At 38.0% G+C, this 66,927-nt stretch overlaps 1 long non-coding RNA gene across 3 annotated transcripts; it reads left to right on the top strand.

The window, feature by feature from the left end:
- Window positions 1-8,705: 8,705 nt before the first annotated feature.
- Window positions 8,706-51,576, top strand: LOC147915812 (uncharacterized). 3 transcript variants are annotated; one of them, XR_015553802.1, is made up of 6 exons: window positions 8,706-8,811; window positions 12,269-12,332; window positions 15,689-15,789; window positions 22,255-22,343; window positions 23,605-23,717; window positions 25,089-25,379. It is a non-coding gene; the product is annotated as an uncharacterized LOC147915812 (long non-coding RNA). The 3 variants fall into 3 exon arrangements; XR_015553803.1 differs by lacking the exons at window positions 8,706-8,811; window positions 12,269-12,332; window positions 15,689-15,789; ... (1 more) ...; window positions 23,605-23,717; window positions 25,089-25,379 and adding exons at window positions 35,000-35,150; window positions 37,838-37,881; window positions 43,625-43,821; ... (1 more) ...; window positions 48,512-48,588; window positions 51,123-51,576; XR_015553801.1 differs by having other exon boundaries at window positions 23,605-25,379.
- Window positions 51,577-66,927: the final 15,351 nt, after the last annotated feature.

Raw genomic sequence — 66,927 nt, 5'->3', positions numbered from 1 at the left:
CAACTACAATTGGCAACTGAGCCTCAGACTGCCACACCTCTGCAGTAAGAAAACATAACCAGCACCTCCCAGCCTGGGCCCAGCACCCTACCCTACTTGGGTGTGTTGTGGTACCTTGCTTCTCCTTTCAGGAATCCCTACCTACTTCCTGCTCTCTCAAGAACAGGATCTGATAAACTCATACGTAGTAAGGCATGAATGACTGATCTGGCCTACGGTGTCACTTCTACCAAGACTGAGATTTAAATTTGAGACAAAACTAGAAACCAAAGATACGACCTTCTAGAGATGGAATTTTAGGAAACAGCTATTGGGAGAGAATTATGGGATCAAATAACACAAATTAGATGACTAATTTAAGAGTAGCTGTACAAAGCAATTTAATGATGTAAGGACAATATTTTATTTCTGTATTGAGTACTTAGAATTTTTTCTACATGACTCTTCTTAAAAATGCTTCTTATATTTTTGTTTTATTTTGTTTCAAATGCAGATTCCTCAGCCCCTTTCCAAAGCTACTGAATCACAGTATCTGGGTGTGGACCCCAGGAATCTGCATCCTATTAACAAGCTTCCCCAGATGATTACTACACACAGGAAGGCAGGAGACCAACTGCCTTACACAGTGTGAGAGTCATCACACCTGCTTGATATAAGGAGGCCTGAGTTCTCCCCAGCGATTTCAAAGCTCACACAATTCCTCTGTTATATTTAACTGAAGGCACACTGAAATCATTTCTTGTTGCAAAAAGAATAAAAGGCAAACTGTATCAGTTCCTTCTATTTACGTTAAAAATTAGATTTTTGGTAATTCAGTTTCTAGATATGTATTGCTTCATTTATGAATATTGCTTCAGTGCTGCCAAAAGAATGAAAAATAGAATGACACCAAGCCCAATGCGTTAACACATTGCAGAAGCCCTTGCAATAGTAGGTGTTTAAGAAATAGTTTGGAGAGATTCAAGCACTTTACAGAAATAGACTAGAAAGGACTTAGGGGAGGGAATGAGTTGGGAGGAAGGGGAGAGGAGAAACAGGTCAGAGATAATAATTCTGAGGAACAGGAGAGATGGGGGACCATTAACATAAATAGGAAAATGAGAAGGAGGAATTGGTTTAGGAGAGAGAGAAGATGAGTCCAATTTCCAAAATGTTAAGTCCAAGCAGTAGTGAGACCTCTAATAGGTGATGGCATTGGAATGCTGGAGACAGAGCTTTGGGAATGAGAACTGATGTTGAGTCAATGGGAGACAACACGAGTTTCCAAGAAGAAAATGTGGAGTGAAAATAAAGGAGCCTGAGGACGGACCTTGGACCTGAATTTCAGGCTAACAGAACAGACAGAGAATGAAAGAATGGTTCTATCCCTGCCTCATGCTCCAATCCTGCAGACATTCAGACAAAGACTTTCAGATCTCCAAAATGAAATCCCTTGGACTTGAGGACATCTATTTGCGTGGACCTTTGGAATGCTTTCAAATTAAAGAATAATGAACAATATTTTATAGAGAGAACTTTGCTGTTGAATAATATGTTAGATAATACAGAATGAGTAGTGGAGTAACCATTTTACTTATTTCATCTTCTGTGGAGCCACAAGCAGGTAGACTGTCTAATAAATAGATATAGTTAATTAGTATATCCTGTGAAATTAATCTCCTAGTTGTGCTGAATTTCCTGAGGGGCTTGGAGGAATCTGCTGGAGGGAATAGTGAATGGGATATATCATTGTACATGTCTATGATTACATAGGGCTTACCAGAGCTAGTGACCAGAACATAAGGAACTTAGAAGTACACTTTATGTGAAGGCCCTATGTCGGAAGACGCAGACCTTCTCTGATATGTAATGTAACAGAGCCACCTGCTGGTGAAGTTATCTCACTACTAGACATCAATAGGCACACCTGTGGATACGTACCTCTCCACTCAAAGTGCCTCATAGATTTCTGTAGGTAAAATATCCTCCTCCCATATATATGCTGCATACAAGAGACACACTTCAGACCTAAAGACACTCACAAACTGAAAGTGAAGGGATGGAAAAAGATACTCCATGCAAATGGCAATGAAAAGAAAGCTGGGGTAGCAGTACTCATATCAGACAAAATAGACTTTAAAACAAAAACTGTAAAAAGAGACAAAGAAGGGCATTACATAACGATCAAGGGAACAATCCAACAAGAGGATATAACACTTGTAAATATCTATGCACCCAACGTAGGTGCACCTAAATATATAAAGCAATTATTAACAGACATAAAAACAGAAATAGACAGTAACACAATAATAGTAGGGGACTTGAACACTCCACTTACACCAACGGATAGATCATCCAAACAGAAGATCAATAAGGAAACATTGGCCTTAAACGACACACTAGAACAGATGGATCTAGTAGATATATACAGAGCATTCCATCCAAAAACCGAAGAATACACGTTCTTTTCAAATGCACATGGAACATTCTCCAGGATTGATCACATATTAGGCCACAAAACAAGTCTCCATAAATTTAAGAAGATTGAAATAATACCAAGCATCTTTTCTGACCACAACGGTATGAAACTAGAAATCAACTATAGGAAGAAAATCAGAAAAGCCACAAATACATGGAGATTAAACAAAATGCTACTGAACAACGACTGGGTTAACGAAGAAATCAAAGAAGAAATCAAAAAATACCTGGAGACAAATGAAAATGAAAATACGACATGCCAGAATTTATGGGATACAGCAAAAGCTGTTCTAAGAGGGAAGTTTATAGCGATACAGGCCTATCTCAACAAACAAGAAAAATCTCAAAGAAACAATCTAACAATGCACCTAAAGGAACTGGAAAAAGAAGAACAAACAAAGCCCAAAATCAGTAGAAGAAGGGAAATAATAAAAGTCAGAGCAGAAATAAAGGAAATAGAGACCAAAAAAACAATAGAAAAAATTAATAAAACCAAGAGCTGGTTCTTTGAAAAGATCAACAAAATAGACAAACCTTTAGCTAGACTCATCAAGAAAAAAAGAGAGAAGGCACAAATAAGTAAAATCAGAAATGAAAGAGGAGAGGTTACAACAGACACCTCAGAAATACAAAAGATTATAAGAGAATACTATGAAAAGCTATATGCCAACCAATTCGACAATCTGGAAGAAATGGATAAATTCTTAGAATCATACAACCTTCCAAAACTGGATCAAGAAGAAGTAGAGAATTTGAATAAAACAATCACCAGTAAGGAGATCGAAACAGTAATCACAAACCTCCCCAAAAATAAAAGTCCAGGACCAGACGGCTTCCCTGGTGAATTCTACCAAACATTCCAAGAAGACTTAATACCTATCCTTCTCAAACTCTTCCAAAAAATTGAGGAGGGGGGGAAGCTCCCTAACTCATTCTACGAAGCTGACATTATCCTGATACCAAAACCAGACAGCACAACACAAAAAAAAGAAAATTACAGACCAATATCACTGATGAACATCGATGCGAAAATCCTCAACAAAATACTAGCAAATCGCATACAACGATACGTTAAAAAGATTATACACCATGATCAAGTGGGATTTATTACAGGTATGCAGGGATGGTTTAACATTCGCAAATCAATCAACGTAATACACCACATTAATAAGATGAAGAATAAAAATCACATGATCATCTCAATAGATGCAGAGAAAGCATTTGACAAGATCCAGCATCCATTTATGATAAAAACTCTGAATAAAATGGGGATAGAAGGAAAGAACCTCAACATAATAAAGACCATATATGAGAAACCCACAGCTAATATCATCCTCAATGGTGAAAAACTGAAAGCTATCCCTCTAAGAACAGGAACCAGACAAGGATGCCCACTGTCACCACTCCTATTTAACATAGTATTGGAAGTCCTAGCCAGAGCAATCAGGCAAGAGAAAGAAATAAAAGGGATCCAAATTGGAAAGGAAGAAGTGAAACTGTCACTATTTGAAGATGACATGAGTTTATATATAGAAAACCCTAAAGAATCCACCAGAAAACTTTTAGAAGTAATAAACGAATATGGTCAAGTTGCAGGATACAAAATCAACATACAAAAATCAGTTGCATTTCTGTACACTAACAACGAAGTAGCAGAAAGAGAAATTAAGAATACCATCCCATTTACAATTGCAACAAAAAGAATAAAATACCTAGGAATAAACTTAACCAAAGAGGTGAAAGATCTGTACACGAAAACTATAAAACATTTCTGAAAGAAATTGAAGAAGACACAAAGAAATGGAAAGATATTCCGTGCTCTTGGATTGGAAGAATTAACGTAGTTAAGATGTCCATACTTCCTAAAGCCATCTATAGATTCAATGCAATCCCTATCAAAGTTCCAACAACATTTTTCACAGAAATAGAACAAAGAATCCTAAAATTTATATGGAACAACAAAAGACCCGAATAGCTAAAGGAATCCTGAGAAAAAGAACAAAGCTGGAGGTATCACACTCCTGATTTCAAAATATACTACAAAGCTATAGTAACCAAAACAGCATGGTACTGGCATAAAAACAGACACACAGATCAATGGAATAGAATCGAAAGCCCAGAAATAAACCCACACATCTATGGACAGCTAATCTTTGACAAAGGAGCCAAGAACGTACAATGGGGAAAAGAAAGTCTCTTCAACAAATGGTGTTGGGAAAACTTGATAGCCACATGCAAAAAAATGAAAGTAGACCCTTACCTTACACCATGCACAAAAATTAACTCCAAATGGATTAAAGACTTGAATGTAAGACCTGAAACTATGAAACTTCTAGAAGAAAACATAGGCAGTACGCTCTTGCACATCGGTCTTAGCAACATCTTTTCAAACACCACATCTGACCGGGCAAGAGAAACAATAGAAAAAATAAACAAATGGGACTACATCAAACTAAAAATCTTCTGCACAGCAAAGGAAACCATCAACAAAACGAAAAGACAACCTAACAATTGGGAGAAGATATTTGCAAACCATACATCTGATAAGGGCTTAATCTCCAAAATATATAAAGAACTCATGCATCTCAACAACAAAAAAACTACCAACCCAATTAAAGAATGGGCAAAAGACCTGAACAGACATTTCTCCAAAGAAGATATACAGATGGCCAACAGACACATGAAAAGATGTTCAAAATCACTAACTATCAGGGAAATGCAAATCAAAACTACAATGAGATATCACCTCACGCCTGTCAGAATGGCTATAATTAACAAGACAGGAAACAATATGTGTTGGAGAGGATGTGGAGAAAAGGGAACTCTCATACACTGCTGGTGGGAGTGCAAACTGGTGCAGCCACTATGGAAAACAGTATGGAGATTCCTCAAAAAATCAAGGATAGAACTACCATATGATCCAGCTATTCCACTGTTGGGTATTTATCCAAAGAACTTGAAAACACCAATTTGCAAAGGTACACGCACCCCTGTGTTCATTGCAGCGTTATTCACGATAGCCAAGACTTGGAAGCAACCTAAGTGCCCATCAAGGGACAAATGGATAAAGAAGCTGTGGTATATATACACAATGGAATACTACTCAGCCATAAGAAATGATGAAATCCAGTCATTTGTGACAACATGGATGGACATTGAGGGTATAATGCAAAGTGAAATAAGTCAGAAGGAGAAGGTCAAATACCGTATGATTTCCTTCATTAAGTAGTAGATAATAACAACAATAAACAAACACATAGGGACAGAGAGTGGATTGGTGGTTACCAGAGGGGAAGGGGGGAGGGAGGAGGGTGAAAGGGATAATTGGGTACATGTGTGTGGTGATGGGTTGTAATTAGTATTTTGGTGGTGAACATGATGTAGTCCATGCAGAAATAGAAGTACAATGATGTACACCTGAAATTTTTACAATGTTATAAACCAATGTTACTGCAATAAACAAAAAATTAAAAAATAAAATAAAATAAAATAAAATATCCTCCTATCCATTCCTTTTCTATGTATATAATTTGTTGCCTGAATGTTAGATTTCTCTGCTTTTGTGCTGATGAAGGGATGGTAGGTAGGAATCAATCAGCAGCCAGTGTCAATCACCAGCTTTCAAGGTGGGTTCTTAGGTCAGAACCCTGAACTCAGAATGTGGGTGTGCAACTTGCCTGGGAGAGACTTGGGCATCAGCCTGGGCCTGGTGGAGCTGTGGATTCTGGGTGCGTTTGGTTGTACTTCCTACTGGGTCTTAGGATTAGATAAATAAGCCAAAGATGGCCCCCGTATTTTGGTCCCTCGGTTGCTGATTTCTTCACAACAGGCTAGGACCCATGAACTCAAAAGCCTCTGGGCACCAAAGCCAAATTCTCATAATTAGAACATATTTGATTGTTTTAAATACAGCCCCAAATGAGCATATTTTTAGCTATTTAGAACCAGCCTGTTTTGCATATCCTGAGAAACTGCATCCAACATCTTCTAGCCATAGATAAGACAAACTTTGTAGCTATTAAAGACCCCACTCTGCTGCTGCCCTGTGGAGCTCACTGATCCAGAGACTTCCAGAGGGGCCACTGGGCCACCTCCCCTCGACACGTAAGTCTCCTTTCCCATCTCCCTCTCCCCCCGGAAGTTCCCTTGACCTCTTATCCTTCTGAGTAGTGGCCCCCTGCCGCCATAGCCTCTGGATGGACTCATGCTGTGTGGGACTCCCCTCTCCACCTCCTGCTTGCAAACCTGTCAAAATGTTGCCCAAATAAAGCTTGTTGTTCTGTGCTCTACTCCCACCACCCACCTCATGGTCGTGTCGTTTTCCTTGATCAGCCCCAGAATTCCTCTAACTCGTTACATCAGGCAAGACCAGCCTTGCCTCCGCAGGGAGAAAGAAATGAACTTCGTAAACTGAGATAACTTGAGTTGTTCACATGGCCATGTCTTACATATCTCTGTGCCTCCTCTTTGACTGCTCTTGCTCCTCTTCAGAAAGCAAGACTGTTTCCCAAACAGGGGCAAAGAGGCCTTGGTGGTACTGGTGCCCCTGCTGCTCCTTCCCAAAGTGTCCTGGAGGCCTGGCCACAAAAGGGATGAAAGCTCCCAGTGTGTAGGTGCTTTGAGCATGCTATGCCCTCCTCACGGAAGCATTGTCCTAGCTGTAGGCAAAATGGCTGGACCCTGGTCTGGCTCTGAATTCGGTCAGGGGCCCTTACCTTCTTGGCATCGCTAGTGGAGTGCGGGAATGGTGGAGCTACCTGGAGAGACAGTCCAGCCAGCACTGGGCCTGAGAAAGGACGCTGAGGGACTGAGCCTAAAGCCCAGGGGCTCAGTATTTGAAGCTTATGAAAGCCTCAGACACTTTCCAGGCAATTAGCATGTCCCCTCCCATGGTTGGTTACGGATCAGACTGACAGTTCCAGTCTTGCCTGTACCACTTACTAGTTCTGTGATCCGGACAAGGACGTAACCTCTCTGTGCCTAAGTTTCCTTGTGTGTAAGATGGAGACAATAACAGTACCCACCTTGTAGGTTTGTTGTGAGGAATAAATGAGATCTTTGTTAATTTTTTTCTAACCCAGGCAGTATAACATGAGAGCTGAGAGTGTGGACTTTGGAGCCAGATTGCGTGGGTTCAAACTCCAGCTTTATAACTTAATTCTAGCTGGGCGACCTTGGGAAAGTTACCTACTTGGGAAAGGTCTCAGTTTCCTCAACTGTAAAATGGGGATAATTATATTATCCATCTCATAACATTGTTTTATTTAATGTATTAATAACTGTAAAACATTTAAAGCATCTTATAAGAGCTTATTTTTATTATTATTATAAATAAAGCTCTTAAGAACGGTTGCTAGTCAATAGTAAGAATTCAATAAATTTTAACTATTTTATTATTAGACACATAACTGTCCAGATCATCTATAATCTTTATTAACCATCCTATAAAGATGGAAGGCCTGGTTTCTGTCTTCTTCCTTTTGTTCTAAAATTTTACTTCTTCTAACCCATGCTTTGCTAAATTCCATCTAGGAAAAGAGCCAGGGCCCCATGGGACTTGAAAGAAAGATAAGTGCATAAATGGAAACAAAAATGACTCAAAGACTAAGTGTAAAAAAGGAGACTAGCTCCCCTTTCTTTGCAAACTAAAAATAAACTAGACTGTAAACTCCCTGTGACTACTTCTTTTGCATCCCTCTCAGTACCCAGGAAAGAATATTTGCAATGATCCTCAGTTTCCCCAGAACGCCTTACTCACAGGGTATTTAAAACTATAGGCAAACCAGGTTCTTCACGGACCTGGCTGGAGAAACAGAGCTGGCTTAAATAAAACTCTCAAGCTCCTTGGAAGAGAATTTGCGGGCTCCTATATCTTTATCTTGTTGGCTTTTTCATTCTTAAACTCAGAATTTGGAAGGGAACGGGAAGTGCGGGGAGGATCTTTAAATCTTTGGCCCTAACTCCAAAAACAGAGGAAAGAAGCTGAGCCAGTAGCCCTAAACTATGTTTTGTGGTCGTGGTTGTTGAAATTACTGAAGCGCAGGGTGGCAGGAACTGGTGACCTCAGACCCGGGGTTCGGCGCACAGGTAAGGTCTGGCCAGCAGGGGGCGCGCGGGGGGGCGGTGACCCCGCCCAGCCGCCGAGCGAGCCAGCGCGGGCGGCCGGGCTCTCTGCTTCCCGCGGCGCAGCCTGGAGCAGTGCCGGGGCGCTGCACCTGCTGCGAGCGACTCTCCGGCTTCCGCGGGCGGCCGCCTCAGGCGCAGAGCCCTGGACGAGCGGCAGCCGGGCCGGGACGGCCGGCCCGTGTGGGAGCGCTGCGCCCTCCGCCTTCTGGGGAGACACGGCGGTATCAGGTAGTTCAGCGGCCGCCTGCGCCCCGCGCTCACCCCCACTGCGCCCCGGACCTTGTCCACCCCGCGCTCCTTTCTGCCCGGCATCCCGGGAAGGACAGGCAGGAAGGGAGGCGCGAGGAGTTCGCTGCAGCCCTGGAGGGAGACATGAGGTGTGAGGACCAGAGTCGGAGCAATCGCACTTCGACTCTGGAAAGTTGAGAGCACACAACTAAGCTCTTCTCCGCCACGCGTCCCAGCTTTGCACCGACCTTTCCCCTCTCCAGAGGGAGAGTTTGCCGTGTGCCTGCCCTCGCTCAACCTCTGCCTGGAAAAGTGCCTGCCTCCCTCCCTTTCCCTGTCCCGTGACAGTCACTCCAGCCTTCCCCGCCCCGTGCTGAGTAACTTGACTGTTCTGAGCCTTGTCCATCTCCTTTTCATCCATCCCTGGCTCTTCCTCCTTTTGGAAATCTTCACTTCCTGGTCTGCAAAGTCGTTCAGCAGAGTGGACTTCTTAAAGGATCAAGCCTCTTCGGTTGTTAGTGGTTGTGTGTTTGAAGGGAGGAGTAAGGTCTGTTAAAACTGGAGCTTTTATATCTGAATGGTTTAGGGCTTTCTTGTGCCTTTGGCCTCCTAAAATTTGTTTGATTTAGTAAAATCTAAAGTAAAATTATATCCTCCCTCTCCCCCTTTTTGGGCACCTTGATAAAGAAATCAGCGAGGGGAAGGGGATGGGGAATCAGATCACCATTATTCAAGCCCTGACTCTTAGCAGTCGCAACATGTAATGTTGGGGGTATTTATTTATATATTTATATGGAAATCATCTAGCAACATACAATGAACGGAGAATTCATTTTGAGGAGATGTAATCATTTCTTTGTATTGAAGTGTGTTTTGACACCTGGGCATGCCCTGGTTGCAGTGTCTGCCTATTTCATTGATTTGAGGGCCGTCGTCTGTGTCATGAAATACCAAACCATTTTCTGATTGTCATTGTGCCCTGAAATTCTCCTACTGATGTTTATTCCTTTTTGTTTACAGTCTTAATATTCTTTTAGAGTCCCCCTAATGAATCGCAGTTACCATGGGAAGGATGACATAATATGTTATTGAAGAAGAGCCTGGTGGTGGGATCCAAGAAACATGGCTAACTTCTGAAGACCTGTGTTCAGTGTTTGGTTCTGGGCCCTGTTCTGCTGCTAATTGGCAATGTAACCTTGGTTCAATTTATTTAATCCCTCAGAACCTTGGTTGTCTCCTTTCAGTGAAGCTGGGCTAATAATCTCCATCCGTTGGCCAATGACTTCTAAAGTCAGCGATCAATCTTGGCCCTCATCTTCCATGACTTATCATGGTATTGGACCAAATCGATTACTCTCTCCTTAAAATGCTTTCTTCTTGAAGTCTCCTAAACTTTTCCTCCTTCCTCCCTGCCCACTCCTTCTCAGTATCCTTGACTGGCTCTCCCTCATCTCTAAACACTAAAATCTGGAGTGTCCCAGGCCTCTTCTCTGGCTCACTGTGTATGCTTTCACCTATGATGTTCAGCATCAATACCTTGATAGACTCCTGCATTTATGCCTCCAACATGGAGTTGTCCTCCTCTAAAATCCATATTCAGGTATCCAGCTGCCTCCTTGACATCTTCTGTAAAGGCATCTCAGAAATAACAAGTTTAAAGCTGAACTCCTGCTCTTCACTCCTAAATCTGCTTCTCCTCCAGTCTTGTCCATCTCAGTAAATGGCACCCCTATCTTTCCATGCTTGGGTCAAAACCCTTGCAGTTAAACTTGTCTTCCACCACCACCCTCGTCTAAACCATGGTCTCTCTAATTGGACTAAGCAATAGCCTTCTACCTAGTCTCCCTGATTCTTCTCTTGCCCTGCTGCAGTTCTCCTCATAGCTGCAAGGGTAATTGTGCAAGTCAGTCATGTCCTGTATTGGATGAAAACTGTCCTGTGGTTTATCTCATCCAGAGTAAAATCTGAAGACCTTACAGTGACCTAAAAACTATGTGCTTTGGTCTCAGCTTCTTTTCCGGCCTCATCTCTTTCTCGCCACCCACCCCCCCCCCCACTCACCATCACTGCTGGCACGTTGACCATTGGAGCTATCACTCCAATACGCCAAGCACATCCTTGTCTTGAGGACTCTGCACTTACTGGTCCCTCCGTCTGGAACACTCTTTCCCCAGAAAAACCATGGCTGGCTCCTTCATTTCCTTCAGGTTTCTGTTCCTTCAAATATTATCCAAGATACCTACCCTTGACCACGCCACATCTAATAGCTACAATTCTACCTGATCCCTCTTGGTATATCCTAACCCCTTACCTTGCTTTATCTTTATCCACAGCACTTGCCAGCTGACAATATTTGTTGGTTTTTTTTTTTTCCCCCTGCCCACCCCCTCCCCGGAATGTAAACTCCAAAGAGGGCAGAGATTTTCACAGTTTTGATTGATGCTGGGTCTTCAGTGCCTGGAACAGTGCTTGCTGTGTGTCTTAGTCCCTTTGGGCTGCTATCACAAAATCCGAGAGACTGGGTAGCTTATAAACAACAGAAATTTATTTCTCACAGTTGTATAGGCTGGAAGTCTGAGACCAGGCTACCAGTGTGGTCGGATGAGGCCCTCTTCCAGGGCTCAGTCTTCCTCACGTGTTGGCAGGGGACTAGGGAGCTCTGGGGGGGTCTCTTTATAAAGGCACTAATCCCATCCATGACCTAAGCACCTCCCAAAGGCCCCACCTCCTAATACCGTAACATCAGGCATTAGGATTTCAACATATGAATTTTGCTGGAGACACAAACATTCAGACCATCAGCATGTAAGGTTATCAGCACATCTTTATTGAATGAATGAGTTTGAAAAATGATATTTGTAACTTTTATATCACAGGGCTAAAGTGAGGATCACATTGTGAGGCCACTTTGTATACTACAAAGAACCTTCGCTTTACTATTAGACAAACCTGGTTTTGAATCCTGGTTACATGCTCACTAGTACTGTGAACTGCTCAGAACGTCCATTTTCTGCATTTGTGGGATGGGCATAATATAGGTTTATTGTGAGTGTAAGGTGAAACATAAACATACATAAAGCATTTAACTATGAGGAGGCTGAAAAATGGGCAGCTTTGAGAATTTATGTGTGAATGTGCTTTGTAAGCCAGAAAGCTACATTATACATGGACCACTAATATTACTGAGGACTATTGATGCAATGTACCGTATTAAACATTTCAGGGTGAATGGTTTCTGAGTTCATAGCATAGTGCAAATAAAAAAGTGAATAATTAGTGGCATCTGTACCTCATATCTGTAGATTCTAATGGAACCAATCGTCTGAAATCCCATTATTCTGCATAATTTTCTCTTAGCCTTTGGCCCTGCTATGCCTAAGAAGGCAGTATATATTCTTGTTATCTCAGTCTCTCACAAAAACCTGTGCACTGATTCAGCCACTTAACTCACTCACAGGTAACCCAGGTAATGAGCTGGTGAAAAGCTGTTGGTTGCCATTGCTTCAGCATGTTTCTGCTGGGTGAGTACTATTTATTTTAGTTCAACATACAATGCTTGGCTCTAGCGATTCAAAGCAGAATGTGACATGTCCTTATCCTCAGGAAACTCACAATCTCTTGTTATAGTCTAGGCCAGTTTTACAAGGTGTATACAATACAGGCTGTTTGAGGACGAGAAGGAAGTCAGCTCCAGCTGGAGTTTGAGGACAGCAAGACGCCAGACAGCGTACTGATGTATTTTTCATCTTGAATTAGTTTTTTCTTAAAACTCCAAGGTGTAGGCCATATTCTTGAGACTCTGTTAGTTTTGAAGCCTCTAGGGCACTGAGGGTTGTGAGGTGGGGGGGCCCTGAGACCCAGACCCAGTTCTGTATTCTTATGGGTGGAGATTTAAGAATCATAGAGTACAGGACTGTTAGATAAAGGGAGGCAGCTTCAGATCTTCCCTGGGGATTCCCAAGCAGTCCTGCTTTGGTTGTGAGGTACTCTTTCCCTGGTCTGCAACCCCTTCCTCAGTAATCATGCAGGCTCAGAAAGACTTCAAAAACTGCCATGTTCCCAGGCAGCCCCGCCTCCCTGGCCACTAAACAAGGCTGGGTTCCTGAGCCAAAGAGCAGAGTGCGCCACACAGTGGTGAGAAGGAGATGGTCCCAACATGTGAGGGTTCATCCAGGGTAGAGTTGTCCTAGACCTGGAGAGGAGAAAGGTGTGCATGACCATGGGGCATTACACTTGAGGAAGGGACTTCTTCAATGAAGAGTTGGCTGTGGCCAGTAAATGCCTTTATTTTCTAATAAAATAGACAGGCCTTGGAAGTGGTCCCAGGACTCAGACCAGATTTTATTCATCCTTCTGGCACAGTGCCTCTCACACACTGTATACCAGTTACTTACCAATTGTACTTAGGTTTATTCTTCAAGAATATCTATTAGTCTTATATTTATTCATCAGGAGTTCTGGTATAGCCACATAATTTGAATTGTTTTAGTTTAACATTTACTTGTCAATAAATATTTCTTGGGCACTGTAGTGGGCCTATACAAAACAGAATACAACCTATTTCCTGAAACAAGATAGTTTCTGTTGGTCTGTCTTTGTTTTAACTCCAGATTTATACCAAATTCAACACATTGTTTACCTTTAAAAAATACAGGGCTCTCAAGAAGGAATAAGAACTTTTTGTAAGTATAAACCATAGAGAAATACTTTAAAATGATTATTTCTATTATCTTCTCATCTCTATTTACTTTTTTTTAAAGTTCTGATTAACACAGTATAACAAACAAGTTCGTTTAATCAATTCTTCAGTATCCTTCAGCCCGACAGTTAGGGTGGGGTAAAGTCGGATCAAACTCCGACCCTTGGACTCCATCTCCACAGAGGGTGACTTCAGTGAGGGAGCCTTGCAGCCCTTGGGAGAGGGTCTTGCTGGGCCTCTGCTGCTTCTGTCTCCTTGCCCCTTCCCTTTGGGCTGCTTGCAGGTTATCATACACTGAAGAGAAGGCAGACTGACAGCCAGTTCTTGAAATTTTTCACTGTGTCTTACACTTGTTCAGATACCTTTTCTCAAGGATGCAGATTTCATGAACCACCCTATTTGCTTCTGGACCATTGAAATGCTGGCAGATATGATTTAAGAGTCTGAACATGGAAACATTTAAAAATGCATTAAACTAATTTGCAACGCAGTTTATATCTCCCTCTTGAATTTTACATTGTCCCTGAAGCCTATGGTGGTCATTTGAATTATCCATCACCACAAAGTGGGCTTTGTCTGATTTTGGTGGCGTCCATTTGTTCTTGTCTGCTTTTTCTCCCTTACCACCATATTCCCATGATCACAGACACATCCACTTGTTGTGCCTGTTTGAGTGTTGCACTTTTACTAAACATCTTGACATGAAATCCCAAAGTGAGATTTTTCTTCCTTCTCTGAAATCACTGATAAAAGATTTTGTTCTGTGTACAGTCTGTAGGATGGCTTAATTGAAGGTTGACAGACAACGTTTCGTCAGTTGGTACTTCTCATCTCAAAGTAGTTTCTGTTGACCTTTCTGAGCTCAAGTATCCTGGAGAAATAACATAGAATTAATTATAGGACAATTTATCTTTCAATAATTTTCCTCATATTTTAATAAGTTTTTCATATGTAAATCATATATCTGAGTTTACTCGTTTATGATTGTAAAAGCCATCCATCTGTCTTACAGGGTATTGTAGTTGTGTTATACAGGGGAAAATGTGTAAATGACTATCTCATTAATAAAGAAATACCTCTAACACTGCATGTATTTTATATATTTACATAAGACTTTGCTGAACCAACGTCTCTGACCTAGTGGAAAATGTTTCCACCTGTGAAAAGCCTTTACATGGACTCTTTACAGTAGGTTTTAGGGATTTCAACATGTCAGAATAAAGGATTCTATGGCAGTTCATAAGAAATTAGAGGCTTAACTAATCCTTGGGTATGCCATGATGGCTTATGAAAAATGAGAGATATGATGTGAAGAAACCTTTGACAAGAAGAATGGTTTTGAAATATACTCTCTTAGTCAGTCAACCATTAATTCAACCAGCTTTTGCTAAGTGCCCATCAGGTACAATGCTGGAGACTAGGGACGCCACATTAAGACAAAGCTCCTGCCTTTAATCATACCACTGTTTAGGAGGAAGAAATGTCTTATGATAGTAGATAGTAGTTTTCTTTATACTTCTTTGTTCCTTGTTTTGTACTCTGGGAATTGCCTTTGAATGAGGTTTTTAATGAGGGAGTAACTTGAAGACAATGAATTATTTTAGAATGATGGAAGGAGGGAAATTAGAGGCTTAGTAAGAGCAAGCGTTCCCCTTGACCTCTCATATTTACATCATACGGAAAGCTGTGAGGGGCAGAGTTGATTTTTGCCTGAATTGAAGTATGAGCTTGAAATAGCGATGAAGATTTTACACCTGATGAATTGGAAATATATAATTTCTTTTACAAAGAGATCCTTGCCATTTGAAGGAAATAATTTCTGGAGAGCACTGAGAATAAGGAAATCCCCTACCATTGCTATAGATATTTTTCTATTTTCTTATCTTTTCTCTTACCCTCTAATAACTTACTTTTCCTTTAGTCAGCTTGGTGAAGTGTGTGGATTATCACCCCAATATGGCAGTGCTTGAATGTAAAGTACAGTGACAAAAAACTCACTAAGACAGAAAGGGTTCCCAAGGGCATACCCCCAAAGTGCATAAGTATGTATATACAACTTCTGTATTTGGATAATGTAAAAGAAATGAGATTTCACTCATACATTTTTTTTCAATTTGATTAAATTATTGTTAAACTTAAATTAAAAAAAATAAATTACACTTTGTGCTTTACTTCTAGTTCCTCAGCTACTGTATGGAGAGAAGCTGGATTATTTTGTTTTTGATTATCTCTCAGAGATAACCATGTGCCTGCTCACTACTGCAAAACTGAAATTTTCTGTAAGTTAATTATTGTAGTCATTTCAATGACCATGTAACCATACCTTAAAGGATAATTATACAAGACAATGTTTATGTAAATGGCTTATTGTAAAATTTTAAAATGTTAAATCTTATTATTAGAAAAAACTGTAAGTTGTTTGGTTATTTACTATAACTTAAGTCAGATTATCTTAAGGAAATACAGCTAACTTGCTCACAGAAATGGATAATGTAGCCTTATTTGTAATATAAAGAAAAAAACTAAAGGCCTAACTGCCCAACAATAAGGAAATGGTAGATAAATGAGATCCAGGCAATGAAATCTTATGTAGCCAGTAAAATTATATTTATGAAAAGTTTTATTAACATGGAAAATTGCTTATGCTCTCATATATAGTATGTGATAAATGTCTTAGTTCTAACTTTGAAATACTTCTGTTAGTTCCAGTGGATTAAATTTTCTTATTTTAATATGTGAGGCCTAGAAATTGGCCTGAGTCATGAAATATCCCAGCAGAAATTCCATTTAGACAAGAGAACCATTCAAATTATTTAGCTTGTTAGAGAATACGTAAAAGTCTTAGTACAGCTGTGTCATCAACTTTGTGATGTTTAGTCAGAGTAAGAAGCTGCTTTTACCTGGTAAATTAATAAAAAAATAAACCCTTAGTAATGTAACTAATTATCTAGTTTGTGCTTTAAACTACAGTTTGACCAAAAATGAGGTACTTCTGAATAACTACGTCCCCCGTGTAACTCTTACTCCAGTCTACCCCTTTGGTTTCCCACAACTGTTTCTAAATCTGTCAACTAAATGTGAAATCATTGGCTTCTCCTGAGAATTAGTGTACGATTTTAATCATGAATGCTCAGGGCATGTATGGTGTTAGGAATTTTAGGTTTTAATAAAATTTTGGAGTTAAAACTGCTGATAGATCACAAGAGAAGAGTGATTATTTTTTTAAATTATTATCCTGATTTCATCACTTTGGTAATAACAAAAGTTCGGTTTATTTTGAACCTAATGTTAGAACTTTCCATTGATGGATTATATTTTCAAATTCACGTGGGATTAGTTCTTTTCAAACAACATAAATATTACAATTACTTAATATTTAATGTGGCCTTGCAAGTATTTAAAGATTGATTAGTCTGCTGCCTTTGAGTTGACTAAATACATTTTATAGTGGATAACACGTTTATTTTTATATTTGAGGACTTGGGCTATGTTCCTGATTTTGTACAGACTGCTATGGCTCCATATATAAAGGACATTCACCAAAAAGATAATCTGAAAAATGTTTGCCATTAAATCATCTTAATGTCCTGTATTCAGTGGCATGTCAAATTTGAAGAATGAGAGGATTTGTATATACATAGTATATATAAACGTAGTCACTAAAAGTAAATAATTAAATAACTCAATGAACACTTAAAGGGCTTTATTAGCTACCTTGATGTGGTTCTGAGGAAAGAAGGCAGTTGCCATTAGGTGAAAGAATATTTAAAAATATAGCCACTGTTAACCCCTCAGCATGTTTGGGTTGATTTCCAGTCAGAGAGGTAGAAGTGTACTGGTTGTTTGCTCTCTTTCACCCTGAGTCTTCTGTGGCTCAGGGCAAATCTTATTAAGATGGCTCCCTGGAGTCAGGGTGAGACTTGTGGCTATGGGACCCATAAAAGCTGCCCACCATACTTGAACCAAATCCAAGACTGGCCTCATTATCATAGTGCTGTGATTTATCGGCCTAACAAAGAAAGTCTTTTGCAATTGGGTACTGAGGTAACTTCAAGTGGCAGTACTGAAAATGTATTTCTGCTTAAGGATAAATCTCTTAGAGTATATTGTTATTTAAGATATTTGAGATGCAGATCTTTAAGATGAAGAGCTTTTAATAATTAATAGTTTGGATGTAATTGTTATGTACTCTGTAGTTTTATTGTTGATGCATTTCAGAATTCACCTGATTTAGGAGGGTCTGTTTTTTAAAATATCATTATTATCCACTAGGAGGAGCTATATCTCCTTTTAAAAAATCAGTCACCCAGAAAAAGAGGCAAAAGGAAAGCAAGGTGTCAGACTTACCAAAACTTCTTGCATACCCCAGGTATTGGTGGTAAATTTTTTTTTGTATATTATCTTTCATTTTGGAATCATAAAATGTCACTTAATCCACAAGGGTTTATACTGCTCTTGCTATGTGGCAAACGTAGAGCTAGACGCCACAGTCAAAAAAAGTCCAAGAAACTAGCGCTTCTTAGAGGAGAGGGTGGAAGGAGAAACAGGTCTGAGGGCGGGAGTTTCGTTCAATAGAAGTTACAGTTGAAGCTATTGTTGGGAAGGATTTCTGTGAGAATAGATAGAAAGGAGAGTAGGGTTGAGCTTTAGGGCACCCCTGGAAGGAGGAGGGATGGTGGAGGCAAAGGATGAGATATAAAATGTGAGGGGAGGGGAGGAGCCAGGGGAAGAGCCTGGAGATGCAGTGTCACCAGAGCCCAGGGAGGAGGGAGCTTTAAGAAATGTTGGTGGGGTGGGGGTAGGAGGGAAGGAGGATGGGGTGGGTTCAGATGTACCTGAATAGGTAAAGGAGAGTGAAAACAGAGAAGAAAGTGTTGTACTTGGTTAGGAAGAGGACTAGTGGGTATAAATTCAATTATGTGCACTTAATAATCACTATTTGGACAATTAATAGGAGAGGTTTAGCAGAGCATTCAAAGCCCTTTGCAGATATTGTCTTGTGGCCTTGTCATCAACCACACACAAGTCCACATAGAGTCTGACACCACAGATGAGGAGTGGGGAGAGCAGGCTTCTCATCCTCCCTCTGTCACTAACAAGCTGCATGACCCTGGACCCCTCGCTTAGCCTCCCTCTCAATTTCTTCATCTGTAAATGAGGTGGTTGGATTAGATCAAGGTTTCTTAATCTGGTGCCAAAGGACAGACTTCAAGGAATCTGAGATGCTCCTGAAATTATAAGCAAAAAGTGTTTTTCCCACTATGGAGAGGATCCATAGCTTTGATCAGAGTCCCCAAAGGATAACGAATCTTAAAAAGATAAGAACTACTGGATTAGGTGATCACTAAAGTCTTGTCTTCTTTAGCATTCTGGAATTTGAATCTCTAGCTTTCGCCACTCTGTAGTAGTCCACATGGCCTGTTTCAGCAAATAACTGTCAGAGATGGAATTAAAGATTAGAGTTTCTGAAAGATAATTGATTGGATCAGTACTCTCTAGAAGATTATTAGGAAAATCCAGGAAATTTTAAAAATTAAAATTGATCATTTCTTTAATAGTCCGCGGATATTTTTAACAGGACCCAACTGTTGCATCTGTGTTCATGTCAGTTCCTAGCCATGCATCTGATGAACATAAACACCGAAAGTGGCTGCTGCCACTTACACATTATGCAGGGCTGCCATTGCCTTTGGTGTGTTTGCCTTTAAAAGAAAAAAAAAACAAACAATGGGAAGAGAAAGTGTAACAGCTAGATCTTAAGTTAGCCTGAGGGAAGCCATTTTAGGGAAAAGAAGCAACATTGTAACTATGATCCTGACTCACTAGACTCTGAGAATGCTCTCTAGTCTGCATGTAGCCTAGATGATTAAGCACCTCTGGCTTTTGCAAAATACATGATCTGCTAGTTCTATGACTCTTGCTTACGTATATCTCCCAGCTGTGATAAGATGATAACTTTGTTCTGTGAGTTCCCTAGGAACATGATGACCTCCAGAAAGAAAAATTCTGTGTTGGTACCCGTCATAAATGACAGAAGAAAGAGATAATGTAGTGCCTTGAAGTTCATCACACCGGATGGTCAACATCCCTAAACCCCCTCCTTCCCTGCCCATTTCCGCTATATAACCGCCTCAAGATTCCGTATGATTTTAAGACGGTTCTTTAGGACACTAGTCCGCCATCTTCCTATTATGCTAGCTAATCATATAAATTTTCCTTTCTCAACCACCAGCTTGTTAGCAATTGATTGGCACCAGATTGTGGCGAGCAGAACGAGCCCCTTTTTGCTCGATTACAAAAGTAGTTCATTGAATGCAAACTGGTGATTGGACTCAAATCAGAGTGATTGCCATGGTATTTCTCTTCGGCAGGCGTGCATGCCTGTGGTCAGCAATGCTGGGGGTGCCAATCCTCTGCAGTGTGCTGCTGCCCTTGACGAGATGGCCAGGAGGGCTGGTGTTGATCTGAAAACAGCAGTTGTCACTGGCGATGACATCATGGGAGAGGTTATTGACACTTATGTGATATGCTCTTAAGCAAGAAGCCATCAGATCGTGTGATACACAATTATTTAATTTGGTCTAAGTTTTGGATTTTGGTCTAACTCTTAGGACTGAGCTCTGGAAATCCCTTTGTGATCTGTGTTACTTTATAAAATTTAGCATGTCGGCTGCCTAAATTGGTTATCCATTTGTGTTTATAAACCACTTTGTGTGGTATTATTGATTGATTCATTGAAAGCAGTGTTTAAAATGACTTTGGACCCTTCTTTGGACATAGAAGGTTAAGTGGAAATTGTGCTTCTTACAAAACATGAAGTTATTTTGTTCTTACAAAACATGAAGTTATTTTGTACAAGTCATCATCTAAATGGTTTTACCTGATGGATTTTGCTGCAGGTGATACATTCTGTGTCATAACAGGAAGAGAAATGAATAAATGAATAAATTCTTTTATTAGCACTTCAATTTGAAATGCTAGATGTTTCAGGCAAGGATCATGCTTTTCACTGGTGCTGTTTTCTTAGTACCCTCTGAGCTTGGCTCCCTGTGAAATGCAGAAGGTGTAAAATCCCACTTGTGAATTGCAAATATTTTTTGCAGGTCCTTGGATACTTGTAATATTGGGACTAGCTGTTGGGAACACACAAAAATCCATTGACTCATTTGTTTGATTGTAAACAGAGCAGATCTGCTAATTAGCTCTATCTTCCTGGAGCCATTGGCCTCCCTCACATAGGCCTGCTAAATGCACTGTCTGTGCAGGGTCAGATTTATGATTTGTGAAAATTGCTGTGGAGATAACCTTTGAGAGCTGTCTTATTTCTGTGTAGATAGTATATTTTTATTTAAACTCTTTCCTGCTCCTAAAAAAGAGGTTCTTATTTTTACTCTACCTAAAAAGTGGCTGCTCTGAGTGAATTTGCTGCCATAACTATCTGTTGATATGTTTTAAATACCATGTAACATTAGCATGTGGCTGACTTCTGCTTTAACGATCCCAATGTGATAACACACATGCTAAATCTTATCCAAGACAATTAAACTGTAGACCTGTTTTCTCCTGATGGCAAGGAAAATACCCCTGGAGACATTCTAATTTGTTTATAGAAAACAAATATGGAAACAGTAATACCTTGAAGCAGGTCCCTGCCTGGGAATATCAAAGTTTGACCTTTAATAGCCTAAACCCTGCCTACTCCCTGTTGTAGAAGTAACTGAACACAAGGTAAAATGTACTTGTCATATATATACATGTTCTTATATGTTATATATTATATATATGTTTTATACTACATATATATCATAATATATAACACCAAATTCCATATTGGTGACTTAAGCATGGAGCAGTCCTGCTTTAACCATTAGTGGTGAAGTTACATTTTGGCTTTGGTACCATTCTGTGCTGTGGATGGGCTTCAGAGTAACGGAAATTGTCCTTGGCAACTTTAGAACCTCTGCAACGTGATGACATGCTCCCTGTATGAATGACCGTATCTAATAGGCAGCCTCAGCTGGTGCTGAAATTGTGTTTCACACAATTTTCAGATGCTTTGTCCTGTTTTGCATAACTCTAGCCTGAGCCCCTTTTTGTGGGGGGCACAGAGATCACCCTATAATCATATTCTCTCCATAGCTTTGGTGCTTAGCCTGGGAAAGCTTGCCCGCATCAGGAGTTCCTGAACATATAACCTCCTGATTATGGGAGGAAGAACCAAGACAATACTCATGTCTTTCAGGGAAATGTATTGGTAACTTTTATTCTTAACTTGGCGCATGACTCTTTACTGGACATAAATTGCTATAGGACCTATCAAATTCAGTAAACCACTTTGCAAGAGCAAGAGGAGATTATATATGTATTTACAACAGTCCTATGAGATAGATACCGTCAGTGTCTTACTTTAAAGATGAAGAAACTCAAAGAAGCCAGGTGGTTTGCCAAAGCCCACACCTTTCAGCCCCAGGCTTCACTCAGCCTCTCGTTGGTTCAGGTTCCTCCTCTATAAAACGGGGGTTATAATACCTGCCTTACAGGGTTGTTTGGAAAACTAAATGAAACGCTGTATGAAAAGTGCCTGAAACGGAATACTTTTTTCAATACATATTCATTTCTTTACTCCAGTAATGAAATTTATAGGATTGTACTTACATATCACATTTTTGTTGTTTAGTGTGTATAATAAAAAGTAAGCTTTCTGTGAATAAAGGTTTAAAATATATTTTGCAAAATATTTATAGAAGGAGACTCTGCAAAGATCAGCTATCACAGATATGGAGAGTGGGAAGAAATTTCCAGACACCATTGAAAGTGCGAATGTTTCCCTCGGGTAAGGCCTTTTCTCTTATGTTCCTTATTCCTCCTCCCTCCCTTCCTCTCTCCCTCCAGCCCTTTCTCCCTTCCATCCTTCCTTCGTTCAGAGTGTAGATGGACACATGTGGCTTCAAAGTGTTGATCATGTAAAATGCCTTTATCCCAGGGTACCCAGGTAGCACCAGAAACTCTTAGGAGTATCAAAAGGACTGTCTCAAGAACCACCGTAGTTTTTGCCTGCCAAATCACACAGTAGGCCTGGAGTAAGGAAGCAGAAATTCTCTGACACCTGTAGCTACTACAGGAGTGTCCACTTCGTCTATCTAAAACGATAGCAAGACAGAAAAAGGAATTCAACTGTAACCCTTGGGGGTTAAAAATCTCTGGTTGTAAGAGGTTGGAGGTGTGGGGGCGCCATGTACTTCCTATTTCAGTGGCTTTCTAGAGCACTACAAGGCACAGGTGTGTGCCCTAGGCTGGGGATACACAGCCAAGTAAAAACCTCTTCCAGCCCTCGAGGAACTGATGATGTAGCTAGAAGAGAGATGTGCTGCGACCCTTTTCTGCCTCCCATTGCACTGTGAGTCTCTTGCAGTGGGATTCTACTTCTTATCTCTGAATGTCCATCTCAGGGCCTACCCACAGAAGGCTTGCAGCAAATGGATCCTGATCAAACCACCTAACTGTAGTGGTTTAGACTGAAGAATTAGATTTAGAAACTGAGAATAGTTTTTGGAGCAACAAAGCCTTGTTTTGTTGAAGACCTGCAGGTGTTTTTCAGTGCCATTCAATTTAACACAACCTAACACAAATACCCTACCTATTTCTCTCTTTGCTTAACCACAACTTTTACAAAGTCTAGTGGAAATTCTACCTCCTGATCCTCCTCTGACTTCATGTGGCACTTAGTTCACTCCTGGGGCACTTGGTTCCCCAGCTAAATGGCATCTCCAGACATGCTTCCTCCCATCCCTGTGTCCCCGGCTTCTGCCATAGCATCCTTTTACCTCGTTGATGCTCAGTAAATGTTGAGTCTAATGAGGGATGGCGGGTGGGTTGTGGAGATATGACATCGAGAGAGGCTGTGGGAATGCAGTCAGGCGGGAATAGAATTGAGCTGAGAGCAGACTAGCAGGTATTTTTTAGAGCCCAGTTTACTTCATTTTAGATGTAAGAGCTCCTTCAAAACAGTGGTGATGAGCTGATAAGTAAAATGGTACCTGAAATAATTTCTTGAAAGCAGAGCATTTGAATATTTGTTTGTTTGTTTTTTAAAGGAAAGTAAAAAGAAAGAAATCACAAGGAAACTTGTCTGTCTTGGCCTGAGGTTCATTGTGAGGGAACAGTGTCTCCCCTGAGAATCTGTGATCATAGACCTGCCTGCACACAGGTTGGTGTTCAGATGTATACCACTTTCATGCTTGGGGAAAACCACAATCCAAGTAATTTATTTCATAATTTACTTAGAGAAGTTCCTGGTTGCTCGTATCCCCAGGGTAGCTGGCAGAAGCAAATGCAAATCCAGGATGTTCCCTCAAAAGAGGCTGCTTCACAGATAAAACTTCACCAAACCTAATAGGAGTTCATAATTCAAATTTTCTAACATATGTAATTGTCCATGGAATTCATAAATTGGAATGATTGATGCAGAATGGAATAAGCTTGTTAAAGATGTTTAAAGAAATGAAGATGGATTAAAAACCTGAGCAAGGAGCTTTCAAAGAAGGCCTAGATGGATTTGAATAGAAACCAAATGAACTTTTATCAATTAAACATATAATCATTGAGATAAAAACTCAGTGGGGGCCTGGCTGGCCCTGTGACTGAGTGGTTAAGTTCGGCGTGTTCCACTTCGGTGGCCTGGGTTCGGATCCCGGGCGTGGACCTACACCACTCAACAGCCGTGCTGTGGCGGCAACCCACATACAGAATAGAGGAAGATTGACACAGATGTTAGCTCAGAGAGAATCTTCCTCAGGAAAAAACAAAAACAAAAAAACCCAACTCAATGGAAAGATTAAACAGCAGATTAGATACAGTTAACGGAAGATTAATGAATTGGAAAATGGATCTGAGAAAATCACACAAATGCATCCCAAAAGAGATGGAAAATGAAAAAAAGTTAGAGATATATGGATAGAATTATAAGGTCTAACACTCTATCCGATTAAGAGCTCTAGAAGAAGAGAATATAATGAATGGAAGGGAAGCAATGTCCAAAGACAATGGCTGAACATTTTTCAGGGTTGATGAAACATATATAATATATATCCAGAGTCAAGAAGGAGACTCATTCCCAAGCAGATTAAACTAAAAGAAATCCATACCAGATATATCACAGTGAAACTGTCTAAAACCAAAACTAAGATCGTGAGAGCATCTAAGGGAAAGACAAACAAAACAGAGATCAACAATGAGACTGACGGCACATCTCTCACCAGTAACACTGGATACCAGAAGACTATGAGATAGTATCCATGAAGTAAAGAGTGTCATTCTAGATTGTGTGCCCAGATCAACCAGCATTATAGAATGAGAGTAATGCTGATGGAATACTTGATAAACAGTTCTACAGGAAATGCTGATTAAAAAAAAGAAGTAATGGAAGTGTTTTTACCTACATCATTTTATGCCTAGAATTACTTGAAACATATTTGAGTCATTGGACAAAATGATACATTGGCAATATTGTTCATTTTAATCCAAAGCTTTAATCTGACCTGGGTTGAAAACAATAACAATGATGTTCTGTTTCCCAAAGAGCAGGACCAATAAGCTGGGCCCTGGACCTTGGTGCCGACATCATCCTGACAGGGCGCCGTGTCGACAGTGCTGGGACCCCTCATTCATGCTGTGAATTTACGGGGGAGAACACATTTATCACTTCGAGCTTATCATCTTTGTTTTACTTACTAACACACAGTTAATTTTCTTTGGCCATTACAAAATGTGTTTTCAGGTGCCAATTTGTTAATTTTAAAATGTTAAAAGCAAGCCAAAATAAATAAACTTTGCTTTCCTATTTGAGGTTTAATATGTCTAGTGTACCAAAAGGCATGCAGTGAATTTCAAATTTGATTTAAAAGAACTGTGATGTTCCATTAAAAAATGGTAGAATAATTTTGTGGTGGTTGTTAACCAAATTATTCAGAGTGAAAATTCCATTCCATGTGAAACTGTTTCGTAAATTCATATGTGTGGTTGGTGTAATAATTTCTGCACCTTTGTATTTAATACCCCCAGGCTTTATCTTCAATACCTTGGGATTCTTTAGACTCTTAAGGTGATTAGAAAAGTCTTTACAGGTTGAGGACCCTTCTTCATGTTTGGGGACTATTTTGCTTATGTTAATTTTTTTTAATAGTAATTTTTCCTAAAATTAGGTAGATTAACCCTTTCCTGGTCAAATTCGCAACTCTTGGTGTGCCTCTATTTAATTCCTTAGGGGCTTGAGGTTCTTTACTGTAAAATGTTCTCAAGTCAAATCAGGCTTCTCAAGGGTAGTGGAGCCTCTTTCCCTAAATACAGAGAGAGAATGATGATAATTGTATTATATAGACAGAAAGGAAGATCCATATTTTAGGCTTTTTGGATAACCCTGTTCACCCATTAAGACCCAACCCAGTGCATGACTTTGCTCTTCAAAAGTTGTGTTCTCTAGTTTTAAGCATGCACTCTCCCATGGGAGGCTGCTTCTAAAGCCACATCCCCTCATATTGATCCTCAAAGCCATGTCCCTTTTGGGTCCAGCTATTCCTCCAGCAGGCTCTTTCCCCCACTTCGTTTTCCAATCAGTTTATCTCTTCAGGGCCTAGTTCTTACTGAAATAGGTCTATCTTTTCCTCTCTTTTCTTCCTCCCACTCAGCAAGAAGTGTTTTTTATAATCTTGGTTTTGCTAATATTGTGAGAAAATTGTATCCTGTGTATACTCAAGAGGCTTCCAGTATTTATCATTATCTCTTACTAATTGTGTGGCTTTGGGAAGTTACATAATCTCAGGGCCTCTGCTTCATCATCTGCGCATCTACATAGGTTATTATGAGGATTAAATGAGAGACTGTGGTGAAACACTTAGTACAATGTCTGTAAGGCCCCAACAAACATGTTAATTGTTACTAGAGATATGATGAATATTGTGAAAGGGAATGTTCAGGGAGCCTAGGAAATTTATAGCTGGGAGTTCTACCCTGTTCTGAAGGGGACAAGGAAGGTCCTCCAGAGGAAGTGACATTTAAGTTGAGACCTTCAGGATAAATATAATTTGTTCTGGAAAAAAAACAAAGATTCCAAGTAGAAGAAACTACACTGCACATTCCAGGGCCTGAAGGCAGGTGCCAAGGGATGCAGGAACTGAGAAGTCCTGAACGGTGGGATGGAGAGAAAGAGCTGGAAGGATGGTGAGAAGTAACCCCTGGGGAAGCAGGTGGGAGCCAGAGGGCGGAGGACTCCGAAGGTCATGTTTAGGATTTTATACTTTATCTTGACCACAAATCACGAACTACTAAAGAAAAGTGACAGGAAGGAAATGACATGATCAATGTAAGTTCTAAAGAGAACATCCTGGCTACAACGTGATTGAGGGGCAAGAGACAGGAGTAAGCCAGAGGCCAGTTGAGAGCTAGTGGCTTGAGCAAGAGAAGGAACTGACAGTATGTATTGATTAAAGAACTTTTTAGGAGGTAGAAATGGCATATTTGATAGTAGAGAGGATGTGCAAGGTCAGAGAAAAGTGGGTCCCTGCTTTGTTAAATAATACACCATCATCATGTTTATAACTATTGCAAAACATAAGAAAGGCATATGATTTAATTTCAGGAAAATAATAAATGTATGATGATAAAAGTATACGAGTAGTCTGATTTAAAATATGTTGAAAATATAGACATTAAAATCCTATGCATAGAGAAGGATCAGGAAAGAATTTATACCAACTGCTATGGTTGATAGTGGCTTAATGAGTAATTTCTTCTCTTTTTTTTTTTAACTTTTCAAATTTTCTTTGATGACCAAGTATTACTTTTATAATAAGAAATTGTTTGTATGATAAAATAGTCTGGACAAGAATTGCTATTGTAAAGGAAAATCCTCTGTCACTTGTACTTTGTTATTTGTATGAATCTAAATTTTTATTCGTGGCATGTTTAAAGTGAGATAAGGCTAGGTAGCTATTTTCTTAGGGGAAAAGTTGCTATTACTCATTTTCTGTTTAAGTGACATCTGCTAATTGTTCAGAATTAACTAGTTTAAAAATGTTTGAAATGGTTTTCTGTGTTGAACACCATGTGGCATCTCGTTTAATCCTCATGTGAACCCAGGTAGGACTGCCCTACGTGTTGGTTGTGGACCACACAGTTTTCGTGGCCATGTAGGGAAATGCTAAGGGATAGATAGGTCCAGGATCCCAGGTCTACCGAGCACTAGACCCGTGCGTGTAACCACTGCTCACTCAACACTGTATCTCTGTGGTCCTTCCGTACCGAAAGCTGCACGAGGACTGGGGCTGTCTGTTGTCGGTCACTGCTGTATCCTCAAGGCCTGATACATGGTAGACTCTCAAGAAACTTTGTTGAACAAGTGGATGAATTTGTTTTTCTGCATATACAATTATTTTCTTTGGTTAGCTTCAAGAAATCAAATTAGTGTGTTAAAGGCTATGAATATTTTACATTTCTTAGGTTCTTATAGTGTATTACCAAATTATTTTGTAGAAGTCTGGTACCAATTTAGTTCACTCCTACCAGAAGTATAATTATGTTTGTTTAAATGCATATTTACCAGCACTGGACATCTTCGTTTTCTTAAGATTTTTAATGTTTTTGGTAAGAAATAATGCCTTGCTTTTTAATTTCTGAGTTTTTATCTAATTTTTTGTTTTGTTTTAGACAACAATTGGACAGTTTTTAATAAAAGTAATGCAGGTTCATTTTTTAAAATATGGCTAATCAAAAAGAAGAAAATAAAATGCAACAATAATCCCACTACATATAGCTACAGTCAACATTTTGGTATATATCCTTTCAGCCATTTATATATGGATATATACACAATATATTTCATAGATAACCCATTATCGTATATGTGTAATAAAGAGTCTAACTCCGTTTGGATGTTTGACTGCTGACAGCTGTCAAGCCCCACCACTCCCCCTTCTCCCCACTACGTTTGGGTAAGCCGATAAGAAAGAGCTGTTGCTCCCTCATTTGGCTCGCGTGAGACGTTCAAAACACACAAGCTCCAGCTCACATGTGGGAACCCCTACCCCAGCCCTACCCCTTAATAACAATAAAATCCAACCCAGTATCCTTTCCCTGCTCTCTCAAGCCATTTTTAGGCCTGCTTAGGAGCCTTCCCTGCTCTCCGCAGAAAGCCTCTTTATGTGAGTAATAAACCTTTTCATATGCTTTTGGTGTGTGTGTGGCATCATCTCTCCATCTGAACCAAATTCAGGCTGCCTGTGGTGACTACAACAATGTGGATTATAAACATGAAAATTTTAACATATGTCTCAAACAAGAAGGAGATTATACTATGAATATTGTCTAATAATCTGATTTTTTAAGTAATGTACTTTTTATTTTTATTTATTTATTTATTTTTAATTTTTTGTTTATTGCAGTAACATTGGTTTATGACATTGTAAAAATTTCAGGTGTACATCATTGTACTTCTATTTCTGCATAGATTACATCATGTTCACCACCAAAATACTAATTACAACCCATCACCACACACATGCACCGAATTATCCCTTTCACCCTCCTCCCTCCCCCCTCCCCTCTGGCAACCACCAATCCAATCTCTGTCCCTATGTATCCGTCCATTGTTGTCACTATCTACTACTTAATGAAGGAAATCATACGGTATTTGACCTTCTCCCTCTGACTTATTTCACTTTGCATTATACCCTCAATGTCCATCCATGTTGTCACAAATGGCTGGATTTCGTCGTTTCTTATGGCTGAGTAGTATTCCATTGTGTATATATACCACAGCTTCTTTATCCATTCGTCCCTTGATGGGCACTTAGGTTGCTTCCAAGTCTTGGCTATTGTGAATAAGGCTGCAATGAACACAGGGGTGCATGTACCTTTGCAAATTGGTGTTTTCAAGTTCTTTGGATAAATACCCAACAGTGGAATAGCTGGATCATATGGTAGTTCTAGCCTTGATTTTTTGAGGAATCTCCATACTGTTTTCCATAGTGGCTGCACCAGTTGGCACTCCCACCAGCAGTGTATGAGAGTTCCCTTCTCTCCACATCCTCTCCAACACATGTTGTTTCCTGTCTTGTTAATTATAGCCATTCTGACGGGCGTGAGGTGATATCTCATTGTAGTTTTGATTTGCATTTCCCTGATGGTTAGTGATTTTGAACATCTTTTCATGTGTCTGTTGGCCATCTGTATATCTTCTTTGGAGAAATGTCTGTTCAGGTCTTTTGCCCATTTTTTAATTGGGTTGGTAGTTTTTTTGTTGTTGAAATGCATGAGTTCTTTATATATTTTGGAGATTAAGCCCTTATCAGATGTATGGTTTGCAAATATCTTCTCCCAATTGTTAGGTTGTCTTTTCGTTTTGTTGATGGTTTCCTTTGCTGTGCAGAAGCTTTTTAGTTTGATGTAGTCCCATTTGTTTATTTTTTCTATTGTTTCTCTTGCCCGGTCAGATGTGGTGTTTGAAAAGATGTTGCTAAGACCGATGTGCAAGAGCGTACTGCCTATGTTTTCTTCTAGAACTTTCACAGTTTCAGGTCTTACATTCAAGTCTTTAATCCATTGGGAGTTAATTTTTGTGTATGGTGTAAGGTAAGGATCTACTTTCATTTTTTTGCATATGGCTATCCAGTTTTCCCAACACCATTTGTTGAAGAGACTTTCTTTTCCCCATTGTATGTTCTTGGCTCCTTTGTCAAAGATTAGCTGTCCATAGATGTGTGGGTTTATTTCTGGGCTTTCGATTCTATTCCATTGATCTGTGTGTCTGTTTTTGTGCCAGTACCATGCTGTTTTGGTTACTATAGCTTTGTAGTATATTTTGAAATCAGGGAGTGTGATACCTCCAGCTTTGTTCTTTTTTCTCAGGATTCCTTTAGCTATTCGGGTTCTTTTGTTGTTCCATATAAATTTTAGGATTCTTTGTTCTATTTCTGTGAAAAATGTTGTTGGAACTTTGATAGGGATTGCATTGAATCTATAGATGGCTTTAGGAAGTATGGACATCTTAACTATGTTAATTCTTCCAATCCAAGAGCACGGAATATCTTTCCATTTCTTTGTGTCTTCTTCAATTTCTTTCAGAAATGTTTTATAGTTTTCGGTGTACAGATCTTTCACCTCTTTGGTTAAGTTTATTCCTAGGTATTTTATTCTTTTTGTTGCAATTGTAAATGGGATGGTATTCTTAATTTCTCTTTCTGCTACTTCGTTGTTAGTGTACAGAAATGCAACTGATTTTTGTATGTTGATTTTGTATCCTGCAACTTGACCATATTCGTTTATTACTTCTAAAAGTTTTCTGGTGGATTCTTTAGGGTTTTCTATATATAAAATCATGTCATCTGCAAATAGTGACAGTTTCACTTCTTCCTTTCCAATTTGGATCCCTTTTATTTCTTTCTCTTGCCTGATTGCTCTGGCTAGGACTTCCAGTACTATGTTAAATAGGAGTGGTGACAGTGGGCATCCTTGTCTGGTTCCTGTTCTTAGAGGGATAGCTTTCAGTTTTTCACCATTGAGGATGATATTAGCTGTGGGTTTCTCATATATGGTCTTTATTATGTTGAGGTTCTTTCCTTCTATCCCCATTTTATTCAGAGTTTTTATCATAAATGGATGCTGAATCTTGTCAAATGCTTTCTCTGCATCTATTGAGATGATCATGTGATTTTTGTTCTTCATTTTATTAATGTGGTGTATTACGTTGATTGATTTGCGAATGTTAAACCATCCCTGCATACCTGGAATAAATCCCACTTGATCATGGTGTATAATCTTTTTAATGTATTGTTGTATGCGATTTGCTAGTATTTTGTTGAGGATTTTTGCATCGATGTTCATCAGTGATATTGGCCTGTAATTTTCTTTTTTTGTGTTGTCCTTGTCTGGTTTTGGTATCAGGGTAATGTCAGCTTCGTAGAATGAGTTAGGAGCTTCCCCCTCCTCAATTTTTGGAAAAGTTTGAGAAGGATAGGTATTAAGTCTTCTTTGAATGTTTGGTAGAATTCACCAGGGAAGCCGTCTGGTCCTGGACTTTTATTTTTGGGGAGGTTTTTGATTACTGTTTTGATCTCCTTACTGGTGATTGGTCTATTCAAATTCTCTACTTCTTCTTGATCCAGTTTTGGAAGGTTGTATGATTCTAAGAATTTATCCATTTCTTCCAGATTGTCGAATTGGTTGGCATATAGTTTTTCATAGTATTCTCTTATAATCTTTTGTATTTCTGAGGTGTCTGTTGTAACCTCTCCTCTTTCATTTCTGATTTTACTTATTTGTGCCTTCTCTCTTTTTTTCTTGATGAGTCTAGCTAAAGGTTTGTCTATTTTGTTGATCTTTTCAAAGAACCAGCTCTTGGTTTTATTAATTTTTTCTATTGTTTTTTTGGTCTCTATTTCATTTATTTCTGCTCTGATTTTTATTATTTCCCTTCTTCTACTGATTTTGGGCTTTGTTTGTTCTTCTTTTTCCAGTTCCTTTAGGTGCATTGTTAGATTGTTTCTTTGAGATTTTTCTTGTTTGTTGAGATAGGCCTGTATTGCTATAAACTTCCCTCTTAGAACCGCTTTTGCTGTATCCCATAAATTCTGGCATGTCGTATTTTCATTTTCATTTGTCTCCAGGTATTTTTTGATTTCTTCTTTGATTTCTTCGTTAACCCAATTTTTGTTCAGTAGCATTTTGTTTAATCTCCATGTATTTGTGGCTTTTCTGATTTTCTTCCTATAGTTGATTTCTAGTTTCATACCGTTGTGGTCAGAAAAGATGCTTGGTATTATTTCAATCTTCTTAAATTTATGGAGACTTGTTTTGTGGCCTAATATGTGATCAATCCTGGAGAATGTTCCATGTGCATTTGAAAAGAACGTGTATTCTTCGGTTTTTGGATGGAATGCTCTGTATATATCTACTAGGTACATCTGTTCTAGTGTGTCGTTTAAGGCCAATGTTTCCTTATTGATCTTCTGTTTGGATGATCTATCCGTTGGTGTAAGTGGAGTGTTAAAGTCCCCTACTATTATTGTGTTACTGTCTATTTCTCTTTTTATGTCTGTTAATAATTGCTTTATATATTTAGGTGCACCTACATTGGGTGCGTAGATATTTACAAGTGTTATATCCTCTTGTTGGATTGTTCCCTTGATCATTATGTAATGCCCTTCTTTGTCTCGTTTTACAGTTTTTGTTTTAAAGTCTATTTTGTCTGATATGAGTACTGCTACCCCAGCTTTCTTTTCATTGCCATTTGCGTGGAGTATCTTTTTCCATCCCTTCACTTTCAGTTTCTGAGTGTCTTTAGGTCTGAAGTGTGTCTCTTGTATGCAGCATATATATGGGTCTTGTTTTTTTATCCAGTCAGCCACCCTATGCCTTTTAATTGGAGCATTTAGTCCATTGACGTTTAAAGTAGCTATTGATAAGTATGTACTTACTGCCATTTTTTAACTTTTTTTTTTTTTTTTCCTCAGTGTTTTAGTAGTCCTTCTCTGTTCCTTACTTCTTCTATACAGAATTGATGGTCACTTTAGTTTGACCTCTGTCTGAAAGCTGTACTCTTTAACTACCCTCCTCCCTCCTTTTATGTTTTTGATATCATATCCAACCTCTTTTTTGTGCATTTGTATCCATTACGTTCTAATCGTGGAAATAGATAATTTTTCCTATTTGTGGTCTTCTCTTTTCCCCTTAAATCAGTCCCTTTAACATTTCTTGTAACACTGGTTTCTTGGTGACAAACTCCTTTAATTTTTGCTTATCTGGGAAAATTTTGATCTCTCCTTCCATTTTGAACGATAACCTTGCTGGGTAGAGTATTCTTGGCTGTAAGTTTTTCCTTTTAGCACTTTAAATATATCGTGCCATTCTCTTCTAGCCTGTAAGGTTTCTGCTGAGAAGTCAGCTGATAGCCTTATGGGGTTTCCTTTGTATGTAACTTGACATTCTCTTGTGGCTTTTAGGATTCTCTCTTTATCTTTAATTCTGGACATTTTGATTATGATGTGTCTTGGTGTGGGCCTCTTTGGGTTTATCTTGTTTGGGGCTCTCTGTGCCTCCTGTACCTGGATGTCTGTTTCCTTCCTTAGGTTAGGGAAGTTTTCATCTATTATTTCTTGAAATAGATTCTCTGCCCCCTTGTCTCGCTCTTCTCCTTCCGGGACACCTATAACACGGATGTTAGTGCGCTTGATGTTGTCCCAGAGGTCCCTTAGACTGTCCTCACTCTTTTTAATTCTTTTCTCTTTTACCTGTTCACCTTGGGTAATTTCTTCTAGTCTTTCTTCCAGCTCACAGATCCGTTCTTCTGTATCCTCTACTCTGCTTTTGAGTCCCTCTAATGAATTTTTCATTTCCAGTATTGTATTCTTCATTTCTGATTGGTTCTTTTTTATATCTTCCATTTCTTTGTTGACATTCTCACTGAGTTCATCTATTCTTCTCCCCAGATCAGTGAGCATCCTTAACACTCTTAGTTTGAACTCTCTGTCGGGTAGGTTGCTCATTTCTGTTTCACTTAGTTCCTTTTCTGGGGTTTTGTCCTGTTCCCTTACTTGGAATGTATTCTTTTGCCTCCTCATTTTGCCTCTTTCCCTGTGCTTGTGTCTGTGTATTAGGTAGGTCAGCTACGTCTCCTGCTCTTGGATAGGTGACCTTATGTAAGTGATGCCTTAGGAGGCTTCCAGTGTGCTTCCCTCAGTTCTCAATGTTCCAGGGGTGGCCCCTATGTGGGCTACGTGTGTCCTTCTATTGTGGCCTGTTAGCTCTCCCTATAGGCACCCAGGGAGGCTGAGTTATGCTCCTGGCCAGCTGTTGTAATGCTCAGCTGCTTGTAGTTGTTGTGGGCCCTTCAGTCTCTTTATCAGGTGTGGGGAGCCCCAGCACAGTTGGCTGCAAGTTCTAATACCACATTTGTGTTGCAGTATTTCTTTTAAGTGAGTAGGCCCCCAGTGTGGCAGGTTGTTAGGCTCAGGGCCTTACAATTGCTGTAAACCTCTAGCCTATTAGGTCTCTTGTCAGCTCTCTGAGGATTGCAGCTGGGTGGGGCTGGCCTCAGGCACAGGAGCACCCAATTGTTTCAGGCTTTGGAAGGTGGGGCAAACCCCCTATGTGGGTCTTTGAGAAGCACAAGTCTTCTGCAGCTGACAAGCCCTGTTGCCCACAGGTCCACACACACAGTCAACACAGTCCTGCCCCGTGTGAGCGCCCCGACCTCCCCAAGCGGACCCAGTCTCTCCACGGCGGGAGCCCCACACACTCTGCCACCACCCCACACTCTCCACCCGCTCCTTGTGCACACCCTGCCCCACTCAAGTCAGCTCAGTTGCCAGGCTGCAGAGAATCCAGTCACCAATCTATGCAGGCCCACAAGTTGCCTGAGGGCTTGTTGTTGGGTGGGGCCAGTCTCTAGGGTGGGCTGCCTGCCCTGGCTGAGCTGGATTAAATCGGTGCTCTAGCGGGTGGAGCAGACCCTGGGCTAGCAGGTCTCAGGGAGAACTCCAATGGCGTCTGTGTCAGCACGCTCACAGCAGGCCACAACAATGGCCGCCGCCAATGTCCCAGTCCCTGGAGAGGTCTCACCCCTCACCGAGATGCACTCAGGGCCTATTAGGTGAGTCTCTTGTCACCGAAGCACTGTGCACCTTTCTTTCTGGTGATTTTAGGATGCTTTCTGGAACGGGTGAGTTTGTGCGTGGGCCCTTTAAGAGCCAGTTTTAGTTTCTTTGTGAATCGGGTTTTCTGGGGGTGCTACCCAATGCTTTAGTAGCAGGCACAGTCAGATATTATGCCGCTGGTCTCGATTGTGCTGGGTCCACAAAATGCCCACAGCGGGGGCGCTCCCCGGCTCAGGGCCCCGCGTCTCCAGGGAGGGCTGCGTACCTGTGAGCTGCTCCCGGCGGCCGTGAAGCTGGCGGCTTGTGAAGGCAGCGTTTTTCCTCTCCAGAAGGGAGTCTCTGCCTCTTCTACCCCAGTTAGGATTGTCCGTTGTTGCAGGAGTTCCTCTTATCCAGTTTTCAGTTCTGTCTCAGGGGTAATTTTTCCACGAATAGTTGTAAATTGGCTGTGTCCACAGGAGGAGGTGAGTTCAGAGTCTGCCTACGCCGCCATCTTGACTCTATTTTCTTAAATTAGAGATTCTCGATAGTCCATTTCCTCTCTCCCCCACACTGATAAAATCTTGGGGGCAGGAAACTTCTGCAGAATTTACTCTACTATTTACCCCTGCTTCTTCCCATCTCTGAACATTCTGAATACACCTGGGGACGTTCCCTCCCCTCCTCCACGATTGGTGCTTTAGCGAGCTTCTGTTAATGACAGTTACATTTATATAATTAATTATTATGTCCTTCTGATGAAATGACCTCTTTATCATTATGAAATGACCTTTTTTATTCCTGGTAGTCTTTGCTCTGAAATCTACCCTGTCTGATACTAATGTCGCCATGCCAACTTTCTTTTGAATCTTGCTTTTTTTGTGTGTGTGTGAGGAAGATCAGCCCTGAGCTAACATCCATGCCAATCCTCCTCTCTTTTTGGCTGAGGAAGACTGGCCTGGGCTAACATCTGTGTGATCTTCCTCCACTTTATGCGGGACGCCACCACAGCATGGCCTGACAAGTGGTGTCGGTGCACCCCCGGGATCCGAACCCCGGGCCGCTAGCAGTGGAGCACGTGCACTTAACCTCTACGCCATGGGGCCGGCCCCTGAATCTTGCTGTTTTATGTAATCTGACAATCTCTGCCTTTTAATTGGGGTATTTAGACCATTTACTTTAATGTGACTATGGATATGTTAGGTTTAAATCTATCATCTTGCTGTTTGTTCTCTATTTGTCTTATCTAATTCTTTGCTCCCCTTTTTCTCTTTTTCTGCCTTGTTTGAGATTGAGATTTTTCCTTTTTTAATGATTCCATTTTATGTCAATTATTGGTTTATTAGCTGTAACTCTTTGTTTTGTGATTTTAATGGTGGCCTTGGCATGTGTTGTGTACATCTTGAACACAGCAGCCTGCTTTCAGGTGATACTGTACTACTTCCCATATAATATAAGAACTTTACAACCATGTGCTTATTTCTTTCCTCCCATCTTTTGTGGTTTTGTTTTCATACATTTTACTTATACATATGTTATAAACCCAACAATACATTGTTATTATTAAGTATTGTTTTATTATTTATATTTTATTGGCATTCAAATAATAAATTCTCTTTTAAAGTGCTTTAAATGCTAAGAAAGATCTTGTATATTTACCCATGTAGTTAACATTTCTGGTGCTCTTCAGTCTTTTGTGTGGATCAGTATTACCATCTAGTATCATTTTCCTTCTGCCTAAGGGACCTCCTTTAACATTTAGAGTGTTGTAATACAGGTCTGTTGGTGATGAGCTCTTTCAGCTTTTGTCTGTCTGGAAAATTCTTTATTTCAGTATTGTTTTTTCAAAATGATTTTCCCCAAGTATAGAGTTTCAAGTTGACTGGTATTTTTCTTTTGGAACTTTAAAACTGTTGCTCTGCCGCCTTCTCAGCATTGCTTCTGATGAGAAATCTGATGCCATCCTTATCTTTGGGTTTCTATATATAACATCTTTCTTTTGTTGTCTGCTTTTGAGATTTTGTGTCTATCACTGCTTTTGAGCAACTTTATTATGATGTGCATTTTCTTCATGTTTCTCGTGCTTGGTATTTGGATCGTCTTGTATCTGTGAATTTATAGTTTTCATCAAATTTGAAAATATTTTAGCCTTGATTTCTTCAAATATTTTTTATGTTCCTCTCGCTTCTCTGGGACTCCAATTACACATATATTATGCCACTTAAAATTTTCTGACAGCTCACTGATACTCTCTTCATGTTTTAAATTCTTTTTTCTCTCCATGAAACTTTTGAATAGTTTCTATTGCTATACCTTCAAGTGAACTGATCTTTTCTTCTGCAGTGTCTAATTTGCCACTATTATAATCAGAGTTTTATCTCAGACTTGTTTTTTTCTTCTTTAGAAATTCAAATTTGGGTCTCTTTTGTGTCTTGGTTTTTTGCTTGTTTCAGGCAGTAGTGTAAATTTGGTCCAGGTTTTCTATCTTGTCTAGAGTGAAATTTCTACTTCAAGTTTTTATAGGAGGTTTTTTTTGCTAGTTTCTCCATATAATTTTGTATTTGAATCTATACAGTAATCTTGAATTGTACTTTAGATCAAGTAGGGAATGAATTACTTTATCTTGAACGTGTACTATTTAAAGATTCTACATGTAAATTGATACATTGTAAATAAAATAATTTTTGTGTTTTTTTCCTCATAGTTTGGTTGGAAAAGCAATGACTTTGATTTAGTAGCAGCTGAAAGGTAAGTCTAATAATAATATTAGTAATAATTTTACTACATTACGGTACTACATTACAGTAAAATTTACTTAAGCTTTTCAGAAATTAAAATATGTGTCTGGTAGGTCATATATTTATGACCTCTATTTTGTATATAGGATGTCACCGCAGCATGGCTTGATGAGTGGTGCATAGGTCCGTGCCCAGGATCTGAACCTGCAAACCTGAGGCCACCGAAGCAGAGCGTGCGAAGTTAACCACTATGCCACTAGGCCTGCCCCGACACAATTATTTTTTATTTTCATTAGGCAGATATTATTATCTCCATTTGAGAGATGAGGAAATTAATGTACAATAGGGTTATATAACTTGCCCAAAGTTGCAGAGCTAGTTAAGTGATGGAGCCTGGATTCACATAGGTCAAATAACTAAAACCCAGAGTATTTTATTATACCACGTTATAGAAGCTGTCAACTCTATAAACAACTTCAGATAGTCCAGATTTTTGGAGAGTGAGTTTTAATAATAGATTTATTGGTAAGTTTTAGTCCATTAACGTATCAAATAGGACAGTAATATTTTATAAATTTTCTCTCCTATAATATAATGACAATTTAATGTCACACTTCAAGTCTGAAAACAACTTACATTTTGAAGCACTTTGCAATTTTCATGGTGCTCTCAGATCTTTTTATCTCAATTGATTCTCACAACCACACCAGTAATGCATTAGCCCTATTTTGCTCAAAGTCTATCACTTGGCATAGGTTCCTAGACCAGTGTGTTTTCTATTCTTCCAAGCTAGCATTTCTGCATCATTAGCTTTCTTTGTTAAAATAAACAAACAAAAACAAAATGGCACCCATGTAAAGTCACAAGTTTTTTCCTACTTTTATGAAAATACCTGCAAAAATAAAGTTTTATTTATAGCCTACTATTTGATATTTGGACAGGTATTGAAAATTTTGCTCATCATATTATTACCATTTTTTGGTTTACTATGCAGGCTTGCAGGTCATCTCATTGAATGTGGTGCTCAGAGTACTGGTGGAATATTCACCAATTGGCATTTGGTGCCAGACTGGTAGGAAGCAAAAGAATATATATATATATATATATATATATATATATGTAAAGATTATATCATGGCATATCACATCTACATTTTAGAAATTTATCTGTTTCTTAAACTGTATTTAATTATTACCCTTTTTTAAATTTGTATTGTTTTTTATTTGTACTGTGTATTGTTTTTTATTTGTATTATGAAACAGATAAACTATATTCTAGCCATCATCATCTTATTAGGATCCAGAGCTAAGTTTCAGGAGAATTCTTTTTGGTGTCTTAAAAATCATACTTTTCTAAGATAATATACAATATTTTATATTCCTATTATTATGGTCTCTAATTGATTATTAAGCTGAGTTTTGTACCTATTATGGGTTGAATTGTGTCCCCCAAAGATATATTGAAGTTCTGATCCCCAGTACCTTAGAATGTGACCTTATTTGTAGATAGGGTCTTTTCAGAGGTAATCGTGTCAAAAGGGGATCATCAGGGTGGACCCTAGTCCAATGGGACTTTTGTTCTTATAAAAAGTGGAAATTTGGGCATAGAGAAAGACATGTACAGAGGGAAAACAATGTGAAGACACACAGGGAGAACACTGTGAAGACAGGATTGGACTGATGAATCTACAAACCAAGGAACACCCAAGATTGCTGGCAGACCACCAGAAGCTAGGAAAGGACAAGGAAGGATCCTCCCCTAGAGACGTCAAAGAGAGCGTGTTTGTCTACACCTTGATTTCAAACTTCTAGCCTCCAGAACTGTGAGATAATAAATTCCTGTTTCTTTAAACTACTCAGATTTTGGTACCTTATTACAGCAGCCCCAGAAACTAATATAGTACTTAAAATAGAAATAGAGTCTCTCTCTTTAAGAGCTAGATACACTAAATATACTGGAACCTTGAAATACGAGGACATGCTAGTAAATTCCTTTTTCTATCGCCCTATTCCATCCAGGGCTTTGTTGTTAGAAGGCTCTTGGTCCCAACTCTAAGAAGCTCCTACAGCATGAGCCAGCTTACCAAGATGAGGTTTACAATACATAGGTCTTGGCCTCTAGTGTAAAATAGGAATCTTTAGACGACGTTCCAGACCCCTCTCAATCTAGACAGTGGCTCTTTCCAGTCTTGTCTCCCTCTCTTTCTCTGAGCTTTGCCTAGAGCCAGTCAGGTGCTACTCTCTCTTCTTTCTAACTCTTCATTCTCCTCCTTCTTGGCTGTCATATGGTGCCAGGCTGGTAGGAAGCAATAAAAACTGGACTAAATAATAAAATCTGGACTTCCAGATTTACATCTATTGCCCTGTATCACAACTCCACTACAAATATCTGAATAGATTTGTTTTTGTTTATAATTTTATTTTTACCTCAAACTCATCACCCTGTATTTAAGATTTGTACTTTTCAGCCGGTGATGTGGTCAGTCTCCCGCTGACCTAGACTCAGGTAATCTTTGTTTTCTTCTGTTGTCTCCCTTATCATCAATCACCAATAAGGTCAATTTTCAATCCATAATATCTTTCATTTGCTTGCTTTCATATTCATCCAGTTGGTTTTTTTTTTTTTTTGCCAGTTTTCTTTTTTATTTTATTTTATTTTTTTAATTTTTTGTTTATTGCAGTAACATTGGTTTATAACGTTGTATAAATTTCAGGTGTGCATCATTATACTTCTATTTCTGCATAGATTACATCATGTTCACCACCCAAATACTAACTACAACCCTTTGCCAGTTTTCTTATCTAGATTCTGAAGGCTATTACAATAGTATTTCAATTAGTTTCCATGCCTCGTTTCAGCTTTCCAAGTGCAACAGCTTTCCAACTGTGAAACAAATAGTTGAAGTGCCAGAAATCTGACTTCCTAGATTTTATCATCTTGGTCTTATCTATTCAACCAGATTGTAAACTCTTTGAGGGCATAGATCTTTGCATTCCTACAGGATTATCAGAATTGCCCACCTAGCCCGGAGTAGCAATTAAAGAACATAAACTCTAGAGACATTGCCTGGAATCCTGGTTCAGCCACTTACTAGCTCTGAAATAGGACAAAGTATTCAACCTTTATGTGCCTCAGTTCACACAGCTGCAGAATAAGGATAATGGTAATGTCTACTCTCTTTGGGTTATTATGGAAGGGAAGTGAATAAAGTAATAACTATATGGCACTTAGAACAGTGCCAAAGTATCTATAGTAAGCTTTCAATAAAATGTTCACTTTTATTGTTTTGCACTTAGATGTTCATCAAGTATTTGTAGACTAATAAAAGATAAATTGCATTAACACAAGAAGAGAAGCATCCTTTGATTTTATCTGAACATGTGTTGCACATCTCAATTATGGTGATGTAGTTCTGAGTCTTGCTGAGTTCCTCAAGTATAAAATAAGGATAATAATACCTACTGAGAGGGTTGTTGTAAAGATTACAATAAATGGTTTGCTGTTGGTAAGAGCTGAGTCCAGTGCCTGACACATAGTAAACACTAAATAAATGGAAACAGTAATAATGGTAGTGCTAATAGTAGTGAAGCAGTAGGAACAATGATGGGAGTGGTAGTAGTAATAGTAATAATGGTAATAACAGAGGCAGAAGCAATATTTCATTTAGTTTTTGATAACTGTGGGACATATAAGCAATTGGAAGTAGTTTGGGGGAATGTGAGGAAAAGACATAAAGATTTACTTGATATCAGAGTTGGTAGTTGAAGCCATGGGAACAGATGTGTGGCTTGGGGTATGGAGAACAGCAAGGAGGGAATCAAGGAACCTAGGGAAGGCAAGGACAAGGGGAAAGTTGAGGGTGGTAGAGAGAGTATAGTTTACATTCAGAGATAGTGGGAGGAAGAAAATAAGTTGTAAGATGGGAAGCTGTGATTAGAGAGTGCCAAATGGTAAGAGAAATTGCTCAAGTAAGACAGGTCGTGATCTACCCTAGCCCACGTTATAAGTCGTTTCTCCACCATTTTCTCATTTTTCCTTCTTACTTAGAATTGCCTTTCTTTCCTTATCTAACAGTTAAAAAATTAATTTCTTTACATGTATATGTGCACACACACATATAATGAGTAAATGTGGTCATATCCTACCTGCTCCCTTAATGCAGCTTTTAAAAATTTTTTTGGCTCCCTGTTTCCACTAATCCTCTCTTTTGCTTATTAGCACCGCTTCTGCCCATGTAATCATGTTACTGATCTAACGTATATTCTTTCATACTTTTTATTAATCCTCAGATAATCATATATGGATGTAAATGTGTATAAAAGTACTCACATATTGGTGCATGATAAAATGTTTTAATATCTGATAAGCCAATCCTTCCTCACTCCCCCCACCTTTTAAAAATTTTTTACTGCTCTCTGGTATTTATTCTTCCTCATGAACCTTAAGATTATTTTTCCAAAGGAGTTAATTCCAAGTGGATTTCTTTTTAGTGTATAATTAATTTGATAGAGTTGACATTTTTGTTATGATGTCTTTACATCTAAGAAGGTGGTTCGTTTTTCCATCAAAAGATCTTGTTTTAAAAAAGATCTTGTTTTAGATCTGTTCTTCAATATACTTTAGAAATATAGAAATAAAATGCATTAGCTTTCATTATTTTTTATGTATGACTTTGTCACTTTGACTTTTAAAGTTATATGATGGTCTACCAGAGTGCAATGTTCTTTTCTCCTAGAATCAAAGAGGAGTCTTTTGCTTACTATTCAAAATAATCAATTTTAACTTTGAATGTTACTAAATGACCATTTCAGGACCAAACTAGGGTCACAGGCTATATCTCTAAATTACCCTGTATTTCCCTTTTTATTATCTTCTTTTAATTATCTATGTTTCTTAGAGAACAAAAGATCAGCATTATAAATTAAAGGCTCTTTGAAAGCTGAGGCCCAAGTCCCACCAGCTTGGGTTTATAACAAGCAGTAAGGGAAGAGAGGGGGAACCCAGCTGATCACCAGTGGAGTAAGCCAGGCTGTAGTCTGAGGGTCATTAGGGGCTGGAGGAACCTGGGCAGGAATCTGACATGTAGTCCTCTGTAGCCATCACAGCTCCGGCGGTCTGATTCTTGGTGACTTCTTATCCTTGAATATCATGCTCCACTCAGCTCAGGTTCTCATCACTCGCACATCAAGACGAGCTAGAGACCATTTCCAAACCTTTTGAAAAATAGTATCTTCATTTCTATTCTATGTATTCCTTGCAATATGATTTCTTTCTCTTTGACTCCCAGGCAACATCTGTATTCAGTGCTCATCACACGTTAATGTCATCATGTGACTTAAAGTATATAATATTAAATACAAAAATAGAATATGTTGGGCCATCCTGGTGGTGTAGTGGTTAAGTGTGCATGCTCTGCTTCAGTGGCCCGGGGTTCACAGGTTCGGATCTGGGCACAGCCCCAGGCACTGCTTATAAAGCTATGCTGTGGCAGGCGTCCCACATACAAAGCAGAGGAAGATGGGCATGGATGTTAGCCCAGGGCTAATCTTCCTCAAGCAAAAAGAGAAGGATTGGCAACAGATGTTAGCACAGGGCTAATCTTCCTCACACACACAAAAAAGAATATGTAAAATATACAATTAGCTTTGGATAATTGTTATTTACGTAAGTGTTGTTTGGTATAGTGTAGTCTCTTTTCCTCAGGTTTTCCTCCTGGTGGTTCTGAACCATAGATTTCCCTGTTTTTCACTTAGGTACAATATAGGATTTCCTGTACTGGAACGTTTTCCTGATGGACCGTTCATCCTCTCCAAGCCCCCTGGCATGGAGGGGTCAGTCTCCTTTGGCACGGTGGCTGAACAGCTATGGTACGAAATTGGTGATCCTCAGCGTTTCCCCTTACCTGATGTAACTTGTGACTTTTCTCAAGTCTCTATTACTGAAATTCCAGGTCAGTGACTGATGTTTTTGTTTTTAAATGTTACATTTCCTCTCTCTCTTTCTAGAAGTTTTTAACATATAAAATTGTGATTATTTCCAAATCCAGTACCATCTTTTCTAACCAAAATGTGGAACAAATTGACAATTCTGTGATGTGATCAATGAATGGCATATATGAGAAGGTAGTTGGAATGAAGTGGTAAAGAGATTTTTTAAAGTTTGCTCTTAATTCATGTTTAGCCATTTGGCAAAAAAAACACCAAAATCTCAGTTAGGTATTCAGCTAATAATTAACTCCAAGATTAATTTGCTGACTGGAAATAATGTCTTCTATGAACCTCCAAATCATTTTAACTGTATGTCTCATATGGCACTGAATTATTTCAATTTTTTTTATTTACTTCTTTATTATTTTTATTTAATATTTCATATACTGGATTATAGACTTCTTGAATACAAAATTTTTGTCTGGTTGATTTTTGCATCCTTTATAATCCTTAGCATAGTACCTTGCAAATAATAAATACTGGAATAAATATTTTTTTAATTATTATTTCTTTTGCTGAGGAAGATTGGCCCTGAGCTAACATCCATTGCCAATCCTCCTCTTTTTTTTGTTTGAGGAAGACTAGCCCTGAGCTAACATCTGTGCCAGTCTTCCTCCACTTTGCATGTGGGATACCACCACAGCATGGCTGGTGAGTGGAGTAGGTCTGTGCCCCGGATCTGAACCTGTGAACGTGGGCCGCTGAAGTGGAGTGTGGAACTTTAACCACTCAACCATGGGGCCAGGCCCTAGAATAAACATTTATTGAGTGAATGAATGAATAAATGTTATGATCCATTAAAACCAATTGGCAATATGTCATAAAGAGACTATAGACATGCTGGAGAGAAACAAATGTGCTTTTCAATTTAAGAAGCAAATTACAGACCTAAAATTATATAATGAATCTGAGGACGTGCATTTGACAGGAGAAATTGAGAAATAGTGGAACGCACCTTTACTCAATACATTTAGAATTTTTTGCTGAACTCTAATATGTACCACTACTTTATAGAAAGAAAATGTTTTTCACTGTGAACCCAGAATTTATGTCCTAAATTTTATATATATGTACACTATTTTCCTTGAAAATTATTCTTTTAAGCATTTTCAAAAATATGAACATTTTACCCCCTAAAAATCTTAATTTTTGCTTCCGCAATTCAAATAATATTGACTAATGTTTGTTTGATTTAGATTTTTTCCAATGATTTAGTAATTTTATTCCAAATGAACCATTTTTCTCTTGACTTCCCACTTTTGCAATAAGCAGCCCACAGATGATCCTCAAATAGCATTCTTAGCAATTGCAAATTAAAAGTCATCTCTATTCCGATAAATAGTAAGATGATACTCATTTATTATTTCTGACATTTCTCTCTGTCTCTATATTACCATTTTTAAACTTGTAGTTTAAACAAAGTATTCGATACAGCGTAAAATATGAAAACTGTTGTACTTTAAGTAATATCCAGAGCGACCAAAATTTATCTACATCTTCTCTAAAAACGGTCCCGAGAGTACTATCCTAAGCATCTTCCTTGTAATCATAATTGTTGCCATTATGCATTGCACATGGCCTTTTAAAATTTATAATTTTTATTTATGATGCTTAAAAATGCGGTGGTCATAATGCAATATAAAATGGCTTCAATTAGCATATTTATTCTTTTTCCACTTCAGTCTTTAAAAAATAATAATAAACTCCCAGTGAACTTTTACACTGTAAATGACCTGATGTGATATATTTGAACTTTCAGTGAACTTTCACATGAACTTTCAGTTATCCTCTGAGAAATATAACAGATGGAGAATAGGCAGATTTTTCAAATATTTTTGGATGCAGTACTTTGACATGTTTAACAGAAACACCAAGGCCGACTATCTCTTTCCAGTGTTTACTTTGCTAACTTTATTATGCAAGCTGTTTAGTTACATTATATGCCTGAATTAAGAGATTCAGTTATATTTTTGTTTAACTAGTATTTTGATTTTTAAATCAGCACTTGTATATGCATTTAAAGATGAAGGTAATTGGGTCATAAAATATAACAAATTCTAAGAAAACCTTATTGAGCCTGTTGAAATGATATTGTTGCAAGTCATTTAGATACTAGGGGCTTTTAATGATCCATTTCAGGTTTTAGAATATGAATCAGCTATAATGTCTTTCACTTTGAATAGTTTGCAACTAGGAATTCAGTTCAAAATGCACATGGTTTCTGAATGGTCACTTAGGAGAGGAAGGGGAAAATTAATTGAGCACCAACTGTTGTGTTACTTCTGCTACGGTGTGAGATAGTCTCCTTAGGTATTTAATCTTTACAACTCTCTTCTGAAGTAGTTATCATGCTCATTTTACAGAAGAAGTAGGGGAGACAGATAGGTGGAGTAACTTGCCTGAGAAGACTCAGCTCACCTGGGAATTAAATCTAGGTCTCCCAGACTCTCAAATCCTTGCTCCTTCAACAACTTCATGCTCCCAAAATGTTTTATTTGGTCAAATAGCTGCTAAAGATAAAAGTATGATAAAGCTATAAAACTTTTATAATCTTTGTTTTGTGAATTTAAAGAGTTTATTTCTCTGTATTTATAGCACAATATCGTTAAATAAATTACATTGAAAAAATTCTCCAAATGCTCAGTGATATGGAGATAGTAATTAAGCTTTTTGCTTTTCTTGAAAATTTCCTGTTGTTTTCAAAAAGCTATACATCTATTACATTTACCAAGTAATGCAGTCATGTATATTATTTAATCACTGATATGCACCTCCTTGCTCAGAACCAATTCTTGTTAACACTCACTTTATTCTCATACCATACTTTATTCATCCTGAGTAGTGTTTTAGATATTATTTAGTTCAAAGAGAGATTATGCTTAATGGACGTAGACATGTATAAATGGCACACAACTGCATTTATGAGATCAGAATGTGAACTGTAGTCAGCTGTAATGAGCCCAACTTTTCTGACACTACTTAGTAATGACAATATCATTGGTGAGACAGATAAGGATCTTTCCATTTCACAAGGATGTGTTCAGAAGCTTAAAAGGCCTGTTGTGATGTTGTCAGTGATGTAATTTAAATGGATAGAAAGTTAAAATAAGTTGTTACTATGGCAACTAGACTTTTGGTGGTGAGCACAATGCAGTCTATACAGAAGTCGAAATATAGTAATGTACACCTGAAATTTATATAATGTTATAAACCAATGTGACTGCAATAAAAAAAATAAATAATAAATAAAATAAGTTGTTACTCATTTTAAGGAAATTTCTAATATTCTCCATTCTTTAATTTTTTAGTTCATTTTTAAAAATGACTTCTTATTAAAAGTAATGAACAGTTTTTGTCTTAAAATAAGTCATCCTGTTTTTCTCTCCAATGTTTAGGTATTGAAGGTGGAGCAATGCAGGTTCAAGAAGCAAAGAAGTCTCCTCCTTCTTCTTGTTAGAAGGTCTTTTCTCTTGTGTAATTTTGTTACCTGTTTAGTGTTCAGAGAGGAAGCACATAAATTTTCCTCTGTACAATAGATAGGGGATTTAATTAGGGGTATAGTATTCATTTCCTGTAGAAAGTAGGTAGAAAACTTGGTAGGGGGATAAGCCCACAAACCATCTTTGGTTTCTTGATATTGGTTAAGATTAACTGGTATATGTAAATTCCAAAACCTATAATTTCATTTGTAACATTGCAATTTCTTAGACTTAGGGTAATCATTATTTGTCTGAAACTCTAGGTTATGTATGGTGGCACCACAATTATAAATCATCATAGAGAAGGACTGTAGAGTAGGTTTTGAAGTATTAATACAGAGAACATATATCTGTATGATATTAAAAATAATGTTATTTTTTAGATGTGATATGTCCATGGCAGAAAACATAAAATTTAGGCATACATGCTTTTCTCTTTTATCCTTTTGCTTTAATAAGGACTCTGAGAGCTAAAAAGTGATGCTGTTTCTAAAAATAAAGTGTCAGTTAAAAAAATTATTAACATAAAGTTTTTTAAATTAATTTTTTGTTAATAACCTACAAGTATTCTAGTTAGGAATTTTTTGGCAAGTGACAGAAAATTCAACTAGCATAAATGAAAGAGAGTGGCAGTCACACAAACACACACACATATTTACGTTATATTGTATACTGTTTTTTGCATATTTAAAAAAAAAAAACCTTAAGAGCATTTCCTCATGATTAAATGCTTTTTAACGTTATTTCAAAAGTGTTCCCTAGCATTCCATTATCTGCATATATTATAGTGTATTTAAACCTTCCATTCTTGTTGGATGTTTAGATTGTTTCCAGTAGAGTATTTCAAATTCTCTGCCCAAGTAGAAGAAAAAGCTTGACTGGAAGCCTAAATGGCAGTAGAATTTAAAGTCATAAAAATATTTCTCTAAATTTAGAAATCTTACCCCCACTGACACTATTTTTAAAGCGTTCACTTTACCTCCGTGAAAATCATTATTTCGTTTAAGAAAAGGTAACTTTATTTCCTTATGCACTTAGAATAGATAAAATAGTTTCTAATCGATAGTTGTGTGGTCCATTCTAGGGCGTATTATTGTTGGCATAGATTAATATCATTGTTTATATTTGTAACCTTATGTCATCAGGTGAGTGCTTTTTACCATGTTGGTTTCAGAGCAACTGCTGTCTGCACAATGGGAGGGCCAAAAGCCGCTGAAAAGGGAAGGAGAACAGCTGAAAGTATTTACAAAGGTTTGTACCAGAAACAAAAAGATGTTTTTTCCAGTCTAAATTTAAAGCATGTTAATGATTGAATTATTTGACAAGGATTATTATTATTATCACTTAATATTTTCCCCTAAAGTACTTATATTCACTCAGCACATTATATATTAAGCTACAGGTGCTGTTGACAATACAAATGAGCCCTGTACCAATAGTTGAGCAGTTTAGTATGCTCAGATACCTAGATACAAGTATTAGAAAAGTATTATGGCTGCCAACTTCTACTTGAAAACCTATACATTTTTTTCTAAGAGAAGATGTTCAGAAAGGTAACAGGTGATAGAATCAGAAGCAACAGACACTTTGACAGGTCATATGGTGCATCCAACTGTTTTTTTGTGTCTGGAAATCACTTAGTTTGGCCTAGAAAGTTCTCTTTTCTTTAAAAATATCCATATAAAGAAATTTCATATTTCTGTAACCAAATTTAATTATTGAACAACTTTTATAAAATTTCTGATGCTTGAACCAAATCCTATCTGCGGTAGTCATGCCCCCTACCATCTCATGTATTTAAAGCGTGTTGAGTTAATCAAGAGAATGTTGGTTAAAGATTCAAGCCCTTATTAATAAAAATAAGTTAGTGTTGGTGACAGATATGAAAAGACAAATTAGTGCTAATGTCCTCTTTAATAGGGAGGGGCTCATGTAAAATCATTTCATTCTTTATCAACAATAGTGATCAAAAACATTTAAAAGTACAAAAAAATATAAGCAGGAAAACAAAAATAGCCTTTGGTGCCATCACTCAATATAGAGTCAAAGTATTTTTAAAGACAACTACAGTTTGAATTTTTAAGTCTATCTACATTATTAAGTAATTAATTAGTTCTCTCTTTCAACTAACATTTGAGTCCCTTACTACATGGCAGTCGCCTCTGGGCCCTGGTATATAGTTGTGAGCAAGACCAACAAGGTGGCTATCCTCAAGGAGTTTAGTATGTGGATAGACATTAAACTGATAATCCACAAACAAATAATTGGAAAGTATTTTGAGGAAATATTAAAGAGTGTTATGGGGCCGGCCTGGTGGCATGGCGGTTAAGTTCACACCTTCCGCTTGGGTGGCCCAGGGTTCATCAGTTCAGATCCTGGGTGCAGACCTACTCACCACTCATCAAGCCATGCTGAGGTGGCGTCCCACATGGAAGAACTAGAAGGACCTACAACTAGGATATACAACTATGTACTGGGGCTTTAGGAAGAAAAATAAGAAAAAGAGGAAGATTGGCAACAGATGTTAGCGCAGGGCCAATCTTCCTCAAAAAAAAAAAAAAGAGTGTTATGAAAAGAATAGTAGAGGAACGTAATTGAAATTTAGCAGTTAAGGGACGTTTTACTAAGTGATGTTTAAACAGAGAAACCTGAAAATGAGTACCTTCTTAGGCACTTAAATAAAGTAAAAGCAATGAAAACATAGTCATATGTCACAATATCTGCCTCACATTATTCAGTAAGTATTGTTGAATGAATGAATGACTATTCCAAAAATCAGAAAATGAAGCAAACATTAAAACAGAAAGCATAAAACAAGATCTCAAAAGTTAAGTCAAAATCATAGTTGTGAAAATAAACATAAATGCTGTAAACTGCTCAATTAAAAGATAAAGTCTCCTAGAATAGATTGAGATCAAAGTCCAGTTTTCTAAGTTTTATGAGGCACATTGAAACAAAACAGTGCAAGAGAGTCAGAAATATCAGAATAGACAAGGAACAAGAAGGGCAAGGAGGTAGAAAAGGAGGAGGTGGAGCGTGAGAAGCAAAAAAAATAGGGGGAGATGATATTGATAGTAAAGTGAGATTCAAATGGCATAAAATGTATCCTTCACAATAAAAAAATGTAGTCATTCACTTTCATGTGCTAAGTAACATAGCATTAAGACATTAAAGTCAGAACTGTTAGATGTTTAAAAACAAATGGAGAGAAATACAATTGCTGTAGAAGATTTTAACAGATCTTAATATTTATCAAGTTAACTAAAAAAGAACATAGAGTATTAGATAATATAATAGTGTTGAATTAATGGCTACAAATAGAACATTTCCCCCACAAGACAAGTATGCACCTTGTTTTCAAGCATCTTCAAGGCTGCCTTATTCTGTTTCAGAAAGTAGAAATTTTACAGAAATTTTAGATTCTTTGACCGTATGTAAAACAGATTAATAATAAAACTTTAAGAAACAACAAAAAACAAAAACTCTAATCTCTTAGAAATAGAAAAAGTACTTGCACGTATAATTATTGGATCAAAGAGGAAATCTTCAATTGTAGACTGTTTAGATAATGAGGACTTTGAGGCTACAACATATCAAATATTGTGGTTTGAAGCTAAAGCTGTATTCAGGAATGACTTGATAGCCCTAAATGCCCAGATTGCCCTAGTCCTTTAACTGTAATTGTTATTGACATTCAAAATGAGTGACTTCTATCAAAAAACAAAACTAAAGGAGTGTTGGAATTGATCTACCGTAAATTCATGAATTTTTTTTTTATCACATAGACTTTGCTACAGGACTTGTCTTATGTTTGAAGAACCTGGCTTGGAAGATTATAGTGAAGTTCGTGTTCAAATTTTAGGATCTGAAAAAACAGGTAGAGCACAAGCTAAAGCAAATTTAAATGGAGTAAGTAGAACAAGAGATTTCTTATTCCAGTGTAAATGAATGGGTGGGAATATTCTTAATCACTTACGTATGAAAGTATGTATTGTAAAGACCAACCTGGCTAAGGTTAATGGGTTATGAGTTTTGGGTTACTTCTGCTTTATAGTGTGTATTTGAAAAAAAAAGTCTCCAGTTCTATAACAAGATTTTGATCCAATTTGAATTTTCTATTTACCTATGGCAAAACTCACCCCAATTCTATTTCTTTCCTTTCTTGTTCCACATTTAATATTTGGGTTATGTTTAGGCTGTTGGGTGTCACATATATGATTTTCTTCAAAAGTTTTTAGAGAGCTGTGAATATTTAAATTTTTAACTACTAACTTCTTCTTTAGCAGTAAAAACAGAAATAATAGTTCTTACATTCTTGCTGGAAAATTTCTAGCTATTCACTAGAAAAGGGATCAGAGATGCAGAGTTGTATTTTGCTTACATTAAAAAAAATTCAACATATAAAGTATGTCAAAATTTGTTGTGATCACTCATTGAAAATCAATTTCATTAATCTAATTTAATCCAAGGCATTTTAAGATTATTTTTAAAAATATGAATGGCCAAATCAAACAAAATGAAGTATGATTAATGTCTCATTAAATTATAGATAATTAATTTGACTTTGTTTAGGTAGTTTTTTTCTCTATCCATATATTTATTCCTAGCAGCATTATTACACATGTATCTTATATTATATAAACTTTCTATTCACCTCTGTAACTCTTTTGAATAATTTTTTAGGACTTTTTAACCCCAATAGTCATATTCAGGTTTGACTATCTTATTTGTTCTGGATTATTTGTGGATATTTGGGTCTATAGTGATTGCTTTCCCTTAATAAGTATTAATCAAAGATGGGAAAATAGATGGGAAATAACAGTGACAACAATAACAATAACAATAATAACTGAGAGGTTAACATGTGCCCAGCACCATTCTAAGTGCTTTATTGTGTTGTCATTTAGCCCTCACAATGACCCTTTTAGGTAGGTCTGTTAGTATTTCTATTTTCTAAATAAGGAAACTGAGGCACAGAGAGGTTGAATAATTTGTCTATGGTCAAACAGCTAATGAGGGGCAGGGCCAGATTTTCAACTCCCTACCATCTACTTCTAGCATCTGCACTTTTTTTTTGTTTGTTTTGTTTGCTGAGGAAGATTGGCCCTGAGCTGACGTCTGTGCTCGTCTTCCTCTATTTTGTATGTGAGCTGCCGCCACAGCATGGCTTGATGAGTGGTGCGTAGGTCCACGCCCAGGATCCAAACCTGCGAACCCCGGGCTGCAGAAGCAGAGCACACAAACCTAACCACTACACCACTGGGCCGGCCCCAAGCACCTGCACTTTTAACCAGTAGGAGCAAGAGTTTCTTTTAGTGTAGAGTCAATGAAAATGACCCAAAACCTTTGTAACTGAATTATTAAGGCTTTAATAACATAAAAATATAATTTATTAAATTTTAGAAAAGAAAAATAATATTGTTATTTGTAATCCTAGATATATTAAAGTAAAAATAACTCAAGTATCTGTGTCCTAATCTTTATTGAGATTCTTTTCTATTTAGGAATTTTCTCTTCTATATAAAAGTAAGCTCAACAAAATATTGGCTAAATATTTTATTTTGGTAACACTTTTTGGAGAAAGAATTCTTGGTTTCCTAATTTTTGCAGTCTGTTATTCATTTCATTTTATAAAGCCTCAAAAATGCCAAGAACTCCTGTGTTTTATTTTGTAGACTAGTGTGTGGTAAGGTCAGGATATAAACTTAGGGGCTATTTAGAATTATAAGAGAAGTTTTAGATGCTTGATAAAACCCAGAAACAGGAACCAGGTGTCAAAGTATAGATATTTCACTATACATAGAAATATGTGCCCCATTAGTTGCCAGGTGATTTAATTGCCATATTGAATTCACTGAATTAGAATTAGTGAATGTAGAATTTAAAATGAAAGGTTGGTGTGAAAGCCAACTTTTAATTTAATCTGTTGTTTGGAAGGTGCTTTTTATTTAAAGATGCTTGAAAACAGTACCTATGTCCATGAACCTCAATTTAGTCACATAATTAAATTGTCAAGTAGATTCATTAAGTTGATTTTAGAGAGAGAGTAAGATCGTGGGAAAAGTAGAAGTTTAATTATTGGTCTTACTAAGATAATTATATCTCGTGTTTGTACTTGAGGAAACGTTTCCCATCTGATACGACATTGTTTCATCCTAGTAGCTCAGTGAAGGAGCTAGGAAGCTGATATGGTCTGCATTTTACTTAAAAAGAAAATTAAGTTATAGAGAAATGAACTGACTTAATTAAGCACAAGCAGGGCTTTAGAATAAGAGGCAGAACTAGACCTCAGATTTCTACTCCTTCCTATTGACCTTCCAAATGACCACACATTTCAAAGAAGGTGATGGCTGAATTCTTAAAATATTCAAATAAGACATTTTTACTTATATACTGTAATTCTGTTTCAAACTAGGATAGTTGATTCATTCTATAATAAATTTTCCAATGACTATAAATAATCTATGTTGTAGATATTTTTTAGGAGAAATTGAGCTATAGAAATTATACACATATAACTGAAAATCACTTGTCATATGAAGAAAGTAATCAGCACCAGTTAAATGCAAGAGAGGAGAAATGGAGGAACAAAAGGAATTTTACAAATACAATTTTAGCAATTTTTCCAAGCAATCATTACCGTGTGTCAAGTTGTCATCCTGAGATAAAATTTATTATTATTAATTTTTGAGGAACCAAAAGTGTCATCTATTTTTAATCAGACGTTTGTTTTTGTGGACATATGTGGCACAGTCAGAAAAACTTATAATAATAAACTCCTCATAGTAATCATGCAAACCAAAAATAATTATATGGTCCAGAAAAAAATCTTCTTTCATGGTTTGCAAATTCAGGTTTGTGCCTTATTTTGAGGTATGCATTTATTAACTTCTACTCTTTGCTATTAGGGTCCTCAAGAAGTAGTCCTTTAGCTTTTAGTACATCATAAACAGAAGGCGGCAATGGAAATTTTTTCAAAAGAAATTGCACCAACCGGAACTAGAGGGTAAATATACATATTTTTAGTTACAGATCTAAGAATCCCCTACTTTCCTATCACCATCTGAATTATAATATTCATTAGTTGGCCCTTCTGAACTTGGCAATGTGTGCTGAGCTACACAGGTCTCGCCATATTCACAGCCCTTTTGCCTCTGAGCACTTTAATACCTTTAAACATTTGCTGTGTATATATTCTTTCTCATCATATTTATTTCAAGTTTATCAAAAATGTTAAAACATCCTAACATTAAGTATGGCCATATATATTTGTCTATTATCTATATATCAAATGGTGGATTTAGATGACAGTCCAGAAAAAGCAACCTGGTGAAGTTCATTTTGGGGGTGCTCTGCCCATGCCACCACCCCCATTCTGTGTTCTAGTTCTCCCATGTTAGGATCCCATTTCCCAGAATGGTCTCTTCTTTCCTAGTGCTCTCTGAACAGGTCTCATGGTGTCTTGTGCCATACCATCCCCAGGCACACAGCATCCTTTCCTACTATGTGCTTGCTTTTCTCTCACAACTGAAATGGACCTGCCACCGTCACAGGACCAGGCTGCTCAAGGCTTCAGTTTTGCTAATCCAATGAACTCATTCATTCATCAGGACATAACATTTGAAAGGCCTTGAATTTCCACATTTCACATAAAGAGAAATGGAGGCTTAGAGAGGTGAAGTGGGTAAAATGAGAGAGGGCAGGCCCCTTCTTTTGCCTCCCAAGAAGAGAAGTAAAATTTTCTAGAAATGTTAGTATCATGGGGAAAAGTTCTGTTCTATTTATACTTTTTCCTCTTCCTCTACCAATGATTAAAAATGGAGGGCAAAATTGAATTTTGGCTATGCAAGACTTACATTTTAAAAGTAAAACAAAGTAAAAATCAACAAGTGCAACTGCATACTAAAAGGTTTCTTCACAGCAGAAGTAATAGTCAACAAAATGAGAAGACAACCTGTGGAATAGGGGAAAATATTTGCAAGCCATATATCTGATAAGGGGCTAACATCCAAAATATATAAGGAAATCGTACAACTCAATAACAAAACAACAAACAATCTGATTGAAAAATGAGCAAAAGACTTGAATAGACATTTTTCCAAAGAAGATATGCAAACGGCCAATAAGTCCATGAAAGGGTGCTCATCACCACTAATCAGCAGGGAAATGCAAATCAAAACCACAATGAGATATCCCCTCACACTGTTAGAATGGCTGTTATCAAAAAGACAAGAGATAACCAATGCTGGTGAGGATGTATAGAAAAGGGAACCTTGTGTACTTTTGGTGGGAATGTAAATTGGTGCAGCCACTATGGAAAACAGTGTGGAGGTTCCTCAAAAAATTAAAAATAGAACTACCATATGATCCAGCAATTCCACTTCTGGATATATATTCCAAAGGAAATGAAATCACTATCTTGAAGAGATATCTGCATTCCCATGTTCATTACAGCATTATTCACAATAGCCAAGAAATGGAAATAACTTAAGTGTCCATCGACAGATGAATGGATAAAGCAAATGTGGTGTGGGGGGGGGGGGAATATTATTCAGCAGTAAAGAAGAAGGAAATCTTGTCATTTGTGACAACATGGATGGACCTTAAGGGCATTATGCTAAGTGAAATAAGTCAGATAGAGAAAGACAAATTCTGTATGATCTTGCTTATATGTGGAATCGAAAAACATTGAATTGATAGAAACAGAGTAGAATGGTGGTTGCCAGGGGCTGAGGGGTGGGGGAAATGGGGAGATGTTTGTCAAAGAGTACGAACTTTCAGTTATAAGATGAATAAGTTCCAGGGATCTAGTGTACAGCATGGAGATTATAGTTAATAATACTGGATTGTATACTTGAAAGTTGCCATGAGAGTAAAGCTTTAATGTTCTCACCATAACAACAACAACAGCATGATAATTAACTGAGGTGAAGGATATGTTAATTAACCTTATCATAGTAAACATTTTGTGATATATACGTGTATCAAATCATCACATTGTATACCTTACACTTACATAATGTTATATGTCAATTATATCTCCATAAAGCTGGGAAAAAGCTAAATTAGAATAAGAACCACATTATGGAAAGAGCAGAGGCGTATTCACCATAAAGGTGATGAAACTTAAACTTCAGGACCCCCTACTTGCATGGGCCCCTTCCAAGCCTCTACCATTGTAAATTTTCTAAGAATATTTTATCTGCAAGACTATTATCTCTTTCTACCTTAACTACCCTTTTGTCAAACTTTTCTGTGTGTATTTATTTATGTGCCTCCCTGGCTGTTCTGTGTCTGGTATTGTTAGCCTGCTTGGTGTAGGCTGTGCTCCACAAGAATATTCATGCCTCATCCACACCAACTCACCTAAAATTTCATGATGCTGAAAGTGGGACGAGAAGTTTAGTTGCTGTGTGAATGATTTTTAGCTCCCAGCACCAGAAGTATATGGGTAGTTGAGTAGAAACAGGTTCAAAATGTGTGCAGTTAGAAGTCAGTCCATATGTGGAAAATTCTTCCAATCATTAGGCATGTAAAATTCATTAAGTGTGTAAAATTCATGAGGCATGTAAGCAGAATTCAATTCTCACTGTCACCTAGTCGAAACTGGAAGTTCTCCCCTCTCAGAAATATAATTGGCAATGACACATATATAATTATAATAATATCCCAAAGTGAAATTATTTTTAACATATTTCTATATGAGATCAACAGATATTCTTTCCAGAAATAAATTGTAACAAATTTTCAGACTACATCAAAAACAGTAATTCATTGAGAGAGATAAATTTCAGATAGAAACCAATTAATGAAGAGTAATGAATCATATGAACATGATGGAAAAAGATTTAACTTTCTTGTTGAGTTGACAACAAATACTGACATCAATAAAATAGCATAAAATTCTTGATACCCCACTACAGTGAATCATCAATGACAAACTGGTTGAGTGTCACCATAAAGTATTTAAAATTAACTTGCACAGGAAAATCAAAATGCTTTGAAATGTTACAGCTCATGCAGGAAAGAAAGTTCTTTCCCAGACTTAAACTTTACATGACATAAACAAGTTGTGAAGCTGAAAATTTTTTTCAAAACTATCAATAATAAAGAATACATTTCAATCTGCTGTGCTGAAGAAATAACTGAAAACCTTTTTGACTATCTCTATAGAAATTTATATTTAAAAATTATTTAAAAATAAATAAATAGGGGCAGGCCCGGTGGCGCAAGCGGTTAAGTGCACGTGCTCCGCTTTGGTGGCCCGGGGTTCACAGGTTTGGATCCTGGTTGCGCACTGACACACCGCTTGGTAAGCCATGCTGTGGCGGCGTCCCGTATAAAGTAGAGGAAAATGGGCACGGATGTTAGCTCAGGGCCACTCTTCCTCGAAAAAAAAGGGGAGGATTGGCATTGGATGTTAGCTCAGGGCCAGTCTTCCTTACAAAAAAAAAAAAATAGATAAATAAATTAATAAAAATTATTTGCACTTGAAGAAATGATCAGAGTATGCAGCTTAGAAATGTAGGAAATGACATTGGAGAAGGATGGTAGGCAGTTAATAAAAATATTATGCTCTTTTTCTAGATTCTTTTATGTTAGTGGTATTTGTCAGATTTATAAAATTTTGTAATTTCTTGTGATTTTTTTTTCTCATTCACTTTCATATCTGGTTTTGTAGTTTTAATTTTGTATTATTTTTCTTAACAATGTTTCTGCAAATTGTATTAGCTTCAGTCCTCACAAAATCTAGACCTGCTTCACTTCTAGTTAATGAGTCTGCTACTTGATTTTTAATGTTAAAAAAGTTACAAAATGTTTTAAAGCCCCAGTTTCTTCTCTTTTCTGAGAACAGTAATGAATAATGCCTGGTTAGATACCCTATAACGTTGTAGGGTTCTAAAAGAAGGACAGAGGGAGAAGGGAAAGCAAGGGGGGAGAGAGAGAGAGAGAGAGGAAGAAGAAGGAGGAGGAGGGAGGATGGAGAGGAGAAGGGGGGAGATGGGAGGGAAGAGAAAGTGGGAAGGGGAATATGTGGTAGTTTATGTTTTAAGCTGCAAATGCAACAACCTACATGAGCAAAATACAAAGTGATCTCAATGAACTATTTCTATAGTCTATGACCTGCTCCTGTCTTGTCTTAGCCTGTTGCTCACATTTTACTTTTTTATTGGTGATTTGGGATTGCCATTTTGAACATATGAACTGCATAGACTGACTCTCCCTTTATAGTGTCCATTAATCTTCAGGTTTGAGAAAAATAAAATCCCCAATTTGTTTAAGTTACTGTTTTTTTGTTTTTTTGTTTTTTTTAGTTTCTGAGGCAGCTAAAAACAACTTCTAAGTGTTACTTAATTTAGGAATGAGTTTAGGAATTCTGGGTACTCCTATTAAATGTCCTCATTCTAGGCCAAATTTTTCTTACCATTTCTTTTAATGGAACATTCACAGCACATAGTCTACTTTCTGAGATACAGAATGGGACGGTTTGACACAGTGTTACATCACTGCATAAGAGTTACCAGCTTTCTGTTTTCAGTATCTGTGCCTGTGTTGCTCAATGCCCCTCCTCCTTCAGTAATCCAATTCCACAGTTCAGGTTGCAGGGCCCATTTCCAAGTACCAAATTCTATGTAGGTCTAAGTTCTTGGTCTCAAGCAGGATTCTAGCTAGTTTAAGCAGAAAGAGATTTATTGAAAGTTATTCGGTGGCTCCCAGAATCTCGGGAGACCCATCGAACCAGTTTTGGATGCTATCCAGTCAAAACACACATGCGTGTGCGCGCACATGTACACACACATACACACGCACGCACGCACAAACAGTGTGGTTCCAGGGAGCCACTGCTGCACCAGGCAGGTAGGATACTGTAGGTCAGAGTTGACCTTAGTTGTCTCAGAAGAACCACGTGGCTCCACCACCATGCTCCCCAGAAGATATAAACTCCCTGCACCCAGTGGGCACCTCTCACTGCTCATTTCTCATCCAAGTCTTGGCTAGATGCCTTGCTTGCCAGGAACTTAGGCCACATGTGTGCGCCCTAGCTGCGGCAAGACTGGAAATTGTTGGAGTTACAATGAGTGAGGGTGAGCCAACAACCTTCAGAATTTGCCAGTTTCCTGCTTCCTTACTAATTCATTGTGAGACTTTAGGCAAAGTGCTTAGCCTCTATAATCCATTTTCCTAATACCTAACATGAGGATTTTGGGCTCCATGAATTCCAAGAGTCCTTACAGTAATACAAATCTGTGTCTGTACTAGTTAGAATTCTGGCTTCTAGTGATGGAATCCTTACATGAACTAGTGAAAGTAAGTCAGTGGAATTTATTGGCTCTTATAACCTAGTTGTGGGAAGAGCAGTGGTGAAGCTGGCTTTAGGGGTGTCGTCTGGCCTCTCCCTGTCTCCCTTCTCTGCTCTCTGTGTGTTGGCTGTAAAGAGCAGCTTCTCCGTGAAGCTGGAGAAACAGCCCCTGACAGCTCCAGGACTCGTATCCAAACAAGCCTGAGATCCTAGAGGGAAACAACTCCTCTTTCCCAGAATCAGCTTCTAAGGTCCAGAAGAAGGACCCTTATTAACCAAGCCTGGTTTGTGTGTCAGCTCTTGTGGTCAGAGGAGTGGAGTCTTTAAGCAGAAAAAGGGTGTCACACAGGCATGGCCACCAGAGAATTGTTTCGAGGCAGTCAGCCACCCCAATCTGTGACGAGTGCAGATTCTGAGATCTAGTGTCCCATGGTGTGTGATGTGGGGTTTCTTCATTTGTTTTCAGGCTTTTGTTTTTGTGTATCTCAATGTCGTGTGGGTCTTAATAGGAGATACACCATATACAACCGAGCAGCTGCACTCATGAAGCTCAAACTTTAATTATAGAGATAAAAGCAAATAGAGGCATATGAAGTCCTAATTGTAAACAAACAATTTAATAGTTTTAGGGAAAGATTTGAAATCCTAAAGCAGATGAATGTGGGACTTGAAGGGATCATTGATTTAACAGTTTTTGCCAGGCATTTGCCCCAAATCATATTACCAAGCCAAATCATATTTAGGTTGAAAGATCAGTGGTAAAATAAAAAATTGATACTTTTTCCTGAACTTTTGGCCTTGATGGTTTTTTTTGGGTGTTGACTGTGTTGGTATATAGACAGTATTTTCCTTGGGAAGGTTACATTATTGTACTGAATATATTTTGTCTTCAGCAATAAATATGACAATATGGTTTTTTGGTCTTATATTTTATCAACATAGCTTGTATAACAGGAAAAATATCTACTATTTTCTCCTTGGAATCAAGGAATAGGTAGCTCACCCTACAATTTATCTGGAAGGCAGATAGCATTTTGCATATGAAGTTATATCGTGTTGGCAATTAGATTGTTGAAAATGTGTGAAAAGTTTCAGCCGATCAATGTATTGGCCTTTGGTTCATCATACAAATGAACTTCTTGGTTTTATAATCTGAAGCACATGCATATTAAGAAGAGAAAACTAATTGCAGTAAATCCTGGCAGTAATCCGGGTGTTTCAATAATGTCACATTGTTATTTCTGAATTTACTTGTAACACTGTTACATAAGGGTCTTATTTTTAAATTATTTTAGTCTTGTTGGCTTCTGCTTCTCTGATGATTAAATTAGATTTATTTAATTACATTACGTTTAATTAGATTTTTTACTTATATGTCAGGTCAAAGCTCTTGAATGCATTTTGTACCCTTTACTTTGTGGACAATCCGTATCAATGTAGTTAGTGGTTTATACACATTCTGTTTAATTATTTCTTTCTTGGAATTTCTATTGCAATAGGTGGTTACCAATTTATATACTTTGGGGATGATAGAGGATCACTTCTTGCTTTTAAAAGTAGGATATATCCATTCCAATAAGTGGAATATAACCATTTTAATGACTACCAAAGTCATTTTTAATGACTATTTATCCCAGCACTTATGTTCCCTTTTCATTGTAGGTTAAGTGACTCTTAAAACTAAATAGGAATCCTTAATATTCCAGGGATTCAATCCACAACCTCTGATGAATGCCAATGCCATATAGAGAATCGTTGTCTTGGTGTAAATAAAATTTAAAATCCTGGCATTATAATCTAATTGAGAAATCTATTTGGAGAGATGGGTTACTAGAGATGAAATGTGTCCTCATGGAGCAAAAGAAAACAAAAACAATGATAGTGGGGGTATAGGATGTTCTGGAAACACACAGCAGGAGAGCCCAGCCCAGCCTAAGGGTACCAAGGCAGTGGTAATAAACTGAGAATGAAAGATTGTTAGTAGTGATGCTTAGCCTTGTGAAAAGAGTTCTAGTCAAAGGAAATAGCATGCATGAAAGCCTGGAGGTAAAAGAGAGGTTGGCAGTTTGGGAGAAACTAAAAGAAGTTCCCTTCAGCAGCAGCATAGAGTTGAGGTCAGCAGAGGAAAAGGTGTTAGGAAACTGATGACAAAAGAGGCCTAATCTAGGGTAGGATTAGCAAGACGGAACATAATGGGCAGATCGCAGACCTTTAGGAGGCTGAATTTACAGGGCTTACTGATTAACTGGATTTGAGAAACAATGGAGAGAGGAGAATCAAGGATCATTCTGGAATCTGCCTTGGACTACTGGGTGGGTGGAGGTACCACTCATGGAGAAAGAGAACATGGGGGAAGAAGCAGGTTTGGGGGAGTCTGTGGGACATTTCAAGATATCCACTGGGGAGCTGCTGAGGAGATAAAGGCTGAGGATTCATCAATATATAGATACTAATTTCATATCAACATGCAAAGGATTTGCAAAAGAGGATCCTTCAAAATAGACTTAGAAGGATCTGCTGGAGGAGGGAAGAGAAACTCGGACAGAATGCTTTCAAAAATTCAAGGGAAGGAAGTATTTCAAAAAAGATTGAATGGTCGTAGTGTCAAATGCTACAAGGAGGTCAAATAAGATAAAAACTAAAAACTTCACATTGGATTTTGAAATAAGGATGTTGCTGGTGACCTTTGCAAAAACACTTTCAGTCAAGTGGCCTGGGCTGAATCCAGATGCAGAGTTGTGGAATGAATAGGAGATAGTAAGTAAGAAGAATGTTAGTGAAAGGGAGGATGAAGATAAGGCGGTAGCTAGAGAAAGATGGGCAGTTGAGGGACAGTTTAGTTATTTAATACAGGAGAGACTTGAGTGTGTTAAACACTGATGATGTGAAATAATTAGTGGAGAGAGAGAGGTTGAAGATACTGAAGGGGAGGATGCTGCAATCAATAGAGGGAAACCTCTGAGAAGGTAGAAGAAGATGGGATCCACAGGATTGGATAAGGGGCCTCCCTTTAACTGTAAAAGGGAGGGAAGATTGGGTTCAGTGTCAGGAATGCTTTCAATTGCAAGTAACAGAAAACCCAGCTACTAATAGTGCCTCAGTCAGGCAGAGGTTTATTTTTCTCAGGTGACAATAAATTTAAGGTAAGTCGTTGCTAACATGGCTTCTACAGTCAATGATATCAGCACTAAGGGGTTGACATCACTATGTTCATCTAGCCTTTTTTTCTCAGGCTGTGATCAAAGCAGGAAAAAAGGAGAAGGGATGGTGTTGGCTACACTTGGTCCTTTAATCAGGAAAGTGTTTCCAGAGGCCACCAGGAGACTTCTGCTTACATCTCATTGGCCAACACTGTGTCCCGTGGCCACGCATAACTACAAGGGAGGCTGGGAAAGCTTCTTATCCTTATGGTAGAAGAAGTCAAGGGAGACAGGACTTGGGAATGGCATTTAGATCATCCTAATGGCAGTGTCCACCACAGAGCAAGCGCAGATAATTTCTAAGTTTGGTAGCATGCAGGTGAAAGACTTCCCATCTGATATTTCTTTTTTTTCCTGAAGTTGAAAATGAGATCATCTGCTAAGAGAGTAATGAAGCATTTGGAAGTGGTGAAAATAGGAAATGCCCTCTTTGGAGAATTGGAGAGATTGGAGACTGATGACAGACAGCGCTTTTTGAACCACACTGAGGTTCAATGGAGGTTAGAGACCGTGGACTCATAGGACTTGTGACTAGAGGATTGTGTGACTTCTCAAAGAGTGACCAGGGGACAATGAGAATGTTATTCTTCACTGTATGTTATATTTTTGAGGCATATAAAGTGATTGTTTTATTTAATTATTTTTATTTTGAACTCTGTTTCTATGATATTCATAGTTATTCTTTTGAAAAATTTTTATTTATGCTGTATAAATCATTACCTCCTTATTTTAAATATGTCTGTTATAGATTTACATACTGATATTATAGGAGATTGATAGTATATTTATTTCTGTGGAATTTTTTTCCACAGCTTTTTATTTTGAAAATTTTCAGATCTATAGAAAAGTTGAAAGTGTTGTACAATGAACACCCTTATATCATTCACTGACATTAACTAACTTTCCCGCATTTTCCGTCTCCTTTCTTTCTCTCTCTCTCCACACACACACATACACATACCACACACACACGCACCACACATACCTCACATACACGTTTTTTTCCTGAACAATTTGAAACTTACAACTTAAGTCGTGGACAATAAGACACTTCAGCCCCAAACACCTCACCATACAACTCCTAGTAATTAGGACATTCTCCTATGTAACCACAACAGCAGAATTTTTTGCATCTTAGAGAATTAACATTAATTTCATCATTTAATAGTCACTATGTATTTACATTTCCCCCTTGTCTCCAAAGTGTCTTTCAACCCAAATAGTCTGAAGGAGACTATTTGAAAACTATACTTATTTTTAAATTAGATTTTTGAAGTGCTCTTTAGCAGTAGGCTTAGTGTTAAAATTTTGTTGCCATTTGTCAGGGCTTTTTCAATCTTTCCAGATTTTCATTTTAGATGCACACAACAATATATAGTATCTTATATATGTGTATATATCTAAAACTTATATTTGTATCAGTGTTTGTTTTCCCAATATACTTTAGCAATACCCTCCTACTTCCCAGTTTAATCACCAAACCTTTCCATCCTCCATTTTTGACTATGGTTGAGCATTGTGTAATAGATATAAAGTATCTACATTATCTCTTCAACATGTCAATTAAAGCTATATTTGAGTATATACTATAAACTGTTACTTTCATTGTTCAAATGGTAAAAGTGACTTAATATTTGCCCAAGTGTGTAAAGTAGCTATTTTATGGGTATATTAGGAATGTTAATTCATAAAATCTAACTCAGTGAGAGGAAGGTATTTTGTATAGAAATTCAATTTACTTTATGTAAAATTGAACATACTAGTGATTAATGTCCTCTGGATGAAGGATACTCTAAATATAATACAAACATAACTCTTTATCAAGGAACTGGAATTCTAAAACAACATGGAAATGGACATGTAAATAAAAGAGTTGATAAAGAAATGGAGCATGTACGTTGAGGCTGTTTGCCAAATGCAGGAATAGGACTGAGGGTATTTAAACAGAAATAAGTTCCTTGATTTATATTGTCTCCTTTTAATTTTCATACTTATTTAATCTATTAATACACAAAAATAGAGTGATTGAGACTTAAGATATTTTACTTGCATTTTCACCATCATGCAAAAGTAAACGGTATGGTGTTCGTTCCTACTAGAAGGCATTGATGTCTGGGGTGTTGTACTGGACTAGCCACAGGCGTTTGGGCCCATGCAGCTCCCCATTAGAACTGAAACTTCTCTGGTCACACCGACCCTGGACAGCATCAGCCACAGGAGCCCAGGATGCACAAACTCCCCTGATATGGGCCCCAGTCACTAGCACTGAGCTTCAGGGCTCCCAGTGTACCAGGGGGTTTCCAGTGTTTGAATTATTTATAATTAAAAACACTATAGACATAAAATTACATAGAAACAAATATGTCTCATCATCTTTTGATCAGGGCCTTTTTGTGGTGTATGTACTTGTTGGTGTTAACTCTGGTTGAGTTGAAATTGTCTGTCAATTGTGCCTGCATCTGAGCAGCCAAACCTGGCTGAAAAAGAACAAGAGCACACTGACAGGCCTTAGTTTAATTCATGACCACTAACGTGGGCCTAACAGGTCTGACTCTCTTTCTGGAGTCCATTCACTCACCTGCAGGACTCGATCACTATTTCTTACCTTCTCTCCATACCCCCCTCCACTCACTCTCAGCTGGTGGTTTTGCTTCATAGTATTTCACTGAGAAAATGGAAGCAACACAACTGAATCCCTCATTCTTCCACCATCATGTCTACAAACCTACCTGGATCAAGACCCATATAACTAACTGCTTTCCCTCCTTTTTAGTTAAGCATGAACCATCCAGGCTCTGCCTGATGCTGGGGCACTAGATTCCATCCCCTCTCACCTATTGAAGGACATTAGGCCAGGAGTTGTCCCCTTATCCTCTTTTACATTATCAATTTTCCCTATCTCCTGGATCTTTCCCATAGGCTATAAACATGTTGTAACATCTCCCATCATAAAAACAACAGATGTCCTCCTTTGACATCTTCCTTTATTTACTAATTCACTTTTTAAAAATTCTTGTTATGGCGGCTGGCCCAGTGGTGTAGCGGTTAAGTGCACGCGCTCCGCTTCGTCCGCCCGGGGGTTCGCAGGTTTGCATCCTGGGCATGCACCAACGCCCCGCTTGTCAAGCCATGCTGTGGCGGTGTCCCATATAAAGTAGAGGAAGATGGGCATGAATGTTAGCTCAGGGCCAGTCTTCCTCAGCAAAAAGAGCAGGATTGGCAACGGATGTTAGCTCAGGGCTAGTCTTCCTCACAAAAAAAAAAAAAAATTCATGTTATGGCAAAACTCCTTTAACGCAGTTGTTAAACTTCACTTCCTCTTCTCCTGTTCACTCTCAAATTCACTCTAGTTGGGCTTTTGTCCACACTGTCAGAAACTGCTCTTCTCAAGGTCGAGAGTTCTCATCTTTTATCTTATTCCACCCATCGGCAGCACTTGTTACAGCTGATCATTCAATCCTCCTACTTTGTCTTGTTTTCTCCATTTTCTTTGCTATTTCTCCCTGCCTTTTAATGTTGGAGAGTCCCAGGTTACACTCTTTGGCCTTCCCCTCTTCTCTAGCTACAGTCACCCCAAATTAGGGATTCTTAACCTGGAGCGCACAAACCTGGTCTCTGTGACTTTGAAAGAGAAACATTTCTTCTTTATCTTCGCTAAGCTCTAAATGAAACTTTGCATTTCCTGCAATTGTGAATGTAGAGAACCAAACCGTGGTAATATTAGCAGTATCTGCAACTTTATCTCTAATAAAAATTTATAGATATTTTCATATCATTACAGTTGTTACAGATCTCTTGAAATATTTATGCACACGACTTCTCTGAAATGACTAGTTATTCTGCTCACTGTTAGATCTCATTATTTAGTGTATTAATAAAAACCATTATTTTACCATACTATAACTTTTTAAATATTTTGATGGCATATTTCGTTATAATTGGTTTTCTTTATAACAATTATATATACCAAAATATATTTAAAATATATTTTATTTTATGCATTTAAAATGTCATTCAGAGAAGGAGTCTGAGTGTCTTAATAGACTTTCAAAGGAGTTCTTGGCACAGAAACCTTTAAGAGTCCATAGC

This window comes from Ceratotherium simum, chromosome 12 (assembly GCF_057802395.1).
Source record: "Ceratotherium simum simum isolate JZ-2026a chromosome 12, ASM5780239v1, whole genome shotgun sequence".
NCBI lineage: Eukaryota > Metazoa > Chordata > Mammalia > Perissodactyla > Rhinocerotidae > Ceratotherium > Ceratotherium simum.
This window is presented reverse-complemented; position numbering and strand designations above follow the sequence as displayed.